Raw genomic sequence first — 51,062 nt, forward strand, 5'->3', positions numbered from 1 at the left:
AATGATCCTGCCTAGAAGAAAAAAGAAGGAAGGGACCCATGCCGGTTCGAACCTTAAAGGGTCACGCAAATAGAAGCCGCGTCCCGCGTTTCTTTGAGAGAAACGTGATCGTCCGGCGTTCACGCGGATAACGCACGTTCTTCCACCCCTTTTTTCCTAGGGTATCGCGCACGTTCTCACGCATTTCCTGCAGCATTTCCACGAACTGCAGAACCAAAGCGAGTCTGTAGCTTGACAAGCGGTAACCGCGGCATCGGGCGTCACGATAGAACCGCGAGGACGGAAAGGGCACGCAGAAAAGGAAACGAGGCCGAATCCCGTAATCTACTTTCGGGTACGGTGTGTGCGTGTGCGTGTGGTGAGGAGAAAGAACGTAAGAGAGAGAGCGTGATGAGAAAGAGAAGCACGTGCTGAGAGCCAGAAAAAGGGGAAGGGGGGGGGGAGAGAAAAAATGTCACTCCTTGCGGGCAGCCCTTAGAAAAGATGCATTGCACACCGGTTGCAGCGACGCTCTCACGGAAAGCTGACAGAGCGCGGCGACCTACATTAACCTGCACAGGAGAGAGGGAAGGCCGGCTGTTCTACAGACAGCGACTGCCACGAAGTGGGGAGACGACGAACGAGCGAAAGGGGGAAGAACAGGGTCTCTCTATTTGCGAACAAACAGCTAATCAGCCTTCTGAGAGAAGAAAGTGTAAATACGGGAGCGTAGTGAACGGGGAATACTGGCAGACCGGCGCGCGTAAGCGCTAATAGGATCGTGTCAGTTACTTTCACGCTCGTAACGAATCACGTGCTCGCTCCGTCGCTGCAAACCCTCGCTACTGGCGCTCTCGCCTTCTTCGTTGATCCGCGCGCGCGTGGCGGGCAGAGAAGAAAGAAGCACAGAAACCTGTCCGAAAGCCACCGAGCAGCGGCACGCAAGGCCTTTCGGAAAAAAAACGCCGCCAAAGCTGTCCTGCCGCGCGGCGACAGCGCTCGGCCTGCATACGTTATTGGAATTCGTCGGCTCGGCTTCACGCAGTTTCTTTTTCGATCGTCGGTGCCCCTCTCGGACGCGTTCTCCGCGGGTGGGTTCATATCTCCGCAGCTTTGCTCGCGCCCTTGTTTGACTTGGTGAAAGTGTTTCGGTGTAAATCATCCGGGATCGACGCGGCGGGTGACGAGAGGAAAACACAAATAGAGCCGAGATAGCTGTTATCGCCGCAAGGCCGGTGCGGACGCTAACCGGACAATGGATTCCATATCGGTGTACTAATACACCTGAAGATGCCAAGCTAAATAGCAGGCAGCGCTGAGCATATATTACGGCGGGTACTACGGTGAGATCTGGGGAACGGCCCAGGCAATCGGCGATTGAAGACAACTCAACTACAGGCGGCGTCAACATGCGGGACAAGTGGGAACTTCAGGTGAGTGAGATTCGAGCTTTCTCAGAACTGCTTCTGAAACATCTGCCAAAAGTTATGATGTTTCGTCCATTTTCACGTTCTCTGTCCTAGCTGTTGGGGCAAGTCTGACATGTGCAGGTTTCAATCTCTTGTTGGGAGGACGGGACACTTGATAAATACACAGATAAATTGCGATATCAGGCGTCGTTAGTTGTCCGTCAGCAAAGTATCAGTGCCTCGCGGCACCACATAAAAAAAAAAAAATAAAAGCTGGTTCTGCACGAACATATTTTATCCTGGCTGAACTTCGCGTTAAAGGAATCTACGCGTGGCTTCATCCATTCACATGCCCAAATCGCAAGCTTGCCGCAAGTGCAAGTGTTTTTATTAGGTGTCAAGACGTTTAGGCGTCAAACGGTTCACTTCCCGAGCCAAAATAAACACAGTAACAACAATTTGGATATAGAGGTACCTTCTTGCGCTAGGCGGCCGTTTAAGCTTTTCGTTTCAAGTCCGCAAAATCCAAGTAGTAGAAAACTATAGTTTTGGACCCCACACATACATTGCGAGTTCGAGCGAGTAATCTTTTTTTCTTCTTGTATGAAGAAAATTTCGGTCATAAGAGGTTAAGACGTCTCCCGTTGAAAGGTTGGAGTGTCGCACGCCTCGGTCATTTGTTTTCCCGCCGACAAAAAAGTGAAATTTAGCGAGCGTGACATGAAGGGTTCAATTAGTGCAACGGCCACACCAAATGACCGTCTGCTGCTTGCTGCTTGTCCTTTCGGAAAAGCACGTGGTTCTTCGCTAATGACACAGATGTAGAACTCGTGGAAATTGCCGTTGTGTGTAAAACGATATTACGTTTTGAAATGATTAGCGTTACCTGCGATAATGCGATTTTTTTGTTGTGAGTAGCTTACATTGCTGGGATTCAGGAAGGCGCCATTTGACTGCACGGGTCCTCTTATTTCGCTGTCGACACGTTATCGCTATGGCGTTCTGCTGCTGGGCATGATGTTTCGGGTTCGACTCCCGGCGGCGATGGCGGCCGTATCGTAATCTGCCGATGGGTGTGGAGTACATGAACCGCGGCGGCCGCACATCGATGGAGTTGAAATTCCAAAACGTTCGTTTACTTAGATTTAGGTACACGTTACGGAACCTCAGAGGGTCAAAATTAATCCGGAGTTCCCCACTAGGGCATGCTTCATAATGATATAATGGATCTGGATCGTGAAACCCCAGATTTTTGTTCGTTGCACGTAAGAGACACTGCAGCCTATAGCAACACCAAATCTGTTCGCACTGTTAAAGTGTTCTTTCAGAATTCTATATTAAATAATTTGGCCAATGACCGTGGGCTACTGGGGGAGAAAACGGAGTCAGATTGGCCATTTTTGGAAATCCGATCCGAAACCTAACAGCCGGTATATCATCAGTGTGACGTCATGGATCTTTAGGTATATTCTCGTACTTGGCCCGTTTTGGCACAGGAAGAGCTCTGTAAGTTTGCTAGACTGATCTTTTTTTTTTTTTTTTTGAAGTGATTCCGTCCTAGTGATTCTGACGTTGTGATAATCCATGACGTCACGATGATGTGGTGCCGAAACATAGGGGCCGTGTCGCCACTTGTTTCGTTCTTGAGGCTATGCGTCTATCCTGGCTTAACAAACCTCTTTTCGCGGTATCAGTGGCCGCTTTTCTATTACAGAAGCACAATTTACTAACTCTGCTTAGCGTAATATTCCTCTTTATCGTTCCTTTAATGAAACTCACGTGCTCAATCTTAACCCGGAGCCCTTCAGCTAAGGCGTCTTTCATAGCCCCAGTATCGCTCTGGGACGTCAAATCCCACCGCTCACTCACTCAGCAATGAAGTCGCTGCTGTAATTGCGATGATTGTGGATCAAGTGTGACCTCGGGCACTGTAACGATCGGCACAAACTGTGGTGATTCGGCAACCGAGTTTCGGAGATACTTCATGTGATATGTATTTTTGCATTTAGCATCATCACCATTAGAGAGTTTTAGATTAGGGGGACGCAAGCGTTGGGGCCCCCTAATCTAAAACTCTCTATTAAAGAGGTTTAGATTAGGAGACGTAAGCGGCTTGCCTCCCCTAATCTAAAGCTGTCTCTTGTCTCGCGGACACGTTAAAACGCTGCTGGCCCCAATCTCTCAACTAGTGACTGAGCCAACACCGTGGACCTAATAAGAAGAGTGTATATATATACCTTGGTTTTAAATCTTCCTAAAGTGGCATCGTAGATCCTCTGGCACATTGCCGTCTACTCTTAAGTCGATAAATAATAATAATCATGTGTGACGAAATACATCACACTTAATCTTCGCCCCTGTCCTGCCGTCTGCGAATACTAAAGCCCACGAACAATTCACGCTGTCTGTCATGTTCCATTTCACAGTATTGCGCACACGTTCCTGCATATCGCAAAGTTTAGTGGACCGGAGCTCCAGATATTGCCACAGACTCGAGATAGTACGTGAACGCAAAGTCGTTTACTGTACCCATATCCTGTACCTGCTTTCTCTTCTTTAATAGTTTTCATCCTTTGTGCCAGTGCTACTACCTTGAGACTCGCTGGTAGTGAACGCCCTTCCCTATGTTTCCTTTTGTATATCGATATTCGAAGATGCAATTTATCTGTATACGGTATCTGCTGCGATATCATTGGCCAAGTGCATATCACGCCTGGAGGGCCACGTGCTGAAAAGTGCTCTGCACGAGCCCGTTGCTCAACACTCGTGTAACCTACGGGAACGAGCTAAGTACATGTGCGTAGAAGGTTCGGTTCTCGAGCTTTATTTTTTCGCATGCACTGCTGCGTCATGATTCTTCCTGTACTCTGCACAACTAATAAGTCTCGACATGCTTATTTGCGTTATGTGAGATAATCAGCTTACTATTTATATTCTGTTGGGACAGGGGCGCAAATTGACACGTGAATACGAAGAAAAGGACAGACAAGACGGCCGTTAATGTACTGCCCGTCCTTCTCTGTCTATGAGTGTCAATGTGCGACATTCTTCTAATAGATTCACCCAAATAGCCCAACAAGAAATGTTCCTAGGAATCTCTATTCTACACTTAATTGCAAGCAGCTTATCCAGCTCCACGCACACACACACACTCTCTCTCTCGCTGGTGGCCATAAATATTCTGATGACATTCAAAGAAACGCTGTTACAAAATTTCTGTGGTGTGGCTCGTTGGACGGTGCACTTTCTGGATGCTTTATAGGTCCACCAATGATTCCTCCAATCAAGAGCAAACATAATATTTTATGCTGTTAATGTACAGCAATATAACACCTTCTGAAATGAAAGCCAACAAAAAAAAAGAAAAAAAAAGTCAACTGTCATTTCGCGCACATTTCGAGCAAATCGTTGGCGACGTTACTGTTTCTAGCATTTGTCGTTTTTTTTTTTTTGTTAAGCAAGGATTGTTTTTTTTTTTTCGGGGATTGCATTCACACGTAGACAATAACCCGTCCAGAGACAGTAACAACTCGACTGGAGTTACTTTTTTTTTCTGCACCTCTAGCTGAGAGTATCTTTCGCGCACACCGTGTCTCACGGGGATTGCTCAATGCTCAGCATAGATTCCTTCTACATACCAAACGAGTGTGCACGACGCATACCTGGGCGCGCCAGTGTAATGATAGCCCTCCGAATCCCATCGACGCATATTTCTTGGAAGTTATCAGTGTTTAGACAGCATTCGTAACGCCAATGTATTCCAAGTCTCAGATGGCCCCGAGATACTGGTGCTGCGCTGCCCTGTCGGTAGGCTATCTTCGTGCGCCGTGTTCCCCAACTTATCTATTCTCGTACACAGAGCGGTCATTCAGAAGCAGATGTAGTGGTAATAAGATACGCCATTCATCAGTAGGCGCGTTAGCTCGCGTAATTGCAGGGGGGGCGGACGGACGCTTGCCGAGACGGCGGAGTGGGCCGCGAGGCGGGTTTTACCCGCACTCAGTGATGTGTATAGTTATACTATCGTCGCTAGTACTGTGCAGTATGCTGCGGCGGGTGGCATTGAGCGGAGACAGAGAACACGCTTGTTAAACACTGGTATCCCACTGCGTATTCCTTAATGGAAGTTTCATCAAGTTGGGAAGAGTGCCTTTCTCTTCCCCGTTCCTATACCGCCATTGTAGGGTAACAAACCAGAGGATCATCTGGGCGACCTCCTTGCCTTTCATTTCCTTGCATGCTTTCTCTTTCTTGGGAACATAAGGAAGTTTTCTTTTATTGCGATAACAATTATATGGACACTCAAAAGCAGATTTCTGCCGTCGGCATCGCCGTGAGGTTCCGTATGACGTCAATGGAGATGAAGTCGTCGCCGCGCGCCGAACGCTGTATGTGCGAGTGAAAGGGCGCGAGGGGCGCGCGCTTTCACGGGGAGTGAACGCACGGCGGAGAACGAACGCGCGTTCTGCGCCGTGCTCGCTTAAGGGCTGCAGAAGTATAGGCGTCTCTTTCCTCCTTTACAATCACCATATATGTAGAGCGAACGCGCCTTCTTCCGACGCGCGAGAGGCCGTGGGGGAGGGGGGGGAGGGGGGGAGGGTGAGGGAAGGGAGGCGACGTTTAGCTGCGGCACCAAGTGCCTATTTAAATCAGAGGCTCCGGCAACAGTCACCAACGCCGCACGCATTTTGAGCGAACGCGGGCAAAACGCCGACGGCGTCGACAACAGTTCTGCGTATTGCCGGTGCTGCTGCGTGTCCAAGTTTATACAGCTGATAAAGCTAATATCATTACTCCGTATAGCTCTCTACAAATTTGCTATCGCAATTGATGCTTCGCCTTTCAGGTGAAACTGCGACAACTTTTTTGTTTCCTTTCACTCGAACCAGTTAAACATGTAGCCAATCTTTGGGCTCTACAAATCTATTTTTATGGCATCTACATATTATAAGTTATACCTAAAGAAATTGTGCATTCGTAGCTGCAAAATTAAAGTAAATCATCGTTATTATTTAAATGTAATAACATTTACACAATACTCTCGGTGGGCCCCAGTGCACTAGTGCATTGTGGGGCGCACTTGCGCAATAACCATACAGCCGTCGTCATCATCATTGTTGGCAGGTTAGTTAAGCGTGCTGTTAACGAAGAGAAATCACGTGTTGTCGCTGGTTGTGACGCGTGCCGACGTCACCTGACTAGACGCAAACAGGAAACGGACACACCAGAAATGACAAGACCGCCTTTGACAAACAGAGGTCCATTTATGGAAACGTCGTTCAGACCGTTTGAGATATTTACATCCGCTCTTGATTCTTTCTTTTTGCTGTCTACGGTGTTTTCCTTATCCCACACTCTTATCTCCACCAAGTACAGTCGGCCACTAATGTTTATGGAACATTGAATCTGCGAAAAAATCTTAATTCACGCGCAGTCTGTACACATAGCTTATGATTCAAAGTTCCAATCTCCAGGACATTTAGAGACCTACTCAATGATCACCATGCCTTACCAGAGCAGAAACTTCCCCTTTGTCATAGGACCCGTGTTCCGTAAACTTTTGTGATCGGCTGCAAACGAAAGGAACAGCCGAGTGGGAGTTTAAAGTAATTGTCATTGTTCCTGTAGCCATTTAAAATAAAGTGACATAAAAAGAACGGTTTAGGATTTCACATGCCAAAGGAAGACATGGGCCACGAGAGACGCAGTGTAGGCAATCTCGGATTAATTTCGACCACTGAGAGTGTTTTTTTTTTAAGGATGACACTATAGATAAACGTTGAGCAGCGTTAGTAAATCGCGTTTCTGCAATATCACCCCCCCCCCCCCCCAAAAAAAAAAAAAAAAAAAGAAAGAAAGAAAAGAAACCACTCTGAGCCTGATCGGAGGCCTGATACCCCAGAAAAGCGGTAATAGAGTTCTGAAAGAACACTTTATCGGCCTGCACTGATTTAATATTCCTCGATAGTATCTAGGGGTGTGCGAATAGTGATTTATTAAACCGAATCGAATACGAATCGAATAGTGCCAGACGCGAATCGAATCGAATATTGAATAGTTTTCTAATATCTTTCGAATAATTAACAGTCATTATCACAGTTAATACAAATTGATGTTCTTATCGTAGTATTTTTAAAGTTAGCGAGTTTCTGTCATTACATAGTACGTTATGAATCATTGTTCATCAAACGCACAAATAGAGCATTAGAAGCAAACAAGCAGTTTCTTCGCATGACAAGGACTCTTCAGAGAGTGCGAATGACCGCTGTATAACCCGTAAAGCACGTCTACCTAAGTGACGTAGCCTGATATACTGCGCAAGTTCTCATGTTTTATGTCTATGCCCTCAGGGGTGAAAACTTGACATACTTTTGGTCCAATTTTATGTTTAGTTGGGTGCAGTTGACGATTTGAGATATTCGAAATGTATTCGAAAAATATTCGCATTTACGAATAGTGACTATTCGATTTGAAGACCGAATCGAATAGGACGCTGTTCGATCCGTTATTCGAAAGTTTCAAATTTCGCACACCCTTATTAGTATCCCTGTAACGTGCAACTGAAACAAGGTTAACGATGTTCTTTTTGTTTCTTTTTTGCTTTTGTTTTTTTGCATTCCACCTTCTTCAGAATGTGACCGCAGTGGCCAGGAGTCGAACTTGCGACCTCATTCGTGATCAGCCTCAGAACTGCTTAGTCACTGATTCTTTGCGGCGCAGTAAAAGAAAGTTCCACGAGCAGGTTTCTTCCGTACGATAACTATGTTGCAAACGTCGTTGATCACGATGTTTTCACGTAATCGCGTTTACAAGAAATGCTGTTTGACCAAACATTGAAAAGTGAGTTACCCTCCGGGCTGGCTTAGCGGCTATGGTGTTGCGGTGCTAAGCACCAGGTCGCGGTATCATAGCCCATTTCGATGGAGGCGAAATACAAAAACGCCCGCGTCCATCCCGTGCATTGGGGCACGTTAAAGATCCCCAGGTGGTCGAAATTAATCCGGAGTCCCCCACTACGGCGTGCTTCATAATCATATCGTGGTTTTGGTACGTAAAAAACCCCAGAATTTATGTTCAATTTGAAGTGACTGGTCAACACTAGTCATCAGTCAGCAAATACTGAAAAGCCTCTTTTATATAGGTAAGGCAGTTTCTCCTCAAATGCGCCGGCTTAGGTGTTCACTTTCGTGTTAGCGCAAAACAGTGCGCGCCACGTGCCTTTCTTCGCGCTGCGCGGTTTTGAGAAGACCGAGCGTAACTCCTGGCGCTCGCCGTGCGCGAGTCAAGGTCGCACGTGCGCGTACGATACCGCGGGAGGAGTGTCTTGCTTCGCCCGGTCAGCAACATCCGGAAAACCCGTTTGCCTTTGTGACGCGCCAACGCATGCGCGGGAAGGAAGTAAGCGCCGGGGAGAAGCGAAAATTCCGCGCGGCAATAACACACATCCTGCATTCGTCGCCTCGCTGCCCTCGAAAGGAGCTTGCGAAAAACAGCGGACTTTGTTCACGCCAACCTCCTGCGATAGCGAGTGGTGGTGTTCTTCGTTTTCTTGATGTGCACCGTCTCGAGCTGTCAAACTGCTTTCAACAAAAGCCGAATGCTGACGTTCACGCCTGCCTGAGCGCTCTCACGTCGGCCGGAATTATTTGTAAAATTCTGTGTTTTTTTGAGCCGACAGACCATGCAGAGGGCTCTGGTAACGCTGTAATGCCGAACATATCGTACAGGATGTTTTTCTTCAGCTGCACCAAGTTAAAAAAAAAATTGCCTGTGGCGAATAGCACAATTTTATCCCTTGAACTAAATTAGTCCACCAGGCGGCCATTACCTTTAGGAAACAGCAATATGCTTAATGGATTAATTAACATAACTGCACTAATTATCTTTGTATCTAATTGTTTTACGGCACATTATTCAGCTTATGAATTGTAGCTAGTGAGTTTGCAAGCCATATCGAGAGAGAGAGAGAGAGAGAGAGAAATAACATTTAATAGTCCCAAATAAACTAAGGCCCTAGTCCACGCCTCCTGGTAGGCTCATGCATCCTGGCCCCAGCACGTTTGTGACGTGCTGCACCAGAGGACATTCGACTTGGAACGAATTCCGAGGATGGCACCGGTTTCGAGACATGCGCCGTTAAAATTGCGATAAAAGTGCACTGTTGTTTCACTTATTTTTATATCTTTTTAAAATACAAAATGCGGGTTTATGCATTGATACACCAAAGTAACTGGAACACCAATTCATTTCGTCGGACACTTTGGAAATTAAAATCTCGAAACTGGCATATTCCTGATAATTCGTTCGAAGTGGATATGCCTTGCGAACCCACCGGCTACAATTCTTACATTGAGTTATGTGCCGTAATGTAAATAACTTAGAGGTTAATTAGTTACTTGTACTACTTATTAGTTGTACTACGTGTATTACTAATTAGTTACTAATTAAGCATTTTGATTTCTCGTAGAAGTAATGGCCACCTAACCAAGTAATTTAGCTCAAGGTTAAGAATTGTGCTATCTGCCACCCGCAAGTCTTAAAAAACTTGGGCCAGCTAAAAAAATAAAAAGAAAGATCACGACAAAAGAAAGATATGCTACTCTGAGATTGATACACCAAAAGCGTGTTTATAGCACAGGAAACGGATCGCATGGCCTATATTGTAGTGTTTCTGATTCACAGGAGAGAGATTTGTAGTTGTGGGTAGTTCAGCAAACCAGCTACCAATTCATTAATTTCAGCACTAGTTAAAATAACGTTTGATGTTTGTTTTTCTCGTACAAATGTGGTCTCCATGGCCAGAAATAAAGCAGAACAAGTTGTTCTAATTTTCCTTAATGTAGAACTCTGTTTGAGCATTACATGCTTAGAAGCAACGCTATAGGGCAAGCCACCTCATCTGATAGATGACCGCAGAACAATAAATGGAGCAAGTTGGTTCATGCTATTTCTAATTCGCACTGACGCGCAACGCTGGAACACCGACACAGTGACACAGTCCTTTAGCGTCTCACAGTGTAGGTGTTTACTTTACTAGCTCTGGCGAAGTGTTCGAGGGGCGAGGGAACTTTCATGAAAGGGAAAATTGGGATCCGCCTGAGAGGCAGCACGAAGCTAAGAAAGAAAACCCAAACGAGTTTCTCATACAGAACGCTATACGCATTTGAAAAATTCGTTCCGGTTCGGCGATTGGACCCGGGACGAACGCCTTTCCGGGGCGGTTCCTTGTGTTCAATCTGAGCTAACCAGTCTAGCAGATAGCAGAGCGATGCCTAAATAGATCGGCAACTAAAAGCGTAGGGGCACTGCATATGGCAAAGCACTTCGGCGGAAATCCGCCAGCTACAGGGAGGCACCTTGGGAAACCCGTGGTTGCACCTTCGGTTTCCTTTGTGGTTTCGTGGTAATCTCAGGTGAATGACAATTTTCTCTTTCGTGTTCGTTTTTTTTTTGTTGCTTTATGCTGCAGCACGCATTTGTAACCGAAGAAAAGGAAGCTTATAGAACCACGTTATACCAACTGAATGGTATGGTATAGTCCACAGGGATGTTTGCGCCGCCGTCCAAGAATGTATTATTGATTGCACGCGATTGTCCAATTGTTATTTCCAGTTAGTTGTCCAGTTAGTTGCTTCCTTTATTATTATTATTAGTTTTAGTGTATTTAAACCCAGACAACTTCATTCACTGTGCTGCGTCTGTTACTCTAAATTTACCAGTTTTCGTAAAACTGCGAGCGAAATTTTGCTTCTATATTAATTAGGCCTTATCCACCCGAGTCTTGGCCAATCGCCCACAGGGGGTGTAAAACCAGATTGTACGAGGACAACAACAAGAATAACGACGACATCGACGGCGACAACGACGACGACGTGGTCAAAATTAACTTGGAGCCATATCTATGAATTCATTTAACTCACAGGCCCGTAGGTCATGTGTATGCATTCGCTTTCTCTTCAAATGTTTTTTTTTTCCATTTTTTGTTCATCTAGATTTATAAACAAAAAAAACGTGTCACTGATCCAGCTAAGAACTGAAGTAGATGTGGTCGTTAGTGTTAGGTATCAGGTGTTTGGCATACAAAGGTAGTAGGCAATGCTCTGCAAATATCGTCACATGATCACGCAGATCACACTGGACATACTTTTTAACGCTGATATTCTTCAAATATTTAAATGACATTCTCTCGGACGCACGCTTTGACAATATACTACGTGTAGTCCCCAGAAATTTGAAAGGGGCAGAATATTTTCTAGGGTGATCTAAACACGTTATGAAATCTCACTGGTTTGACGCGGAAGCATAGGAAGTTACAAGGTATCCCACGAGAGATTCTACGAAGAGAATATTTATCTACAAGCCGGTGGCTCACTTTTACCTCGTTTCATATCGCTGACCCTATGTTCTATTTATTTATATAATCACTAAATAATTTCAATAACTTTAGAGACCGTGGTGTGTTGCGCCGGAATGCGGCGGCCGTGGCAACGACCTCGTGCAAATGTGCGGTTATAACAGCTTTTTTTGCGTCTTAGATCTCCACTACGCTTTTTCGTAACGAGCCCCCCAAAATTAATTTTGGATGTTCTAACGTCACATGAAAGTATATATATTTAAGTGAAACTAAAGCGTGTTTCTTCAGGCGAAAAATTCAGGCCATAAAACGTATTGTAAAAGTTCGTACGTACGAACTTTCGTTCGTATACGTACCAGGCTCCTGGTTGGCTTAAGGCAGCCGTAACTGTCGCAATGCTGTTCGGTCTTTCGGAGGCGCATCATAAAAGGGCAGCTGATACTTTTGTTCGAATTTGTTGCAAGTTCTTTCTTTGAGCCAAGCTGCTTCAGCGCGAGAAATAAGAGCGTTTTGGCGACCAGGTAAACTGACGCTCACTGCTGGGATCTCTTTGCACGCAGGAACTTCCACCTCCCTACCAGGAAAAGACAAGTGAAAACGGACTCGTTCTCGGGTTGCATTCAACGGTAAGGGAACTCTCGTCCTTGTCTCGAGATATTGAAGGTGCAATAGAACGCCACCAACATTCCTCGCGGGCCATCTAAGTACAAGGGGCAAAAACAATAAGAAAAAAAAATGTTATGTCATACATATCATATTTCCGCTGAACAAAGCGAAATGTTTTATTGCACATTCTCTTCAGCGCGCTGAGAGCAGGTTTTGCGTTAACGTTTGTGAAATCTCTCAAAGGTGATAAAAATTGAAAACTGCATGGAAGTGAAATACTTTTTTAAATTTTATTTGTATGCTTTCCCGTAAGGCGTAATGAGAAAGTAAAATCAAAATCGAAAGGCTGTGTCACCGAAAACTTTTGCGTCACCCAAATGTTATAGTTGTCGGGTACTTCCGGCTTCAATGCGGCCGTTTTAGGCGTAAATGGTATTAGTGCCAAGCGCGCGTATTTTAACGCGGCAATAGTACTTATCGCGTCGCAAAAAGCAGAGATAAACACGACCGCCCAATGCAATATTTTCACGCTAAGGTTACGCACATTACTGATCAATCAGTTTCACCCTCTCTCCCCTTTCAGTTTTCAGCAGGCAATAGTAATAGAATGGACGTCACTAGACTAAAATTACGTTAACCCGCTTAGACACTTTGTTTTTGCATCTCGTGAAATTGACTAGCAGATGTCATGTAACTCACGCGCAAAAGGAGCGCATACGGTGTAGTTGTGGACAATCAGACCTGGCAAGGAAGAATGTATATGACGGCTTAAATGTTTGTAGAAATTTTCCGACGCATTTGAAGCATCTTCCCTTTAGGCGTTTTAGCTGGGTGGATAACTTCAACTGGCTGTGCGGAGTTGATCCAGAGGGTAGAATCAACAGCACCTAGAACAAGCTTGACTTTTCCCCCCCCTTTCCCCCCTCCACTTTCTAGCGAGTGCTTTCTCGTTTTCCGTATTTTCGAAAGAGTGCGTTCACCTCGACAGGGCGCAGACGTGGAGGCCGCTCCGGACGCCGTGCCCGGCCGCAAACAATGGAACAAAGGCATGCAGTTTTTCCTCTCCTGCCTGTCCATTTCCATCGGCTTGGGCAACGTTTGGAGGTTCCCCACGCTGGCCTACCAGAACGGAGGAGGTACGCGTCGCACTTTTATCTTTGTGTGTGTGTGTGTCTTCCCACCTTGTTTAGTTCTTACTGCCAGCGATGTCACACATTTCGACCAATCAACCAATCAATCAATCAAGCAAGCAATCAATCAATAAAAATATTTATTATCAGTGTACCAACAAAAATGTCTACAAACGTAGTTGCGCAGGTTGCAGAAGTTGCTGGGCTAATACAATTGAGAGAGATTTCATTTACAGGAAAGTAAGCCGGGTCGGCAAGAGATTATGCGTTATCTATACACCAGGGAAGGGGAACAAGAGAAGTTGTGGAGGACGATGAGGATGGAGGGTATTAGGCAATACTTATCACTGCAGTTACTGCGGTGCTTTGATATTGTTCCTCGACGTTATCTGACTCCTCGGACACAAATTTCGTAGGCACGCGCGCACAATTCACGTGTATTCGAATGCACTGGTGTGGAGAGGCGCATCTCAACCAACTCCTCCTTGTGAGGAACAGCCGAGGAGCATTACTGCATGTCCTCCAAGATCTGGCGGCGCACACCGGCTGCCGCGTAATCTCGGAGGCCATTGTTACCGTGTATGGAGCAGTGCCTCTTAAGTCACGAGGCGGCGCTCATGCTCCGCTCGGCAGATTCGTGAGAAAAGCTTCGAGTTGAGGTACCTTTCGTTGTTAAAAATGGGACAATATCACCCTGCATGAAACGCGCAGCGACATCACAGGCGAAAAATGAGTCATTAACACAAAACTGCACTCAAAATGTGCTGCTACTGGGTCGGAAAGGAAGGCATATGAAGAGAGATATAGTATTTGGTGTAGCGTTGTTGATCTACCGCGTGACCTGACATCAATGCGGTTGCTGAAAGCACATGCATCAGGCATTATACCATTCACGCCTGAACACGGGTCGCGCCGTTTGCTTGCATTGGTAAACCCGTAAGCACCGAAAGGGTGTGCGCTCTGCTTCATGCCTTGTGGATTGTTCGCGTTTCCTTTCCACACGCGCATGCGCCCGTAACGCACGTGAGCTGAAGCGGAACATCCAGGCCAAACTCGTGTTGGCCGCGAAGGATGCTACGAGTTTAGCAAATGTATTCTCGTAAGCGCCCGCTAAGTATAATCGTAAAAGAAAATAATACAATTTCTCGACTATAGATTTGTAAGCTGAAGTCGTGATCATGCTCATCTATAGCCACGCCTGAAAGCCCGCCACTGTTCCTCTGGCTATATTCTTACAATTTTCCATAAACTTTGGAACTGGAATGTCACTAACCTAGTGCAAGAAATGTGCAATAGATATGATGAACCCGGTCTAGGAGGGAAAGAAAAATATACACGAGTCGAAAGTAGGAAACTTTTGCTGGCTGTTTTTAATGAACTCTATTATTATTATTATTATTCGCCTGGGGATTGCCACGCAACATAATATCGTAATTAAATTAAACATAAGTACGTTTCATTCAGATCCAGGTATTGCAAAAGAGACTTATAAAATGTTTCACTGTGTGTTGCTTGGATTCCAGGCGCCTTCTTAATACCTTACTTCATCGTCTTGTTCCTAATCGGCAAGCCCGTTTACTTCATGGAGCTCGCCATCGGCCAATTCGTGGGCAAAAGTCACGTCAAAGTCTGGAAGTGCGTACCGGGGCTTAAAGGTCAGTGAAACTCGACGTTATTTTTTTCTTCTTGGTCCTGTGACAAATGTAGTGTTAAAGCACCGTCTGGCTCCTCATTAATGACGAGACATGATACATGTAATTTAGTGGCGAGTAAACGAACTGATAAAATCATCGCTTGAAGCATCAATATGATGCATGTGATGCGAGGAGGCTGGTTTTGCGACATGCTGGCCGTTGTATGCTTGGCGACAGCATTCTGTGGCAGTGAAGAGAAAGTTACACCTTGCAGGGGCTCAGCTTCTGCACTTGTGTTACTGCTGCGCCAAGTAGTGCGGCAAAGTTTGACACCGCTTTCTGTTTCGGTTCTGAGAGCAGATGTTGAAATCAGCGTAGCTTGTTTGGTATTACTATTTGTTGCTGCTGTGCTAGTTAGTTAGTTCATGCTTTTATCGACATTTAGGATGTGAACTATAAAGAGGAAGAGAATTGACAGGACGCGCTTTTATGGGCCTCTTAACCCCCCCCCCCCCCCCCCCCCACACACACACACACACACACACAGACACACACTCACTCACACAACTTTATAGTTCTCGACCGAAACGTCGATTGTGTGATATTCGCTGCGGTTTCGAATTTACCAAAACGCAGTACAGCACAGCGGGAAGAAAAAAATCAAATTTAACAATGAGTGATAGATTTTATGTCATATTGTTACAAGTGCTATTATAATAAATAAGATGTTAATGCTTTCGGTTCCTCAGTCTAAACAAACGCGAATGAGGCTTAGGTGTTACTATCAGGAGTGCTGTCAACGGGTGCACTTCGCCTCTGTAGCTTTCTGTTCACTGGCACAGAAAGTTGTCCCTGAGTACAGAAGTGTTCCCGCTCCAAAATCGTGTCATTGATTTCTTGCAGATGAATATAGCCGAAATAATAACCAAGCTCAACTCTATGAAATGATTTTTATTTTAAACTTTTGAGGGAAAGCATACCGTCCTGAGCCGCAACTTTGGTTCTGAGTTCGGTTACCTATATTTGACATTGATGAGGAACTTTAGCCAAAGATACGTTTGTAAAAAAAAAAAAAAGTGCATTACTTGGTGGAAGTATCCCTACAGAAAGTATACTCAAGAAAGAGCTGCTTCAACTTATTAAGAAATAATAAAATCAGCGTAGACTGGTCTATACTATACTGCATGTCCCCCTGCTTGCGTTTACTTTTTATCTTCCAGGAGTACAAAATTATGGAAACGCGTTCTCGTTTTTGGCACTGCGTATTAAGCGAGTAAGCACATTAATTCGTGGTTTCCGTAAAAGGTCCTTGTTCGCGAGTGTGCAGTTGCCGCATTACATAGTGGTTTTGAATGTTTAATTACGGGGCTTTTCATCTCAAAGCGATAATGTGGATACGAGAGAAGACGTCATATAAGGGAGGACGTCGTAGATGGGACACACCTTAAGCGACTTTTATGCTTTTTCTGCGGACGTTGATGGAGATTTCTGGTTGGTGGGTTCTGAAACTGCTAACTCAATCTGCCTTCGTCCCAAGGCTTTCGCTGTTTGCCCCCTTGCGACCTGCGTTTGTCAGCTAGAATTCAGCTGCTTGGTATGCGTCTTTATTGTTCGGGTTATTACACGAGAAGGCTGCTGTACAGGCGTTGCATAATATACAGACCATCGCCCTCAGGATCAAAACTGTAGCGCTTGACATCTGTCAGGGGCTTCCGTGGTGCAAGAACGCCAGAATCGCACTATTTCTGTTCCCGGTGCCCTGTGCACGCATTTTTATCAAACGGTGCGCACACGGTGGTCAAGAAACTGAGCGCCGCCTCATTCTCGCTTCTCTCTCTCTGCTCAGGCATCGGCGTTGCGCAGTTGTTTTCCACGTTCTACGTCACCGTGTCGTACAACTACATCATGGCCCTGTGCCTCTTCTACCTGTTCGCGTCGTTCCAAAGTTACTTGCCCTGGTCTCGGTGTGACGGCGACTGGAGTGACACCACGTGCGTGGACTCATTCAAGGTGAGCGTGCAACAAAAAGAAAAATGAAAACATACGTTGTACTCTTGTTTGAAATGCCATCGCTGTCATAATCTGGTAGCTACGTTCACTGCAGTGCTGGTGTCACTCCTACTGTATTTATAATAGTGTCTTTTTACTTATGTATTCTGCAGGCAGGGACACAGTCTTAATAAGATAGGGAGAAGGTTATCTAGGCACGCGACAACAGCGCTTGCGATACAGATAACTTGCAGTAACTAAGTTCACCGCTCTGTTAAATGAAGGTCCAAATAGATGAGGAGGTGCACCGAGCGCTGCATGACTGGATGCGCAGCCCAACAAAAGCATTTTTTTCCCCACAGTAACTTAAGCACTTTATAGGTGTTGCAAACTTGCAGTGAGCGTAGGCTAGATTATGTAGAAAAAAAAAAGGATGCTGAAGCATTCTTGAATTGCTCAGTTAATAATTTTTTAAAATAATTTAGGCTGTTTCATTCGACTGTCTCTCATATTATTAAATGTGAATAGTTATTCAGGATGGGTGTATGCGACGTCACGTGTTACGTGGCGTATAATTCGTTAATTGAAACGTGACATGATTCGTCCCCCTGATTGCGTTTTTCAGTCACAGCAGTGTCGGTTTACTGCGCCCTAGAAGACCACCACTAATACATTCTACGCCACTCAGGGACCTGCCTTGTCTACAACTTTCTTAAAGTTCAGCTAGGAAATCGTCAAATGTAGTTAGTCCCGTAGTACTTGCGTCCTCTTTATACGGGGTGTTCTTTTTTCGTTTTGGTTTTTTAGATCATCAAGAATTGTTAAACATATCGCCTGGGGCGGATCGCGTAATTGTATTTCTTGAGCTAGATTACTCGACGCGGCGTACGTTACTTGCAAGAGGAATCGAGATGCTTAATCGACTAATTTTTAAGACAATCGCTGAATAACTTTTAAGTTGACTACTTTACGGCACATATCGCCATTTATGAATTGTAACGGGTGAGTTTGCGAGTCGTATCCACTTGTAATAAATTCTAAGAATCGCACTGGTTTCGAGATATGCGCTGTGAAACTTTCGGTACGAATGCACTATTGTTCCGCTTACTTTTCTTTCTAACAAACCGCCGTTTTATGCATGGAAGCGCAACAGTAGCTCGTAACCAGGGGCCGGGCGGCGAGAACAGCATATGGATTCCCGTGAAGTGGGAACCACTTCCATCCGGCGCATGCGCTGAAAAGCTCATGAAATAAAGTTTTTCATTCATTCATAGCTGGAACGCCCATGTATTTCGTCGCACACTTTGTGAAGGAATATCTCGAAACTGGTGTCATCCCGGAAATTTGTTCTAAGTGGATACTATACTTGCGAACTCACCGGGTACAATTCGTAAATTGCAATATGTGCCGTGAAGTAATTAATCGAAACGTTACTCAGTAAATGTTTGTTAACTACGCTATTATGTGTTTTGACTTGTGCAAATAATTTCCGCCTCTTTGAGTAATCCAGTTTAATGTCTAGAGCTTTTATATCTGCTACAGGCGATTATACCGAGAATGCACTCTTGCACGTAAATACGCCCTGACCTAATTGTTTATCACAATCAATACTTTCTTTTCTTTGCAGAACCTAGGGAACATGTCGAACATCACGAATGCAGCGTCTGCTCCGGAGCAATATTTTCAGTATGTATAACAAGGTAACTTGAAGTGTTTCTCCCAAAGAAATGTTCAAGTTACACTTTCATTTTGGGAATTGCTCAGCTTGCTAGGCTTTTAATCGATGCAACGAGCCGTTACTATGGTCGACGTACATCAGCAACAAGTTTCAAAGCTAAACAGTTCCACGCTGATGCAGTGTCTGTGTGTGTGTTTGTGCATGTGTGAGTGTTTGAAAACTTGACTTAAGCAGCGTTCGCATCGAGCATACGGGAGTCAGTACAAAACAGGGAGAGGACGAAGACAAGGTACATTAATAACAGCTGACGTCCATTGCACGTGTCTCGGCTTATGTTACATCATGCAACGGTAAAGAAAGAAAGAAAGAAAGAAAGAAAGAAAGAAAGAAAGAAAGAAAGAAAGAAAGAAAGAAAGAAAGAAAGAAAGAAAGAAAGAAAGAAAGAAAGAAAGAAAGAAAGAAAGAAAGAAAGAACACGATGCTGCTTTCCACCGAATCAAGCAGCTTTTGTTGCCGTCACACTGACTGACAGACAACTCACACGTGCAAGTCAGTCACTCGGTCGAACTTGGAATTCCAGTTTGCTTCAGGGTGATGTGACGTGACGACAGCTGTTTGCTTTCGCGGCACGCTACACTGTAATCTTCGTTATCTATATATGTTTTCTTTCTGTTTTTATGCTACACGGTTACATAGCAGCCAAGGCGCGTGCCAGGAGCTTCAGTCGCTAATAGCGCATTGTTTTGGTCCTTTCACTGCTGTGTCGTGCGTGCGAAAATGTGCTTTTTTGTTTACCGTATATGCCTAGGGGAAATGGCGAAACAAACCGTCATGTTATAAAGGGAGGCACGACGGAACGACACTAGCGTTATACTGTCCAAATAAAGACTTAATCGGCTCAAAACATACTCGTTCGCACCTTTGTTCTTCTATTGCGTTCTTGTTCTTCTATTCCTATTGCTCGCAACATTACTGTTCCTTGCTCGTAGCAAAGTACTAAGATGGCAAGCAGCGCTTACGTCGCGTCTTGGTTAACCGTGTACTGCGGTGTGTCGTAACGCACTTTATCGTGCCTGTGTATTCGACGTCATTTTCCCGGCATGTCCGTGGTAACACATAAATGTTCGGTGAATCTACACATTCAAGGTAACAGCTTGAAAGGCACTTCATGGGAGCCATGTACGCGCTTGCTGAGTTTACAATAAAATCTCATCCTAGGAAGTACGTGCTGCGCGACTCTGGGGGATTCACTCTGCCTTCAACGCTAGACTGGCGTATGGCGCTGTGCTTCCTTCTAGCCTGGATCTGCGAGGCACTGTCTACGTACAAGGGCTATTCGTTCGGTTGGCAAGGTGAGGCGCCTAGCTTGGTGCACGTGTTACTTGAATGCCCTGCGTATACCGTTATTAGAGTGATTGTTTAGAGCGCCAAATAGATATGATTTGTCGCGCTCCGCTGACGTTACCTATTGCATCTTAGGTCCTATGCCCGGCCCTTCGAAGCAGTGGCAGGTCTTGGATTTATTGTTCCGATACTTATAGAAATTGGCCCTCTCTGAAAACTTTTAAGAAGGTTCTTCTTATGATATAGAAAGCGTCTCACTCGTAAATATCATTTTCAGGTTAACTCGCGCATTTCAATTTTTCTTCGTATTTTTTTTTCACTATTCCCCGGAATGTTTTAACAGCGAAGCTGTTTAAGCCAGCCGTAATTTGTGGTTCGTATCAAGAAGCTATCATCATCAGCAAGTGATAAATAAATAAAAGAAAAATTGGAGGACGCTTAAGCTTGGCCTTTAAGAGTAGAACGCGATAGCGTTATCGGGACCCGTTCGCATCGCATCGTTCGCGGTAAGTAGGCTTCATTCACTGCAACACTGAACGTGGAAAAGCCAGCTTACACCGATTCCCTTAAGGTCGGCTTCACTTTTAAACTCAAATGCATTGCTGGAAAGACTTTTTCTAGGGGCAATGTAAGTGGTCTTACATTAAAATGTGAAGGCCCTAGAACCTTTTTTTTATTATTTTATTAATTGTTTGCTATTGCCCCGACGCGCGCCAGTCTGGTAGAAATGCTGTAAAAGGGTTTGTGTTTGAGTTTCCTCGTACATTCAAATTACAATCCGACGGCGAATCCGACGCCGAATTGTAAGGTCGTATTGAGTAGCACTGACAATTGGGCGAGTTCGTACGGATGCATGGCTTCAGAACGGCGCAACAAGGAAGACGAAAAGACGAAAGAACACACGAACACAAGCGCCTGACACAACTTAAGTTTATTCCATATCACAGAGCAGATCTTTCGTCTTTTCGTCTTCCTTGTTGCGCCGTTCTGAAGCCATGTAAAGTCGTACTTTGCCATTTTTCTGACGGATTTCATTGGGAGAAATTCAATTTTTGTTCACCAAAACCTTGCACCACGTGGAGGGCCTGCGCGGTCGATGTGGTTGGATGATTTTCTCCGCCACCCGTGATCACACGGGTGGCGGAGAAAATCATCGGTGTCGGTGTTGCCGACGCCGGATTTTCTGCGACACGGGGCCCTAAACACTATCGCGTTAAAATTAACTTTCTTACCAAGGCGGGATACGTACCCACGATCCCAAGGCGGGCGTCGTAACCACTAGTCTATAGAGCTACGCTTGCAGAACATGCATTTATGCGAACCATATGAGTGCGTTCGATCTTCGTCGTCTTCGTCCACAGCTGGCGCGTTCGCACGCGCCCGTGGCAATGCTCTGCGAGGTGAAGAAGAGGTAGTAGTAGTAGTAGAGGTTCGGGGTGGGAAAAGATGCATATTTCGGCAGCCCTTATAGGGAGCACAATGAAGAAGAGGTTTTGCGTGCAATGTTCGGGAGAGAGATAAAGAAAATGAGAGCGAGCGAGAGAGAGAGAGACGCATTCACGGAGCGGGTCTGCTGGAACGTGTTGTCGGCATTGCAACGCGGTGGAACGCGGTGTCGGCATTGGAACACGGCGTCTGTGTTGCAAGCTGTGCTATGCAACGCGCAGTAAAGGCCGTAAGTCCGAGAGAGAGAGAGAGAGCGACATGCATTCACGGAGCGGGTCTGCTGGAACGCGTTGTCGGCATTGCAACGCGGTGGAAAGCGGTGGCGGCATCGAAACTCAGGCGCAGCCAAGGCCACACCTAGCTTCTACCAAGTTCAACCTAGCTACACGAGTATAGGCCTAGCTACAACCGAGTTTAAACCTCGACATAGCCATGTTCAACCTAGCTACAACCAAGAGATGCAATCAATCGACCAGCTTCGCTGTGTCTTGAGCTTTGCGCGGCCTAATGCAAGCTTTCGCCTTTCTTTTTTTATCTCCTTCCCCCTACGCATGCCGAGTATAGCATGTCAGTGGCTGTATACATGTCAGAAAAGATCTCGGCCTTAATAAAGAGCATCCCTCTCTCTTCTCTCTCCATCTCTCGAATGATCGGCTAGCCACAGAAGGCCTCGACTAAGGGCCTCTTGCTTTCCAGCTAATGTGCAATCTGGTACATTCTTGAATGGAGCACCTAATTTGTACTACAACCACTGAATGCAGCACATATTTGATACGAGGTTCACGAGTCTACCTAACGCACTATATCGAGCATTTATTTCCCGTGAAATTGAACTACTGCCGGTATTGCCGGTATTATGCCGGTATTATGTAATTATGTTGGCTTGAATATTAATTCAGTGTCCCCTTTGAGAATGGACCATAATTGCTTCGGGCGTGACCTCAAATCCTTTGAAATGTTCCAGCTTCTCCAGCGTTAAGCAAGACAATGCTAAAACCAGCGTCTGGGTCGGATTAACTGCATTATCGGGCGAAGTTTCAACCTTCGTATCAACCTATTTCGCTTATGGATGGACACAAAACTTCAGCGTCTAATCGAATACAGGCAACTTTGCTAAATCCATGCAAATAGTGCAGTCATAGAAGTCTGACGCTGTGCACTTTGCAGTTCAGTTGTATTTATCCTAAAATATTTTATTTTTTCTTGCAAACAATATTTATTCTTGCAAAGCCAAAAGACATGCTGGTTCATAATGCCACAGCCTATGGCAGAACATGATACGTAGGAAAATACAGTAGCCTTCTGAAACTATAGCTAAAGATAGTTCTTACCGCGGTCCGCAATTGTACGGCGCAAAGTAAATCCCTAATAATTTTTCGGTGTCTGTTTTCTTCCCAAGGTGGTGTACCTGACGTCTACGATGCCGTACGTGGTGATGGTCTCGCTACTGATCATCACTTGCCTACAGGACGGAGCGTTCAACGGCATCAAAGCCTTCTTCATTCCGCACTGGGAAAAGATCTGGGAGATCGAGGTACGGCACTTTGCATTTGTGTTCGGAACATCATTCTTGGAGAGGGCCATATCGCAAAGAGTGAGCCAGCTTGCACACTTCACGTTTCAAGAGAGTAAGGTCACATTTAGGAGAACATTCTCGTGGGTGTTACTACAACGAAAAGGGCGGGCGCATAACCATCCCGTGACGCCCTGCATTGGTTGACTTGAACGAGCACGAACTATACGAGCCGATAATAATGGTCGTCGGCAGTGTTGTGACCTAAATCGCCTACGCGATATACCAGTACAGTTCCTGTATGCTTCGGTCGTTCGTAGTTCACCTCTTCATCATTAAAGCAGCATAGTTTCGACATTGCTATAAAAAAGAGCGTCCTGCCATATAGAAAGACACCTCCCCTGTAACATGAGAATGTGGCGTTGGCGGTATTAGGTTAAGCAGTAGATTATTTTTAGAAAAAGGTATGCAGTAACAGTGCCGGTAAGGATATTTGAAATTGATGGCGGAAAACCTTCAAAACGCTGAGGCAATCGGTTGTCATTGCGACTGTGGAATAACTGGTACTAACCAATAGGGAAGTGGCGGGGGGGGGGGGGGGGGGGGGGGGTTGTAGTGCAGAGCGCGTAAAATTATTCAGTTTAGAGCTAGTTTGCAGATATCTAATGGTTTCAAGCAAGCGTATTATGCGCTTAGACAGACGTAGTCGATTTGCTACTTCCTTGTCAAGCAAAACCAGTTCCGTCATTCCACATAACCACTCACAGACGTAAAATCCTACCTTTCTGCTGACAATGCTTTTTTTTTTCTTCGTAATCTTCCTTTCACCACCACCAATGTCAACTTCTAATTAAGAGACCAAGCTTTCAGCGCTCGCGTGATAATGTTAAAATGAATGTTGATGGCAGTGCCCGAAATAAAATGATTGCGCCCAAATAAAAAAGCAAGGCCTGAAGGAACAATCTGCGCTTCTTCTTGACCCTTCTTGACAGGTATGGTTCAAGGCATGTGAGCAGTCGTTTTTCTCGCTGACGACGGCGTTCGGCCATCTCATTATGTACGCCAGCTACAACGACTTCAGGCACCAAGTGGGAAGGTGAGTCCAGTCCATAGCACCCATGTAATCAACCAAGCCACCGAGAACTGCTTATTAGAAAGATTTGCCAAGGATATAATTCTCGGGGGTACATGTTAGCAAGACATGGAAAAAAAAGGAGGGGGGGGGGGGATTCAGGAGGAGGTAGTAGGAAGAGCATAGCGCCCGTTCTGTTCCTTCCTACTTACTCCTACTAAAGTCTGTTCCCACGTCGCGCTAATATTTATCCCCTAGACTTCAATCAACTCGCGCGCCAACATATTCTACTCAACTACATTTCTAGTACATTGCGCCCCTTGTTTGATATTTCCGCTTCTTATCACATCAGAGATTTGTATAATAGCGTGCGGTTGGTCGAAGTAAGAGCCCACTCTGTTTCTTCCTATACTCTCTTGTACTAAAGTCGTTGTTGCCACATCGAGCTCATTAAATTAGTACGCCCTTGACTTTAATCAACTCGCCCAGCAAAATATTCTACTCAATGATATAATCTCGTATGTGTTGTTGGCAGACAAAAAGAAAGCAAAAAGAAGATAAAAACAAATAAGGCGTGTAAGCGTGACTACTGTGCTTTTCCTTTACATATTTTCAAATATCCGTTTCTGTTCGAGCTCCGGACGCACCGTAGTGTAGTAGTAGCTGTTGGTGTCATGGCCTTTAATCGTGGTCATTTAACGCATCGCCTTCTTCTCTCCTCCTTTTCACTGTTCCAGAGTGTCTGAAGCTAACCAAAGATGACAGCGTAATCTCTCATAAACATAATAAGAAAGACTGACCTCGCCGCTCTTACTGTTTAACTGAGGTCGTTCTGTGTCAACTTATCGTCATCCAACTCGCTCTTGTATTTCGATCGAAACGTTCGAGAGTTGTGCAGGGATTAAAATACGCTTACAAATTTTTACTGTCATCATTTGTTTCATTTCATCATGTTTATATTTTATTCAAACATCCCGTCCTTTTATTCTCCTGTAGAGACGCCTTCTTCATCAGTATTGCTGACACCATGACGAGCATCTTGGCGGGCTGCGTTGTGTTCGCCACCTTGGGATCCCTTGCTCACGACCTCAACACTGATGATATCTCGCAGGTGCTTAAAGGTGAATCCGGTAAGCACGATACTAGATTCGGTATTCATTTCAGTGGTTTGTCCCCTTAACTCTGTGCATCTACCGTTTCAGTTTCTAATAGGCACAAGTGAAACCTTCTGTTATGTTGTTTCTGATATTTCGATTTATACAAGCTGATTTCGCTTAGCTTATACCGTTTCGCCCAGTCGGTTTTGAATCTTATTATCACAATCCTAGCTTTGAAGTTACAGTCGACCAGGTTTTTCTACATTGGTCTGATATCCTTCGCAAGGTGCTTCTTGCAAGCTGTCGTCCCAAGCTTCGTATTCGCGCGAGTCCTTACTGTTTTGTTTGCGGCCAGTCTTCAGACTGAACACTCGACGCCCCTGTTTGTCTTTTTCCTTAGAAACCCGAATTTTCCAACGGCAAAGTTTTCCATGTTTCTGAGAGGTACAGCTTTTCACCAAAGTGCCAACGTTTTCTCACTAAATAACAACATAGCTTACGTTTTCTTTAACTGTAATGTAACGGTGAGCAAACAGTTTGTTCGTGATAAATTGGAGGTGGCTTGTTAGAAATGCTCTGGTTGAACTGTGGCCATGCGAAGCAAAGGGTGTCGTGCGTATCGAAATTTCTGTCTTTCATTTGCGCGCGGAAGGAAGCTTGTACCAATTAGTTTTTTTTACTTAGTACTGACTGTCGATTACTTGTCACTGAATTCCCACGTTTGATGATTGCTCCTATTTGATTGTGTGTAGATCTGGCCCTGGCCTTCGTCACGTACCCTGAAGCGCTGAGCAGAATCTCCTTCGTGCCTCAGCTCTGGTCCGTCCTGTTCTTCCTCATGCTGTTCCTACTTGGGCTCGGCACAGGCGTAAGTCAACGGTAGATTTTCGTAAACGTGAAGGCAGCAAAGTGCAAAGTTTTATCGGAGGAGTTGGCGCCAAGCAACTTCGATATACATTTAGTGATCATAAGTTGTCGAACAAGGGCTGTGTCTGTCTAGAGCCAACGTTTAGACAAGGGGGCCTGTCCTCGTGAAGGCGAAGCTATTTCGACAGATTTGGTCACTCGAAGTGTCCATCTTCCTGTGAGCTTCTGTCTTTTTTGGATTCAATATACTTTTGTGCTTTTATAGCTAAATACCAAACATACCAACGAAAAGCTGGAATGAACAACAAAACTCGTTTAAAAAACAGTTATATCACAAAGGCACAGTCATCGTGATCGCGAAACCAAGGCGAACATGTATTCTAACCATTTTTTGTTTCTCCCTACGGTCAAACATTAGAACAGGCTTACTAACGAGCAAATGCATTACGTAGATGATGATGTTTTGTATTCGTTGTTGTATTCATGCTGTATTCGTTGGTGTATTCGTATAAGATGCCGCGTCTCCGGTATTACGTAAACGGTAAAGTAGTTCACGGACTGTCTAAACTAAAGAGTTACGGAATACCGCGTTACTGTAGGCGTAGACGAGAGCAGCTGCGTTTGTGGTGCCATCTTGTGGCACAAGCTAATAATAATAATAATAATAATAATAATAATAATAATAATAATAATAATAATAATAATAATAATAATAAACACAGAGCTAATAATGTAAAGCATATTCTACTTAGCTACTCGTGTAAGCCGCCGGCAGCGACACAACCGTTAACACGCAGTCCGTTTCTTTCTTTCGACGAGAACACCCGTGCTACGCGAAAACGTTCTTGACGTCTTTTTTTTTTTGACAGAGCGTTACAAGACGTAGCTATCAGCATTGCTACTGCCTTCCACTTCCATGTATCCAGCAACTCGGTTTACTTGTAAAAGCTCACACGTATGCGGACAAGTTAAAACTCTTTACTATCTGTTTATTCCTACTTGTTCACTTTAGAAAGTTTTAGCTTGTCCCTATACATATTGCAGTTGTCGGAATACCGGGTTTCCAGATGTGTAGGCATCAGCAGTCCAGTTGGTGGAGCTATCTTCTGGTGCAGAAGATACAGAGGGGTCTTACAGGTTCCATAATAACAGATATGCTTTAGTAAGCTTCACCGCAATACTGACTTGTACTACGGTGAATCACTTTTACATAAATTGTGTGTTGCAGTGAAACATGCTGACAGTGCGTAATAACTCGTCAATTATGATAAATTAGCAATGGTTTTATATTCGTTCCGTATTGGCGCATATGCTTCAGTTAACTCCACAGTAATACGCCTACAGATCCGTATAACAGTGATGAATGTTGCTTTAGTTGTGCATTACGGTGAAGCGCGCTGACAGCACCTAATAAATAACAACTGATCAATTACAAAAAAAAAGAAAAGAAAAATGTAGTGCGCAGCGTACACCAGACACACAGTGTATTGCGCTGAAGCATACTGATAGTAGAAAGAACTATCAAGCAGTGAAGGCTATACTAAAATTGAAAAGGATGAACTTGGCACGTAGGGTTACATTGCATTCCTTAATTACTTAATTCATACAAAAAGCTTCATTGTTATACCTGCCGATATATTGCGGTGAAGCCTACTAAAACAAATCCGCAATCATTGAGCGCATACGAGGCCCTTGCCAGCTTTATTGAAGCGCCAGTTGTGTGTTGCGCCCGTTCTGTATTACGTGTCCCTTCTTTACCCGTGTTTTTATACACACCGCCGTGCTCATGCTTATTGCAGCTGCCAACCATATTCTACTTAGCTGCTTCTGTAAAGTGTCGGCTGTGGCATAATCCCTTACACGACTTTGTCCCAAGACATCGTCAAGACACCAGTCTTGTCACTGTCGTTCATGTCCTCCGGTGACTTGGTATTACGTGAAGTGTAATACGTCCACGGACAAGCCAGAAGTGCTCGTTTAATGCCTTGTTCTACGTAGGTCGGCGACGTCCAGGCCGTGACCACAGTCCTCACCGACCAGTTTCCTGCGCTCGCGAAGTGGAGGAGTCACATCGCCGTCATCTTCTGTGCCATCTGCTTCGGCACGGGTCTCATTCTGTGCACCGACGTACGTCGCAAACTGTTTTTTTAGATGCGAAGCAGCTTATGGCAGGGGCTGTGTCCGTCCCTCCGTCCCGCGGCGTACCACATCCCCACAGTGCATGCGCGTCACCGCCCCCTCTCTCTCCTCTCCTACGCTCCCCCCTTTCTCTCCTCTAGGAATCCGGAGTGGCGCGCACGACAGGTGGTGCGACAGCTGCATACTCCGCTGAGGGCGCCACGGTAGTTCCACGGTATGAAAATAACGGAGCGCGCGCGCCTCATTCTCTCTCCTGTGCAGCGCCGCGATCAGCGCTCGGGCCGCTGCCGCGAAACCATCTCCCGCTCAAGCTAACCATCTCCCCGCTGCTTCTCATCCACACATGGTTCCCTTTAGCGGGAGATGGAGTAATTTTTTTCCGGCTCACACTTGTCAATCTTCTTTTAACGCGTCAGGCATCGTGACATCGTGCGACCCTGAGTTGAGACACAAACACAGTGAGAAATATGGTTACGTAAACGAAACATGCGACTAAACCAAGTCTGTGCGAGCTATCACGAGTATTCATCACGTTCATTTCTGCTCTCTTCTTCGATCGACAGGAACGCTGACGACTGAGTAAATTCCAAGGTTGTGTGAAAATGAGTGCACTTAATTCAGGGCGATGATTACGAATAACTTCGATACGGAGAGAATAAGGGAAGGAACTAGGGCTGCAGGATACGTATAAGTTGATATATAGCTGTGTAGTCAGACTCGGGGGGGGGGGGGGGTGTTATAGCTTAATAAAGAAGTACTGACGGATATCTTCGAAGTCGTAGGAGCTCTTCCGCACATTTATAGCACGTAAAATGGTGACATTCAGCAAGTGTGATGGTCGGATCACACTTACACTTTATTTTGATACTGAAGCTAGTCCCAAAACGCCGGACCTGGCGTCATCGACATTGTTGCGACGTCATGACACAGAACAGAAACTTTGCAGACGTCTTGTAACAATAAGGCTAGGTTAGCATTAGACCAACGTTGCCCGCAACAAATAAAAAAGAACGCTGCGCGCGTTTCTTTTGGTTGTGCTCGTGTGTGCTAGCCGCGGCGATTGCAGTCAAGGAACGAGCCAATGGTACTACCAGGTGCGTCATGACGCATAGATGCCCCCTGGGTACCGAAACTAAAACTGGTTGCTTGAAACAAGTGTTATAGTAAATTAATTAGTACACTCTGAGGATTGCCAGTATTCGTAATATGGTTTAGAGGGCTTGGTGTCACGCGGCAGGTTTTTGCCAAAAAATTATGGTCAGCGGCCGTGTATCAACTAGAACGCCATATCGTGTGTTGACTTTTTTTCGATTTCCTTTCATTCGTGTCCCCTTCCCCTTTCCTCAGTACAGGGTAGCAAACCAGAGATAATCTTTGATTACCCTCCCTGTCTTTTTTTTTTTGCTTTTATATCTCTGTTGTTTCACTGTCTTCGCCTAATTCCCAAATATTATAAAACATGCAACGTTGTAGGTTTATTTTACATTAATCTTCTGCATTCTAGAAGCCACTAGAGTAACAGCAACTCCTTTACTTTAGATTTATCTCTTCTTAAAATATATTTCGTATAATCAGAAACGTTATTCATCCCGCTGATTCGCCTCATACGTGGTAGTTGAAAGTCTTTGTGACCATCGAGATGCTGTGTGAGGTTAGCATCACTAACCCTATCACGCTATGCCGCAACAAAAATATATTGACAACGCGGAGGGGAGTTCGATGACGCCACACTAAAATATTTCTATCGCGCGAGTAATATCGAGTTACAATTAATACTGGCAAATATATCGCCTGATTAAATCAAAATGACTAAAGGGGATGATACATGCGGGGTTAGTTGATGTGTACGTGGTTATTACCTCGTCTGTTCGAGCACTATGCTCACTGCGTCTTTTTTTTTTTTTTTTTTTGAATTTGCGCTCCTCTTTCCTTACCCAGAGTGGAAATGCGATGCGCCTGCTGTTTGACAATTACGGCGTCGGCCAAGCCGTGTTTCTCTACGCTATATTTGAAGTCGTCGGCCTCATGTGGATTTATGGTGAGTGTCGAGCACGCTCAAGGACTTGATGCCATTTGAACCTCGAGTCTTCATTGTTTCAATAACACTTGTTTGACGTCGGCTCAATAAAACTAATAACCTACGTAAATTTATACGCGGGGGCGACTTAAAATTCTGCGCATGTCTTTATAGAAACGCAAATAGAGTGTACAATGAGAACTCGTGCTCCAAAGGGTTCAGCCGGCGCCACTCAAAAAGGGTTCGAAAGGTACAAGTGTTAGCCGGAGGATGTGAGAATGCATGAAAACGGAAATCATGCTTGCGGGCAACGGAAATCGTAGATTATAAATTATTTATTGAAGGGAAACAAAAAGAATAGTAAAAACACAGCAGTTGTTTCGTGGATAATCCTCACCAAAGTGCTAAAGAAATTGAAGTAACAACATGAAAACGCAAATATCCTCAGAATTGTTTCCTTGAAGTATGGCTTCATTAATGCGCATTGAAGTAGAGCAATAAAGTTACATTTACCTTTACATTATTTACAGTAAAGTGAAGTCACAATCGCTGTGAAGGCGCACACAAAAGCCGACAATTTATATATTGCAGTGATGCTGCACAATGATTCATTACAGAGCTGCGGTGAATGCGATGATGATTAAAACAGAAAATTTGTTTCTGGAGCTTTCCTTCATGCTGATGGCTGCACTGGGAGGGGTCTATAAAAAAATGAACGTTGTTTTGTGCCATCATTTGTCCTTGTTGTGCGCAATGTTTGCTCGCTCTTTATCATTTCTTTTAGGGTGTTATAATTTTGGGAGTGGTTCTTATGCGTGGTCCGGCTATGCACGAGAAAATGCATGGCCTACTTAATAGCAACAATGGCTTGAAGAAAATCTTGGCAGCTGCTCGAGTGGAAGTAGCCTGTGTGTTTTTTGCACGTATGCCTTTTACACAGTGAAATGAATCATACAGTGAATGTAAATAAGAAAAACAAACCACATTTCAAATCCAGAATAGGGCGTGTGTCAATAAATGACAAAAGCCAACTAACCCCTCCCTGGCAGAGCTGTAAACGCACTTATTCTCTCTTTGCCAGAATTACTTGACCATCAAGACTAGTCTATAGACCTCCGTTTTGTAGAAAATGCGTGTGAAAATGTGCGCTCAGTTCGTGCTAGGTTAACTATAGGTGTTTTGTGCTTCGATTTCAGGTATCAGAAACGTCATCAGGGACTTCGAGTTCATGCTCAACACAAAGATTTCGTGGTTCTGGAAGATCACTTGGGGATTCATCACACCCGTGTCTCTCATTGTAAGGAGTTTGCATAATAATCTGTGGTAATACCATTGTTAGTGTAATTGACGGCTGGGCGTGTCTTCAGGTAAAACAATATCCTCCAGGTCACTTAGTGTTCGACCAACGCTTCAGCAGAGTTATCTGGTCGGCATTGTCTCCCTGTGTTTTACGCAATGTGATATTTGCGCCATGCTTAACCGAGTGAAGCATTCGTCACGGCGCACAACGGCCGTAGTGACATTGCGCTGGTACCTGCCGCGATTGTTTAGTGGCTATGGTGCTCGGCTGATAAGCACGAGGTCGCGGGATCAAATCCCGGCCACTGCGGCCGCATTTCGATGGGGGCGAAATGCGAAAACACCCGCGTACTTAGATTTAGGGGACGTTAAAGAACACCAAGTGGTCCAAATTATTCCGGAGACCCCCCACTACGGCGTGCCTCATAATCAGATCGTGGTTTTGGCACGTACAACCCCAGAATTTGTCTTTTGAATAACATTGCGCTGGTAAACCATGCGTATCGATTGGTTGGCTCGATCTGTTGGTTGGTCACCAATCAATCGATTGATTGATCGATTGTCAATAAATAAATAAATAAATCGATCAATTAAATAATCAATCAAGAAATTAACAATTTATTTACTTATTCATTCATTTATTTATAAATCCATCAAATAATCAATCAAGCAAGCAAGCAAGCAAGCACGTTATCCTTCACGGCTGTGTAGTTTTGGGGATACGCGAACGTCACCAAATACAACTCAGGCACACGGTAAATCAATGATCAATCAATGGTACGATAGATGAACGAAACAGATACCATACCAGATTTGTACTATGGTGCTAAAGTCGCCTTCTCTGAATGCCCGCAGGCCATCTTCATCTACGGCAACGCCACCGAGGGAGGCGCTTCTAGTCTGCCGCCGCTGGGACAGACCATCGGCTGGATCATGGCTGCCATCGCCATCGGCCAAGTGCCGTTGTGGATGGCCATCACCTTCGCCAAAGCTCCGGGAACCACCGTTTACCAGGTGCGTATCTACTTTTAGACGAGGTCTTCTAGTCTGTGCGTATCCAGAGAGCTGACTGCAATGACATTTTGACGAATACACTCTTCGGCAGTTTGAGAGCATAAAAAATAAAATAAGAACGACGCTCTCGTGGATTGGAATAGTGGTATATACTTTGCTGATTCGCTTTTTTTTTTTCTGGGATTTGAAGCAAGCCTAACAGCAGCGCGCGATGCAGAGTAGAAATTACAGAAAAGACAGTGTAGGACCACCTCCCTGCTTTAATGTAGCATGCCACCAAAGTGTATGCGTTAAATTAAAAATATTTTGCTCTTACGTGACGCTTGCACTTAAACGTTCTGTGAAAGGTACTTTCTGTAATACTGACGGGGAAGCTGCGCTATCAGCTCCAAAAGCTTACAGGAAACGTTATCCGCAAAAAAGACAAAAGAAAAAGAGGGGAAAAAAATGAGCGCAGCCTGTACTAGTGGTGTAAGGCTGGAGCAAACAGCGGAGCTTGTGATCGACCAAGCTACAGCCAGGGTCTCTATCCCGGCGACGCTGGATACTCAGTCGCAGACTCGCGTTCTCGTTCTCGAAACTCGGGATCTTCGACTCGACGACGCCTCTTCTCGGCTGCAGCTTCGGCATGGTATTCCGGATCGGCTCGCCGCCGACGCGCAGATTCTCGCTTGGCCGCACGAAGCACTTCAAGATGAGCGGCTACTTCGGGTGTCCGAATCTTACTTAGACGTCCCATTGTCAAGGCTACATGTACTCGGCACAGAGTAGACGCGAGTTCTGCCGCCGTCGCGGTGGCTTCGAGCTTTATATCCCCGTTGACGTCACGATAAAGCTCCGCCTCCATACGATCATCCAACTGTCAACGCGGCCTGGGCAAAATGTGTAACTAGGTGGCAGCAAAACTAGGCGAAGCGACGACGCGGCCTGATGAAGCGTTGACATGTCTAAGCGAAGCGAGACACATGTGGTTGCTAGGCGACGCGAAGTGACGTCATGGCTAGACGGAACAGGTGCACGGTCGTAGCAGCTTGGCGCGGAGGTGCAGAGCGGCGGCGAAGCGAGGCGCAGCTGTGCCAAGTGGTTGCTAGGCAACGCGCGGTGACGTTATCGCCAAGCGCAGTTTGTGGTCTACGATATACGGGCCAACCTCCGGTTTAAACAGCTCCGCTGTTAAAATATTCGTGTAACCCTCTGCAGGCAGCCACATGCCCCACCCATTTATTGATTGTTTACTCAAAGCGCTAAACGTGTCATCTTTCGTCCACGCAAATCTTCGGAGCTGGTAGCGTACGGGGCGTTTGCGCGAAAGACACATCTTTTGATTTGGAAGCGAATGATAGCGCAAAGTGTTTGAAATGCTTGATATTGTGGGGGGTAAGCTCAAGCGACTATCGCGCCCTGCGCATGCGCTGTATGTTGTTGCAGGAGGTGAATAACAACAAGCCTGTGCATAGTTACTTACGTGCACGCACGTACTCATTGCCGAGCACTGTGCGAGTGCACGTGGTAAAGTTTAGATCTCAATAACAAAAGGAGGCGAACGTTTGTTTGCTGAAGTTTCCCATCTTCAACAGGACGTTTATGCGGTCACGTAGCACTATACACACAATATTTCTTTGCCTGGGACAACTCACGCGCTTCTCATACCTGGGGTGTCGTTTCCGGAATCAAAAGCTTGTCAGTCATTACAGAATTACAGCCGTCGGTAAGTGAGCGGAGCACCGTTTGCGTCGACGGCAGCACTAAAGCTGGTAGCGCCATCTTGTAACACCTCCTTCTACTACAGCTCCCGAGAAACCTTCTTGGTTCGCGTCATTTATCTCGAGAAAGTGTTAAAAAAATGACAATAGAGAATCTGCTAATGATTGCTGCTGCGACGCCTTTGCACAGAGGCGCCTGTCCGTGTCTCTTATTCTGTTGTCCATGTCTTATTTTTTTGCGCCTAAAACCATTTATAACCTTTGCACCAGAATGTAGGCAGAACAAGCTCGTCGCAATCATACTTTCTTGTTTTCTAGTTGACGTTAGTGCCAAAAGATGGCGCCACTATCGCTGCGGTTCAATTATTTATCATTACTTTTGGCCTGGATATATATCCTCCTGAGACCCGAACAGAGCTGTGGGACATAATCGCTCTTCAAGCAGGTTGTTATTGTCTACTGTTAAGCTATGAACGTCAAAAAAATTTTTTTAATTTATCTACCACGTTTTTAAAGATTTATGTAATATCTCCATCATCTCCTAAAGTTCAAAATTAATCCGGAGCCCTCCACTACAGCGTGCCTCATAATCAGAACTAGTTTTGGCTCGTAAAACCCTAGAAAGAATAAGGATCTCCTAAGGTTTGCTATGGTAAACACCTCATTTCATTGCCTAAGCGCAGAGATGAAGATGGGACTACGTGTAGTGCATTGGCATGTTGCTGCCGGGTCCGGTATTTTCACGCAATCTCAATGATTTCGAAACACACTTCGAGGTTGCTTTGGCGGTCTGGAACGACAGAAAAGTCTAGATCAATTAATTTAGTGTCAAATTTCTCGAAAGCGGATAACAAGAATATGAGTAAACCACCTCTTTACAGTTACACATGTACCGTATTTCATGCCGAGAATGAATATATTGCGTAATCGCTTCCGAGCGAATTTCGAAAAAAAGTTGAAGGCAATGTGTAATGTATTGTTCAAGGGCTCTTAGGAAGTTAAGGCTGCAACATCGTCATCAGAAGCAGCACGTCTGGATCTGCAATTTTCCGGTATTCAGTAAACTGTGAAACATTTACGGTCATCATGCTCAAACTTTCTATTATTACGTCTCAATCACATTTGTATCTCGCTTTCCTGTTCCGATTTCAGAAACTGAAGGCAACCTTCTCGCCCTCCGAGAACTACGGTCCACGCGACCCAATGGTTCGCAGCGAATGGAACGCGTGGAAACAGCAGCAGCTAAAAGCAAAAATAGGACGGTTCGCAGCGCCCTCACAAACGCCATACGTCATAAGCGGTCAAGTCAACCCGACCTTCACCCCTGACGCCAGTGGTTAATCACTGTTCACTCTCATCAAAACTTTCGAGCACAGGGTTGACCGATGATCTGATTTTACTTGCCGCATGTGCTGGCACATTGACGACGGCCCGCAGCCTGCTGCAGAAATAAACGACACCACGCTAACAGACAACGTAAGCCTTCCAGAAGCCAACGTGTCGCTTGCCCTCGGCGATTAATACGTGTCACCATCGGGAGTTGAACCACAAGAACTTTCGTCGCACCGTCCACAGGGCATGATTCGCAAGAAGTTTACTTCATGATGATGCGCGATTGTTCTTGCTATGCATTTCTATCTAGAAGGAATGACCCAGCCTCAAGCGGATGGCGTCGGAACAAAATGAAGTGCAGTGATGGCTCGGCTGCAGAAGCGAAGGCGTCATTTCATCTTTTGGGCTTACAGGAATGGCTCACCGCCCTCGGCGGAGAAGACGTGTGTCGACTTGTGACGATACTGAAGTGACAAGTAGCGCGTGCTGCGATGTGGGTCGTGTGTTTGCTGTGTTAAGCGGGCAGTGGCGATTGCAACGGATATCTGTGATAAAAACTACGTGGCGAACGATTGCCACGGAACAGTGCACTTTCGTTGACTTTTAGTGCTGTGACGACGTCAATACACCATTCATTCTCAAATATCGGAAAGCAGCAATAAACTGTTTTACATCGTATTGTGTCATTTCTCTCTTTTTACTTCCCTCTCGGAATTATTATTTTTTTAGTGATATAGAATGACCAAGAAAATACCTGCGAAGTACATACAGGTCAAAAGTTAAATGCCCAGACACCAGATGGGCCTAAGCCAAGCAAACGAAGACGAGAAGGTTTTTTTTTTTTGTGTTCATTACTGACGTTTAAATATTATCAGAGTGAGTCATTTTGCATTTGCCGTTAAATGTGGTGCAACAAACCTGGAAAATTCCTTGTTTCCACAGATCTGTTCACGTCTATTCATTTTTTCTTTTGTAAGTAGCCTGCTTTTCTCCCAACCCATGTGCTTATTTCTTTTTCATTTATACATGTTTTATTTACACACGTGCTATCCGATCCTTAGTCGAACGCTCATGCAGTGCGTTTTGATGAACACGGCAAAAGAGCAACTTATCGGACTGAGATTTGCCGGTCGAGCTGAGCCAGTGTCGAGCCGGGCTGGATCAGCTCGACTCGACACTGGCTCAGTCGACTGAAGCCAGTGCCGTATCCAAGGTGCCTGCAAGGTGCTGTGGCAGGTTCGCAGCGAGCGTCGAATCGAACCGTATGTACTGTCTTATTTCTCGCCTTGACGGATGCTGCTGCACCACACTCGATCCGTTAAGGTAGAATTCATGCAAGCGACGTCGGGTCGGGCTGTCTGAGTCCGCCTTCTCACTCGATTCACTCTTGTCAGGTTCATGTATGCGAAACCGTAGTGTACGGTACGGGCCGTTACCTGATCTGACCTGCTGTTGCCCAAGGCGTGCGCTCAGTGCGATAGTTATGTTATACAATAACTATGTTTCGGCCTTTAAGGCCAGTTTTGTTGCAGGTTTAGCTTTCGGCTTAACTTAGCCGATAATATTTCGGTTTCAAAGATCCGTTGCGTGACGCGCTGAAGTATCAGGATTCGTACACCAACACTCAAACGCAATAACCTTTGACCGCCAGGCATTTTAAACCGCAGCGATCTACGACTCGTGGCTTTTAGTAATTTTCGTTGATTGCATGACCAAGAGAGAGTCTTGTCATTAATTTTTTTAGAGATACGGTGCATGCATGTGCGCACATACGCAACCCAAGCGCACATACGCAACCCAAAAATGTTAACAAGGGCGTGCTCGCGCACTGTTCCCGGTTTTACAGCTCCGTATCTTTTTTTTTCTTTTTTTTTTCTAACCTTCCGGCTTTCTTACACGTTCTCGTAGTACCTTCTGAAAAAAGCGCAGCGGTGTTGTGCTAAGATAAAAAAAAAAGTAATAATAACAGCGATAAAAGAACTAGCTAAGAATTTCAACGTGTCACAACATGGGCGCAGACTCTTCTGTCTATCCGAGACGCAGGTCCAGCGAACAGACCAAAAAAAACTAGAGATTGACTCTACGCATTGGGTTCTCAACACAGCGCTACCGATTCGTTGTTCGCAAACAAAACGGGTACTAAATTTAAGAAGCAGTGACGTCACATTCCCGGCCAAACAAATCAGATTATAGATAACAATAAGCCACATTCAGTACAATTTCAAAAAACAGAACGATATAGGGGAATTCAAAATGCCCGCTTGCTGCGACGATGGCAGCGTCACCTCTCCTGCGGGCACAAAATGACGCACGTCCAACTAAGTGTGGCCTCCGAGCTTGAGACGAGCGGCGTGTGGGATGTGGAAGTCACGGAGTCTTGTGTAAAAAGGCAGCTTTTTAAGGTCTCTAGGAGAGGGCGCCACATGTTTGGTTGTGATAGGGAGCGTACGAGCCTACGTTGCATGTAGGCTCCCTACGTTGCGAAAGACGACTGAGAAATATGAACGAAAATAGATGGGAGGCTAGGTTATTTAGGTACCTGTATGAGCATGGGGGTTGGGGGGTGGGTATGGGGAAAATGGTGACTTTCGGAAGATAAAAAAAATAATCCAACTAGGAAATTTACCAGTAAAAGCTAGTCTTGTGGTCGGCCTTCTGGTACGAGCAATGGAGAGGAAGCCGGCAATGAAGCAGTATCGAACAACAATAAATAGACTCAGATAGGAAAACTTTTATAACTATAAGGGCAGTTTCCTACTTAGAAGTCACATTAGGGCCTATGTGAGCGGGTTGTTATTGAATATTGTTTTCAGATGTAGACGATTTGTCTGAGAGACGGCTGGAAGACTTGTGATGCGTAGCTAGGGTGGGAAAACATGCAATGAAGCAACCTTATATTGTGAGTAATATAGCTTAGTGCATAAATGAATGCATGACAGTCCGTTACTAATAAATGGCGAGGCACAAGCTGCCTGTGAGGGAAGTATAAGAGCGTTGCCGCATTGCACTTAATACATTTTTTTTTTTTAATAATTCAGGTGCACCAAAGAGCTTAAGAGCTTGGGAGCTTGTGCATGCGTTTGAAGTATCATAAATCTTTACCCTTCAGATTTCAGTTCTTGCTGTTCCCTTCGCTGACTTACTCTCCATTGTATCGCGTCTCAAAGGGGTTGCTAGATGGTGATGAAGATGGCGAGGACGACGCTAACAACAACAATAATGATGATGATGATGATTAAAGACAACATCCACCTTGCAATAAACATCCCTTAGGTTGTAAGAAAAATGCCTTATTGGTTCCTTTCTTGATGAAACCTCACTTTTAAGCACTTTTTATGCACCAGTGTGGTCGCCACAGCTGTGCAGCATCATTTGCGTTTCTTCGTTGTAAGGGCCACAAGAAACAACTTTCAATGAAATACCTCAGAACTGCGTTGTAGAAAATGTTCCGAGTTAGTTTAGATCTTCTCAGGTGTTCCGAACCTGTGGGCTTCCGCTGGTCTTTCGGTAGACGACCAGTTCGATACCCGATTACATGACCTGCTGTTCCCAGCTGGACGTATATTGTCTCTGGGTAACCGCGTATGCCGGCGTGTCATTGTGTACGCGAAACGTAAGTAAATGTGTTTGCACTGTTGCATAGCTTACTGGAATCGAAGCTACAAGTTCAAGTCCAGTATGAACGATACGCAGATTCGAAAACCATCAACGGACCAATGTGCCAAACCTTGGTCAGCTACACGATTGTTCCTGTGACAGTGACACGACTCTTTCGGCTTGCGCATTTGGAGAATGGTACTTGAAACAGCCTCATAAATTATCCGGGAGTTCTCTTTAAAAAACCCAAACAAATAAAACGTTGACAGTCACTTTAGCATAGGCTAAAGCGGATGAAGGCGAAAGCCTGCGCGGTCACGAGACATTCATTAAATTACTTGACATTCTCATTCGAATGCGTTGTTACTTCCTATTGCTTGCTTTCCTCCACCAAAGGTCGTGGGTTTGAGTGCCTTAATTAAATTCGCCTTAATTAACACCAAAGGTCGTGGGTTCAACCATCAATGATGGCACCATCAATTTTAGTGCCAATTAATTTTGGCCCCACCAAAGGTCGTGGGTTCGAGTGCTTTATTAACTCTATCTTAATTAAATGTTCCTGAATTAACTTCGCTTTAATAAACATCAAATGTCGTGGGTTCGACTCCCATCAATTTTGGTGCCATTGAATTTTGGTGCCATTGAATTTTGGTGCCATACGGTCAATTTTTCGATAACGCCGGACATCGGATTTTTCGACCCATGAGCCACTTAAGGCTTCCGCTACTGCAGGATTTGCCATCGGAAGTTACACCGGGACATGCCCTTTTTGCCACCTTGACGTCTTTATTTGCTTTACTTTTTTTTATTTATTGCCCACATGACAAGAGTAAAACATGCTAGCAGCAGGAAGGTCGGTGCGTTGGTTCCGTCAAGCCTGTCGCATTTGTTACGGGCTCAAAGGGTCCATTGTGACACTCGTTCATTTCTCATGCGGCAATGACTGACACTGCAAAAGCATTGCTGGTTCAGCGGTGCTCAATTGTAAACAATACGACGTTAAACAAAAACATTTTCCCCCTTCGGATGAGCGTCAAGTCTGGTGAACGGCCCGTAGCCCGAGGCTTCATGTTCGAAGGTGATAATTAGCTTTTTTTATAATATTGCGACACAAAGCGGACGTCGCCGCTTGCGAGAATCCCCTTATGCGGGGTGCATGTTGGCCTCGTGTAGAGATTCTCTGCGATTGTCGCCGCTTTAATGCACGAAGAAAAGACCTCAACACCACGCTCGACAAGACTGACAACCGTCCCTTTACTGAAGCCGGAATTCTTGGACCCTGATCCCAACCGAAGTCGGCCCGGACTGCTTTAGAAGCGCTAGTGTGCATGCTATTTAAGAGAAACGGGACTGATCGAAAAGCTATAGTGTGAGCGAACTAGTGTGTTCTTTTCTTTTTACTTCTTTTTTATCGTCTCTTGTTTTCTCATATTTTCTGACCTTACCCCATCCCCCTGTGCATAGTAGCCAACCGGACACAATCAGGTTAACCTCTGTGCCTTTCACCTCTTGTTTTTTTTCTCTCTCTCTCTGTCTGTAGAGAACAAACCCTCCAAAAAACGGCGCACTTCCTCGATATGCTGAAAAACAGAACACATCCGATTGAATTGGCATCATACAGAAGTCTCCCAGTATTTTATTTCATTCATCGCCACGACCCTTCATTTCTTGCCTAGCCAAGACGATCACATCTGCCTGAGCAGTGCTGCTCAGTCGTTGCTTCGGCAGCGTGTTCCAATGATGAGATGCTCTTACGATGCTCATCGCATGTATATTTGTCGTTGAGCAGGATGTCGAAAAAACTATCAATAGCTCCTTTGTCTGCTTATGCTATCTGCAAGAGAACATTGGTAATTGTAATAAGTACAAAAAATTCAATAAAGTAAAAAAGGCAACTGTCGCGGTGCATTAGCTATAGAGCAGCTAGATGGTAACTAAAACGTGGTGAGTATGAATCTAGCTCGGGGACAAGGTTCTCTTTCCTTCTCAGGGGCCGTTTTAATGACCAAAGGACATCATCAGCGAGGACTTTATGACTGTAAATTACTTTCGCCGTTAAAAACAAATGAACAAGACATCCGCTCACTTTCAATAAGCTGGAAACATTGTAATGTTGGTGAGCACATTACCAAGTTTGATTTGGAAGCCGACTTATACAGCTAATCCTTCTATGCCACCGGTCTAGGTTGTACGGCCGTTCGATCTAGTTTGGCAGCGAAATGGCGAATCGGGGTCACGGGTGTAAAAGCCTTCTGTCGTCGCCAAAAATTTTGCCGGTCATCTGAACCGGATTGGCAGCTTGCGAGAACGTATACCCGTCTCTCGAGCGCGTTACCACAATATTAATGCTGTCTCCGGCCCTGGAAACAGTTAGCGAGTCGGTTCACCTGAACTGCTTTCGAAACACTCAAGTAGCAAGGCAAGGAATGGACGTGAGGCATGTACTTCGAAACTTCGCTTCATCGTGACTCAAAGGTAAACGAATCTAGCAGCCAGCATTCTTCGCGTGCGTCGACGACACAGAGCCACCAACCTTTTGTCTTTGTCGCTGATTCACTTTTCATCTCATCTCCGGTGGCAGGAACTTCGCCGAAGGGCGACATTCGCGGGAGTCGACTTACTCTTCGCGAACACGGCTGCTGATCGCCCTCTGTGAAGCATGGGGTGTCGAACAGCAAGGTCGCAACGCTCACTGGAAAGCAGCCTGGAAAGGCGGGCGCTTGATTGGAATTGTTTCGCTTCTTACTTAACCCTTCCTGGTCCAATTATTAGTCTGGAGTTTGTCCCGCAGCCTACGTACTTTTATTGTCGCGCTGGCCGCGTAAATAAAGTAGTTATGCCTTCCTGCCTAAATAATATGTTCTTACATTCTTTTCTGCCGAAGGCAAGCAGAGCATGATGTCACTACACCTCACCCCCCCCCCCCCCCCCCCTTTCGGTTGTTGCCATGGAAGACTTCGTTCAAGTTCGCAGTTGCTGCCCACTTTCTGAAGTAGCTGCAATTCACTGTGCACCGGTGGTGCAGTTGCACACTATAGTTTTGTTCACTCAAGCACATAGTTCGTGTCAAAGAACAAGCAGAAGAACGGTTAATGCACATACAACAGCATCACAACATAACATTCAAAAGAACACAGCGACATCATTACGGAGAAAGCCTCAAAACAACGATGCGAACAAAAGCGACAATGTCACATAGCATACAAGATGGCAATACAAATATGGAATAGTATTATGAAGACACGCTCTCTACATTCGTGATAACGCTCAACAATGCTGATCTCCTCAACAAATATTTCGCTGTTATAAAGCGTTTCTTATTGAGCCACGGGACCAATGTTTTCTTTAAATTTCGCGGTCTGTGATCTAATTATATTGGGGACAATTTCAGTCGGTGTCTTGGTGATGAGTTTATTCCAGAAGATGGCCATACGTGTCTTAATCCGTAAGGCCACACTAAACTAAATAGGTTTTCTGCGGTGAAGTATCTATTTCGCGACTATATATTCGCATTTTTTGGCGGGAAAATGGTGGTTACCGAATGAAAGGGTGAAATTCCCCCTTCAGAATTTTGCGCCCGAACTTTAGCGTCTGTGTGTTAATATGCCGTCCCGAATTTCAAAATATTTTAGCACCTTTGGGCCGTTTTGAAGATATGGTCTTAGCTGACTTCAGACGGCTTTGGCATACCTGGGTTTTGGGTATCTTGTAGCCACTTACAGAAAAAAACTGTCCTTTCGCGCCTCCAAAGCGTCGTAGCGAGTCGCAAGAGTTATCAAATGTAGGTCTCAACGAGACAAGAAGCCATAATTAGTCGCAATGTAGGTGAAATTAACTGTATGGGCGTAATTCGCGCTAACATAGTCGTACATTAATCATATTGTTGTATACCCCTGTAAAGGCTGCACCGCCGTAGATATAAATATGTTGAGGCAAAGCCACCGTACGGCACAATTTTGGGAAATGGAGCGAGCCCGCTTGGACTAAGCAGGGCTCGCACGAGGCAGTTGTGTCTGTAAGGTGACTTCGGTCGTGCCCCACAAGCGAGAATTAGTCGCAGAGTAGGTTAAATCAACCTCTACGGGTGTAATTAGCGCCGATATAGTAAACAAATAATCACATTGTACTATAGAGTGCCCAATCTCCGGATTTGGTCCACCTGGCCTCTTGGTAAAAAAATTAAGAAATTAGGCCAGACAAGTGTCCGATGCTAAAAAAGACAAGGTCGAAGTAGCTGCTCCAGAAATACGTTCCAAATAAAATACGAAATGAGTGAATAATGAACATGAAACACAGACAGAAACATAATAGATCAACATTTAATCATCGAATAAGTTGAACTTTCATGTAAGTCAAACTTGTCTTCCTTAGTATCGACACTTGGTTGACCTTCTTGTTTTTCTTTTTCTAAAAGCAGACGGCATTGGAACAGCAAGGTGATTTGCGCGCTTGCGCATATGTGTATAGTGTCGTTGATCTCGGCGTCATAAGACGCTGGCATGCCGTGCCGTAGACGCTCGCGCAATATTAGAGAGCTTTAGCAGAGTGTCGCTTACGCTGCGCTCCGCTCAGACTTCACACGCTGAGGCATTGCAGGGAAATGCGTAGATTTCAAATTTTATTGCGATAGCAATTATATGGACACTCGAAGCGGATTTCTGCCGTCGGTGTCGTCACCGGTGCCGTGAGGTTCCGTATGAAGTCCAACGGCGATGAGATCGTCGCCGTGCGCCGTATGCTGTATGTGCGAGTGAAAGCAGTGCGAGGGACGCGTGCTTTCACGGGGAGCGAACGCACGGCGGAGAGCAAACGCGACTTCTTCCTTCGCGCGAAAGGCCGTGGGGAGGCGGAAGGGAGGGGAGGTGGCGTTTAGCTGCGGCACCAAATGCGTATTTATGTAAAAACGTTGTGAGGCGAGAAGGTAGTAAAGACTTCCGATGCTGCTCGACGAGTGTCCTGTTCTGATCTCGTCGAAAACCTCCTAGCCGCCCCCAGAGGCACCGGCAACAGTCACCAACGCCGCGCGCGTTCGGTGCGAACGCGGGCAAAACGCCGACGGCGTCGACAACAGTTGTGCGCGTTGCTGGTGCTGCTGCATGTCCAAGTTTATACAGCTGATAAAACGACTATCCTTACTCCGTATAGCTCTCTACTAATTTGCTATCGCAATTGATGCTTCGCCTTCCGGGTGAAACTGCGACATTTTTGATAAGGGCGTCTTGCCGAGGCGCGAACGACCCGCCATCAGCTTGGCTGCAAGACAACCAAAAAGCCAAGTGGATTCAACTTCACCCTCCGCTATATAGGGAATTCGTTCCGTTTACGTTCCGCTGCTGGCGTTTCTGCTAGGCGGTTGTGTGCAAATTGTTAGCATACACCGGTCTGAGTGGGACTGACTGTAAACACTCTGTGAAAACTTTCTGCTACTACTAAAAAAATAGTAAGGGTGCACACCTGCACCGTTTCAATATCTAGAATTTCCGTTTCTACAGGAAAATATAGATTCGTAAGGTCGTATGACGCGCATAGAAACACAAGAAGCATATTATATATTATATCAGAATGCCTAAAGTTTTCAACTGAGTTTATCAGATGCCAGCGAAGCGTTTATATCGGTCGAATAGAGGGACGTGCAAAAGAAAGTACTTCATAAATATACGCGTTCGCGCTCTCTCGAGCATAAATTGGTGGCGTTCGGTAAGCAGATTACCTCCAACTTTAGACGTTGTATGCCGGCTGTACTCAGAAGCCGAACCCGTACCCTGTGACCAATGTCGGCCTGTGCAGCAAGAAAGTGAGATTGATCACAACGTTGATCTTTCCACATATTGCAGATGTGCAAGTCGTACGCATGCACTTAACCCCCGTTACAGAACAGCGCGCACATGGCTGTGCGCTTAGATTGTCCCGCTTCATCGTGGGCGAGAGAGAGAGAGAATAAACTTTTATTTGGAAAACAAGTAGGAAATTCTTCCTCAATGAGTGGGGCCCTCAGTCCAGGGCTCCATTGCCATGCGCGACTTCGCGAGCCCGCTGGATCAGCCATTGCTGTTCCTGCCGGCTTGTGCTGAGCAGCGCAGACTCCCAAGAGGAAACGGTAGGGTTGGGTATAGGAGGAACACCCGAAGGGTTTGGGCATTCCCATGTAGAATGGTACACCGTGGGTTTGGCCCCACAGTAGGGACAGTAGGAAGGGTGTAGGGTGGGATAAAAGAGATGTAGCATCTGGAGACACGGAAATGAATTGGTCTGCAGTTGCCGCCAGGCAGCGGCATCTGCCCTATTAAGCGAAGGATGAGGAGGGGGATAGTTATGGCGGCCCTTTCGGTAGTACTGGAGCGTCGCGGTATAGTGTAGGGGCTCTGCCGGTGCGTCGTCTGGGTTGGACAGCTCTTCCGATGGTGCCCGGCCAGTCAGACCTCGGGCGACCGCATTAGCGCGTTCATTACCATGGAGAGAGGCGTGTCCAGGAGTCCAGACGATACGCACCCTGCGTAGCGTGGGAGGGGGGACAGAGGAGAGGATTCGATGTGTGTGTGCAGTCACAAGTCCTTGCGCGAAGGCCCGGCAGGCAGCCTGCGAGTCCGTCACTATGGTGATGGGGGAGTCATATGTGGGAAGGATCGAGGCGTGGACAATGGCCAGGGCAATAGCTGCCTCCTCTGCCGAGCCGCTGTCCGCTGTGAGAACTGTGGTACACACCTTAAGCGCGTCTGTGTTGTCAATGACAGCTAAACACATGGCACGCCTCCCTGGGTAGCGGGCCGCGTCAGTGTAAAGAACCGGTGTTTCTGTGGTTCCATCTCCAAAAATGCGTGCCAGGGCCTGAGTTCGGGCACGTCTCCGGCCGGCGTGTCGCTCGGGATGCATATTGCGGGGAATCGGAGCTACTTGAATGTTAGCGCGTAGAGCAGGAGAAAGGTTATATTGTGGGACTTGTGTGGGTGTCTCAGGGACAGGGTAGCCAAGACGAGAGAGAATAGCGCAGCCCTGACGGGTGCGCCTGAGACGTTGCAGCTGACCGTTCCGATGAGCCTCAATAAGTTCACCTACGGTGTTGTGGATGCCAAGCTGAAGAATGCGTTCTGTGGAAGCATGTGGAGGCAACCCAAGAGCCGCCTTCACTGCCTTCCGTAGAAGGACGTCCATCTTCTGAGTCTGAGCGACGGTGAGATTCTGATAGGGGAGATGATAGGTGAGCCGGCTGATTATCAGAGCCTGTACTATGTGGAGGACATCTTTCTCGCGAAGGCCTCTTCTACGATTAGTAATGCGGTGTATCATGTGTGTGACTTGTGTTATCTGCTGACCCAGAAGGTGTGTAGTGTGCGAGGCTTTGCCATCAGATTGAATATGGAGGCCTAAGATACGGAGTCTAGCTACTTGAGGGATAGGGCTGCCGTGTAAAAAAAGAGAGATATTCGGGGATTCGTCGGTTCTGCGGCGCCGCCTGTGCACGAGGAGTAATTCGGACTTCTCGGCTGCACAGGTAAGGCCGCCTGCGGCTGCATAGTTTTGCACGACACGCACAGCTTCCTGGAGAGCATCCTGGATGGCACCGTCTGATCCCTGGCTTGCCCAGATCGTAACATCATCGGCGTAGAGAGCGTGCTGGATGGTGGGTATCTGGTCTAGTAAGTGGGGCAGTTTAGCCATAGCCACGTTGAAGAGGGTGGGCGATAGGATCGAGCCCTGTGGCGTTCCTCTACCTGTGAGTGTGATGACGTCAGACCGGAGCTCTCCGATGCCAATAGTGGCCGTGCGGTCCGAAAGGAAAGCTCTCACGTAGCCGTAGGTGCGTGCGCCGCACTGGGAAGAAGCCAGATTGTCTAGAATTAAGTCGTGGGAGACGTTGTCGAAGGCCCCCTTAAGGTCCAGGGCCAGAATAGCTCTTGTCTGTGCCGTAGTGGGGCCATCCACTACGTCCTCCTTAAGCTGCAGCAAAACATCCTGCGTGGAGAGGCTAGGGCGGTAGCCGAAGAGTGTATCCGGGAAGAACTGGCTGTCTTCCAGAAAGGGTTGTAGCCGGGAGAGTACAACCCGCTCAAAGAGTTTACCTACACATGAAGTTAAGGATATAGGTCGGAGATTCTGGAGGGACAGTGGCTTCCCTTGCTTAGGAATAAGTATGATGTCCGCATGGCGCCATTCCTGTGGAAGTGTGCCGTTCCTCCAGTGGTCGTTGTAGAATGCAGTTAAGTCCTGAATGGCCCGATCATCTAGGTTGCGTAGGAGTGCATATTGAACCCCATCAGCCCCGGGTGCGGTGTTGCGCCTAATGCCCTGCAAGGCCGCCCTAACCTCGGCTTCTGTAATATCGGCGTCTAGGGGGGTGCCGTCTACGTGTGGGTAGTCTCTGTAGGTAGGGCGGGTACCTGTAGCAATGTAACGTTGCTGTAAGTTGTGAAGTAGAGTATTGTCATCGAGCCCTGATTTATGGAGGATGGTGCGGACTGTGTTGGCAGTGTGTAATTTGGTTTGCGTAGGGTTTAATAATGCGCGGAGCAGCGACCAGGTCCGAGGTGTGCTTAGCGTGCCGCTGAGGCGATCGCAAAGGCTATGCCAATTGTTGCTAGTGAGGGTGTTCGCGTAGTCAGCTGCCTCCGTATCTAGGCGGGCGATGCGGAGACGAAGTTTCCGATTATGTTTCTGCCGCCGCCACCGCCGGGTCAGGCCTCTGCGGGCTTCCCAGAGATGGAGCAAATGGCGATCCACATCGGGCGCCTCTGTCGTCGCAGCGATGTTTTGAGTTGCAGTTTGTAGATCAGTTTGAAGTTGTTTGATCCATTCCTGAAGGGAGGGGGTGTCCTGAGGAGCTAGTGTGGACCGGTTACGCCTAAATGCATCCCAATTTGTTATATTAATAGTACGTTCAGGAGTGCGTGTTGGTTGTACCTGTATTTCAGTAGCTAGAATGTAATGGTCGCTGCCCAGGTTCTCCACGAGATTGCTCCAAGAGTGTTGACCTACCCCTCTGACCATTGTGAGGTCAGGACATGTGTCCCTGCTTACGCTGTTGCCTAATCGTGTTGGTTGATCTGGTTCCGTCAGCAGAGTCATGCGATGGAGCGCAAGAAGCTGAGCAAGCCGGCGGCCCTTGGGTGTTTCCGTTTGGTAACCCCAGGCAGAGTGCGGGGCGTTGAAGTCGCCTACAATGACCATCTGTTTAGCGTGTTTGCACAGATGTGCGAAAAGATGTCCGAACTCATGCTTCCTCGCATTAGGTGCGCTGTAGATATTAAGTACAAACAGGCTGCTACTGGAGCGAGAGCACGGGACCAATTCGAGAAGTACGTGCGGTATGGGTGAGCTTTGGAGGGTGTGTTCGATAACGGTCATATGTTTGGACACTAATGTAGCTGCGAGGTGTGGTGTGTTGTTATTTATTGTGTCTGTGTACGTGTTGTAGCCGGGAAGTGTAGGAGTGCAATGCGCTTCCTGCAACGCTATTACATCGGGGGGATGGGGCTGTGTGGCAATGAATTGCGTAAGCGATCCGCGTTTCCGGCGGTAGCCCCTGCAATTCCATTGCCACACGCTTAGGAGTTGGGAGGTAGTGCGTGTCACCCTACGGTTTCTGGCCATGATCAGCTATTATTTGTGTTTGGTTGATACCCGGGGGCTGTCCGGCTGGCGGCACGTCGGCCTGGGAGGTGCTGGGAAGTGAGCTTTCCGGGTTTAGCGGGGCGGGTGTTCGGTCCGGTGACGGTAATCGGGCAGGGCGAAGGTAAGGATGTGATCTTTGTGTTTCACGTGAAGGAGAAAGGGAGCGTTTGGACAAAGGTGGAGAGATTGAAAGTTGGCCGAGTGCAGCCGCTATCTGTTGTTTAATATCGGCCACCATCTGCTGGACAGCGGGTTGCAGGGCTTGTTGTATTAACTGTTGAAGCGGAGCTGTGACTTCAGCCATAATGACCTCCTTCATTTTTTGCATTTCCGCCTGCATTAGGGTTACCAATTCAGTCTTTAGGGAGGCGGCCATTTCGTTCAGTGCCTGTTGTGTGCAATAGACTGTGCGAGAGGTTTGCAGGGAGTCATTAAGGCGCGGTTCATTGTCGGTCGTCATGGGTTGCGGAGTGGGTTGTGGCTTAGAGTGTTGTGTGACGGAAGGGGGGGTGTGTGGAGAGGGGGATAGAGGTGGGAACTGCGCTGCCCAGCTTACCGCTTGCTCTTTCTTGTCGGATCCCTTTTTGTTGTGGCCACGGTCCCTCGAACGGCCGTGGCTGGGAGTCCGGCCCTTGGAGCCGCCAGCCGAGCGACTCCGGTCAGTTTGGAGGCGATCCCCGGTTGAGCCGCGAGTGCGGCTGCGTCCCCTAGTCCAGGGGTTCTCCGCTGAGCTCCCTGGTGTCTTTTCCGATTGGGTCGGGTTTTGCTGAGCGCCCTGCTGAGTCGTCGACCCAAGCTGGCCCTGTGCTGGTCCGGGCGGGGGACGCTGTTCCTTGCGTTTGTTGTGCTCACGGAGCACGTGCGACTTGTTGTGTGCCGGTAGTTGACGCGATGGACAGCGAGGGTCAGTAGCGGGATGAGCGCCGTCACAGTGAATGCATTTAGGTGTGCACTCATGTTCCTTCGGTGGGTTGGAGATACCACACGCCGCGCAACGGGGTTTGTCGGGCATGGGACAGACGTCAGCTCGATGGCCCATCGACAAGCACACGCTGCATACTTGTTGGCGCGGTCGGTAGATGTGGCAGCGGAGTTCAGCACCGTACATACGGACGTAGTGGGGTACATGGGTGCCGGAGAATGTTATCAGGGCCGTATTCGTAGGTCCCATCATGCGAGCGTGTAGGACAGGAGCTTCTGAGCAGCGGAGGTTTTCCAGAAGCGTCGTTGTAGTGGTGTTTGGTTCAAGGCCCGAGACTACTCCCTTGCAAGAGTTGTCGGGGGCAGCTACATACGCTTGGACGGCGTGTTGGGTAAGGCCCATGCAGATAAATTGAACTCGCTGAAGCCGTGCCGCGAGGTTCTCGTCCGGTGTGCTGAGCACCGCAAGATTTTGGTCAGTGCGGATGCGAATGATAAGTTCGTTGAGAACGGCACTGTCCAGCCCCGCTGCTATGCCGATGGCTCGGGCAACAGAAGGTTGAGGCCACGCACCGAGGTTGAGGCCGTCTCTCGGGCGGAACACAATCTTGTAGTCGTCAATAGGCAGTGGTGGGAGACGTGCATTCGTCTTGCGGGGGACTTGGGGTGCCGGAGGAGGCGGCAGGTCCGCAGCAGCTTGAGCTAAGCGTTTCTTCTTCCGAGCGACAAGAAACCAGTTAGTGTCGTCCTCGTCTTGACCGGACGAAGCGTCGGCGTCCATGGTGTCAGGGGATCGGGTGCCGTCGGTTTCCATCTGAGCGGACTAGGCGTGGAAATTGGCGTGGGAACGGACGCGCGCCCGCGTCGAGGGAGGTGAAGCGCGGATAAGGCTTAGTGCGGCGGTCCCGGTGGTCCAAAACTTTCAGAGTCAATAACATGCGAGGATCTCACCGGATCTTGGAGAAATTGGTCTCGATCGATGCCGCTCTCCGAGTTGCGTCGGTTGATACTATTTCCAGTGGTGAGAAAACAGGGGAACCGCTCGTCGAAGGTTCGGGATCCGGAGCCCATACGGAGCGCGGCCAGTCGCTGCGACAACAGGTGGCGCCTCCGCCACCGGGGACGTTCTACGTCAAGCCTTCGCCAGCAGAGCCGTCGGTGTGTAACTTGCGATGTCTGCGATACATTCTGTCGCGGTGTTCTCCCACGAAACCTTTTGCCTCTGCTATAGAATTAAGGCGCTTGGCGCGAATATTCGGAATAACGTTACATTCCACACTCTCATCCGACGATTGGGGACTTTTGACATTGAAATT

General features: G+C 46.6%; 2 protein-coding genes across 2 annotated transcripts; one reads left to right on the forward strand and one right to left on the reverse strand.

Moving 5' to 3' along the window:
• Positions 1 to 619: 619 nt before the first annotated feature.
• LOC119460883 (sodium-dependent nutrient amino acid transporter 1-like) lies at positions 620 to 36,300 on the forward strand. Its single transcript, XM_037721997.2, is given in 17 exon segments — positions 620 to 1,412; positions 12,303 to 12,368; positions 13,337 to 13,484; positions 15,002 to 15,133; positions 16,959 to 17,122; positions 18,729 to 18,787; positions 19,998 to 20,112; positions 20,114 to 20,131; positions 22,969 to 23,103; positions 24,075 to 24,178; positions 25,151 to 25,284; positions 26,004 to 26,119; positions 28,117 to 28,245; positions 30,196 to 30,295; positions 31,471 to 31,571; positions 32,429 to 32,587; positions 35,443 to 36,300. Coding segments are annotated over 17 exon segments (1,893 nt in total). The 5' UTR covers positions 620 to 1,388; the 3' UTR covers positions 35,632 to 36,300.
• Positions 36,301 to 48,618: 12,318 nt separating this feature from the next.
• Positions 48,619 to 50,849, reverse strand: LOC125947456 (uncharacterized). Its single transcript, XM_049672212.1, has one exon. The coding sequence runs from the start codon at positions 50,558 to 50,560 to the stop codon at positions 48,788 to 48,790; it is 1,773 nt and encodes a 590-aa protein (XP_049528169.1). The 5' UTR covers positions 50,561 to 50,849; the 3' UTR covers positions 48,619 to 48,787.
• Positions 50,850 to 51,062: the final 213 nt, after the last annotated feature.

The sequence above is a fragment of the Dermacentor silvarum genome, chromosome 8 (assembly GCF_013339745.2).
Source record: "Dermacentor silvarum isolate Dsil-2018 chromosome 8, BIME_Dsil_1.4, whole genome shotgun sequence".
Lineage (NCBI taxonomy): Eukaryota > Metazoa > Arthropoda > Arachnida > Ixodida > Ixodidae > Dermacentor > Dermacentor silvarum.

What these genes read in the sequence shown, in the direction of transcription:
- LOC125947456 (XM_049672212.1), bottom strand. Translation starts at nt 50,560, where the DNA reads ATGGAAACCGACGGCACCCGATCCCCTGACACCATGGACGCCGACGCT.